Source organism: Camelus bactrianus, chromosome 29 (genome assembly GCF_048773025.1).
Source record: "Camelus bactrianus isolate YW-2024 breed Bactrian camel chromosome 29, ASM4877302v1, whole genome shotgun sequence".
Classification (NCBI taxonomy): Eukaryota; Metazoa; Chordata; class Mammalia; order Artiodactyla; family Camelidae; genus Camelus; species Camelus bactrianus.
The window spans coordinates 8,306,724-8,378,812 of record NC_133567.1 but is presented as its reverse complement, the minus strand read 5'-3'; the positions used below and the strand labels follow the sequence as shown (position 1 = coordinate 8,378,812).

Below are 72,089 nucleotides of genomic sequence, written 5' to 3'. Positions count from 1 at the left end.
CCAGGCTGTGTATGAGGGCTCTTTGCATATATTTGCATACATTTGCATGCATGGTCCTATGCAGGTGTGAACACCTCAATGTTACTGATGATGAAGGTTCAGAGAGCCTAAGAAAAGTGCTCAAGACAACTCAGCCAGTGGCCCACCTGGAGGTGGTGTGGAGCCCACCCTGATTAGCAGCTGGGATTTAGAGACAGTGGAATTGATGGCTAGGTCTGAGGACCCACAAACAAAGAGTGGGGAGCAGAAAGTCTGCCCTATCTCTCCCCTAAGGATGGACAGGAATGTTCTCCTGAGATAGAAATCAGTTGAAGAGCCTTAGATATGGAGCCAAGCAATTAAAGGATTATTATTCTTAACTCACTAAATCACCAACCACCATGTGTCTTCACACATCCAGAGTCACATGGAAATTTAATCCCCTGTCCAGCGAGTGTTTCTGCTGTGTTCTCAAACTCAAAAGTTTGCCTCAAGTTAGCAATTGCTTTCTCTTTTTTTTTTTTCCCTTTCTTTTTAACTGAGTTAACTCCACCACTACATCCTGACAGTATAATTAACACTGGCCTTGGGAGAGGAATTGTTCTGCATTAAAAAATAAGTATCGTAGACAGATACTATTAGATCTTCTTGCATGGCTGAGGAAGAAATCAGTACACTGAGTGTGAAATCAAGAGAAGTCAAAGAACAAAGGAGAAGGAAGGCTAATGAATTCTCAGATGTGTTGGAAACCTGTTAAGTCCTGGGTTTGACACTAGATGTAGAGTTAAGTGATTTTTAATTGTAATTTTAAGTTGAATATAATCCAAGAATGTTGTCTGTCATTTCACAAAACCTCACTAATGGTTACCCATGAGGGATACATTAACTTCCACAAAAGGGATTCCTTAGGAATCAGTCGTCTAAGCGTTTGAGACAAAGGTGATCTTCCATAAAATTATGCATCTATTTTCCTGCAGGTTTTTCCTTTTTTTTTTTAGATTTAGAGGATTATTCTTTAATGCAGCATAAAGTAGTGTAAACTGATTGATAAAAATTCATTGAACAGTATGTCTGTACATTAAGGGCAGCATCTTTTTGTTGATTTTTGTTTTGTTTTATTTTGTGTATATATTTATATATTTTATTGACATATAGTCAGTTTACAATGTTGTGTCAATTTCTAGTGAACAGCATACTGCTTAAGTCATACATAAACATACATATATTCGTTTCATATTCTTTCTCACCTTATGTTACTACAGGATATTGAATAGAGTTCCCTGTGCTCTACAGTACAAACTTGTTGTTTATCTATTTTATACATATTAGTATCTGCAAATCTCAAGCTCCCAATTTATCCCCTCTCATCCTTCCCCCCCCCACCTCTATGTTTTTCAAACTGAGCTGTTTATGTTTGTCAGGAGGGCCACATAGTCATCAAGTAAGAAAGAGTTAGGGAAGTATTTCCTGAACAAATATTGTAATATCTTTCTACAATTTCTGATCTTATACATAAATCAGTCTACCAGCTATCAATCACAAAATGAGATAGATTATAGGAAAATGCTTGGTCAACTATTCAGAACTCCTTTGATGTAATATATTAGTATTATCATCATTATCAGTACTTACACCATTACCATATTTTAACTTAGTGTGGAAACATATAATAAAATAAACACTAATTCAGACTAACTGGGAGAGAACAGCCTAAATCTTACTGTGTTATTAAAATGTAGTGCTATTATCATAAAGTCCATAATCTAACTTAAAACTGCTAATAAGTGCAACTAAATACAGTTTATTCTGTTCTACTTCCAGATAAGAACCATTTATACTTTAAACTACATATTTATATGCTGTAATGAATGTGATCAATTCCTTAAGAAAAAGAATTTATCCTGTTAATTATTGTAAACATGTCTATATATTAAAACCTCATTAATCCAGGCTTCCAATAATTCAGAGTTTAAGCTCACTTTCCCTATGCCAAAATGAAATACACCTTTCTCCTGAGATAATATGAAGGTATATTTCAGTAGGGCACAAGCTGAATTAACAAAATTTAAGATACAGTCTCTGGAAGAGATTTTATTTGGAAGGCTTTTAAAATCCTGCATTGCTGCCATCTGGTGGCCAAATGTGGTTCTCTACCATAATTTTAATATTAAAACTATGTGTATAGAAACGAAACAAATTGAAGTTTACCATTATGTGTATGCTGATGCAAATTTAAACATATTGCCATAAAGTAAGCGCAAGTAGAGATTTAGATAATTACCTGTAAAATGTCCATTTATATTAGTGATAAGCCCAAAGAAATTCTTCACTCAAACATGTCTGTAGTGGATTATTAATTATGATAGAAAGCAAGGTCCCTGCCTATGAATTCAACCCCAAAACAATGAGAAATAGTATTTGTAAAGGTCGCTTCACGTTATTTTGTTAGCATAGGGCAGAGTTTTTAACAGCTCATGGGTTTCTGAGTTCTATTCCCACAGATCCAAGCCATACAAGGTTCTGCTGCTTATTAGCTGAGTGACTTTTGGTAAATAACCTAACTGCTCCACATGCTCTGTACCTCATATCCTCGTCTGCAAAATAAGGATAATTTCACCTACCTTTCAGATTTGTTGTGAGGACTAATTGTGGATGTGTAGAGTGTCTGGCACACAATGAGCATATAATTAACGGTAGCAATGACTAGCATTCTGTCCTAAATGGTCGCATAGCCTAGACTCAAGGAGAATGCATAGTTCTAACCCTGAATTTTCAATCAGCTTCTACCAAAGGTGCAAATCAATAACCAACCTTCTACCGTCCTCCCCATGTAAGCATTTAAGAGAAGTTTCTTCATAACTGCTCCTCCTATTATGAGTTTGGCCTCTTGAAAGACCAGTATTTCTTGGTATTTTCAAAATAGCCAAGAATGTAAGGAATCCACACTCAAACATTAGGAAAATGGGAAATAGGCACTGAATTCAACCTACACCTTTATGCTACTTCCTTAAAGGGCGAAGCTCTCAGCCCAAAGGTACTGCTCCCAGTGACCTAGTGTAGAGGGGCGTTCTGATTCTGATAATTCTCCAGCTGTCTAGGCATTCCCAAGCAGAGGGGCGCATCATCTGGACAGCCAGTTGCTACCCCCTGGTACACCCTAAAAGAGACAATTTACTACCCGCCCCCCAATGGGGGAGCTAAACTTGACTGATCAGAAATTGTTTCATATACTCCGGTTTCCCTAAGGACTTGCCTCAGCTGCTTAACCTTAGGTTGTTATTTCTGAATTAAGATGTTTCAATAGCAGGAAAACAGCATGAGAGGTTTTATCTTACTGACATAGCACAACCAGCAACTGCATAACCTGCCCGCCTTCCCAGGCCGCCTGGCCGGGCTTAGCCCCCCTGAACCCACATGTCAATAACATTCATTAAGTGTCACATGTATGTTTGTGTGGCTCTGGACTGGGTGATAAAGATTGGTCAAAAATGAAGAAATAAAGACATAATTTTTATTTTCAAAGAACATAATGTCCATCTGGGAGAACCTAATAATAATAAGGGAAAATACTAAGAAATCACATTAACAGAATGCAGAGTACGTGGTTCTTGGCAGCAGGGAGAAGGAAGACAGCAGAGTACACTGACATGACTCCAGCCTTTGAGCGTCTCTCACTCACAGGAAGCATGATTCCCAGGCACTCAGCTCATTTCTGTCTGCCATGGAGCTCATCCCTTAGTCTATCTGGGCTCCCCCCTCCCCAAAGTTAAATAGCTAATCACTTATAGAATCTTTTATTGATCACCAATAACTATGTCCATGAAGCCTCTGCAACCATTGAGTGCCCTATGCTTGTTCCAGAGGCATATAAACAGAAATTGGTTTATAAATTTCAGTTAATATGCTTGAAAACAAAACTAGAGAAGGATTAATGTACAATTCAGATTTGTCATAATCAACCCCTGGATGCGAGAGCCTAGACAGGCAATAATAAAGACTAACAATCTTACCAGGATTATGAGGCAGCAAATTATTGGACAAGATATCTTTGATTTATTATAGTCATCAAAGGAATTATTCCAGAGCTATAGAAAATGGTGTGAGTCAAGTTTCAGAAGAGATAGAGTCAATTGTTAATCACTAAAATGACTTGTATCTTGGTATCTCAAAAATTATTTGAAAACAAAACAAGGAAATTAACTTTGTCTGTCTCGAAAAGAGGGCTATGTAGCCAAGTTATCAGTGTGCACTTATAAGCGGCTGAGCCAGAGGAATAACCGTCTACTTACACCTTAACAAAGCACTCGACACTGTTTTGTGATGAAAATCAACGAAAAGTCTACAAATATATGGATAAAGGAACTAAAGATGATGTAGTGATTAACTCACTGGTCTCTAGAAAATTTTAGGTAAATAACAGCCCTGTTTTGCATTACCTTCCTTCTTGAGTTCTAAATGGCAACACATGGATTTTTGGTGCGTCCCAACTTCATAAGTTGAAAGATCTGTCTCAGAGCACCTACACTCTGAAAGCATGTGAAGCAGGAAAGAAAAGATGTAGTGGGGAAATACAGGGGCACTGAGGGGGAAAGTTGTGGAAGCCTCTGACAGAGGCTTGTAGCAGAGAGGACTTGTTACTGAGCTCAGGTCTGGCTGCTCGCCGCTCAGAAACCAATACGTGAGAGGCAAGTGTTCACTGAAATGGAAAACGTTGCTTTTAATCAGAAAGCCAGGAATCTGGAAAGAAGGCAGACTGATGTCCCCCAAACCAGCTCTGAGAATTCTGCTTGGCCATGAAAGTTTTTAATTGGAAAAGGGGACGTGATCGCAGTTAACCATGGAGTAGGCAACGGACTTGTTGACTCCTTGTGACGTTTCTTTAGATACTATCTTGCTCACACAGTCTGTTCACAACATTACTGAAGAGGAAGCGAGGGGAGAGGTCTGGTCATATGTTAGTTACTTTTTCTTCATTTTTCCTCCTTTGATCTATGAGAAGAACCAACAGGTTAAGCAATGTGTTGTGTCAGCAGAAGATCTGGGGGGGAGATGAGTGGCACATGGGGGGGCCTGGTTTAAGGTTAGGGACGGCACAGCTCTGCTAAACTGACAAGACAGAGGGGCCTCCTACAGAGAGCTCTTTCCTGCCAGAAAAGTCAGATGGGGAGGAGATTCACTCTCTGGGCTGAGACTGTCACTTTCCATATTGTGCAGGACACCGTTAAGTCGTATAAATACTCTGAGTTTGCTCCTTCAGCCTGTCCTGCCCCTCAGTCTCAATGATTGAGACCATACGTCCCCCTCCAGTTACTGTAAGCATTCGACTGTGAGTTCCATTAGGGCAGAGGTCCTGTGTGCTCTGTCAGCGGCTCCATCCTTAGCGCTTAGAAGAGTACTCAGAGCATAGCTCTTGAATGGATGGTAAATCTGATGAAGAAACTCACTGAAATAATCTGTCTGCTGGGTTCAAGAGAAATACTTCTGAATCAATAGCTTTTCTCTGCAGAAGTAATAACACTTATAAATGCAAATGGAAAAAGTGTTCCATTCACAGAAGCGACAACAACTAGAAGCAGTGGCAATACAAGGTCAGCACGCGCATGAAGAGCAGCACAAGTGTTACTACAAGACATAGACCAACACTGGAACAAATGCAAAGATACAACATTGTTGCTTGGGAAGGTGATAATAAAAATGTCCATTCTCCCAAAAGTAATCATGTAAATCAATGTAATTCAAATTAGTATCCCAAAAGAATCTTTTATTTCATTAGGATTATCTCGCATTTCATATGTAAGAATAAATATCCAGAATAGCCAAGAAAGCTATTTAAAAATTGAATGACAGGGGTGGGGCGAATAGCTCACTGATAGAGTGCATGCTTACAAGCATGAGGTCCTGGGTTCAATCCCCAGCACCTCCATTAGCAAAAACTAAAAAAAATTAAAAAATAAAAATCAAATGACAATAGGGATGTACTATAAAGCCACTGTCATAAAACCATTATGGTATTGACATGAAAACAGAGGGAAAATAATAAGTCAATGGAATAAACTAGATAATCCAGAAACAGATCTCAGTGTGTGTGTGACACAGGGATGCGTTCATTTCATAAGTAATGAACCGATTCATTTAAAAAGCTCAGTGGCAAAGCCAGTGCTGCATAAGGAGGAGTAAAAGGAGACGGGCCTTTACTCACACCGCGTACAAAGCATCTCCAGGTGTACACGAGACTCTTCTGTATAGCTAAATAAAATAAATAAACATGTTAGGAGAAAAGGTAAGAGACCGCATATATAATCTAGGCATAGAAGAAAATTTACATCTAACAAAATTTCATATACTGACCCCCTTTGATGGAGCAATTCTACTGGAAAATAAAGGTATCTAAAGCTATCGATAACTATGTTTTCTGCAGAACTGTTCCTGAAGGTCAGGAGCCACAAGCAAAGAGGATGGCTGTCAATTTGGGGGATGGTTGAATGTATGAAGATAAATTTACATCGTGAAATAATTTGCATTATTTAAAAGAACGAGTTAGAATTCTACTACCTACTTGGAGAGAGTTCCTTGACGTTTTCTTACGTGAGAAAAAGAAAATGCATAAAAGTAGGAGTACTATAATGTCATTTTTTAAAGAATGGAAAAATTGCCTTCTGTTTGTATACCTGTGTGCATAGGAGTATATCTATATGCAGTTTGTTTTTAATTATAGAGCACAGAATAGAACACATTCGTAAGAAGTCAGGTTGGCCTGATTTGGGGAGGAGCAAAGGAGAGAAGCAAAAGGAGGCAAACGAAAGAGAAAAAGAAATCATAGCCCTAAAAATTTTGTGATAGGATTCCATTTAAGCCTTTACATTAAATCATATATATACACATATATGTATGTGTGCATATATATAAAGAAAAAAATTCTAATTTAAAAAATTGAAAAGTGAGGAAAGGAAGGAAGAGAGGAAAAGAAGGGAAGGGTGGAGGAGGAGAGGGGTGAGGGGGAGACAGGGAGGTAGAAGAAACTGGCATCGCAGATCAGTCTTTTCAGATTTAACGTCACATAAGCTACTTCATTCGGTAGTGACGTAAGACTCAACCTTGAGAGCACTCAACAGTATCAGGTTTTTAAACAACTTCAGTTCAAAACGTGAGGGCAGCGTGGGCTTGTCTGATGCTTTCTCATGATTAGATTGAGGATGTGTGTTTTAATCAAGAACCACACAGATGAGCACCTCTCAGTGCTCGTGTTGGGGCGCACGGGGTTGAGAGGTCTTACTGCGAGTGATGTTAACCGTGACCGTTTGGTTAAGGTGGTGTCTACCAGTTTTCTCTGCTGTAAATTAATATTTTCCCCATTCTAATTAATAAATATATTGGAGGGGGACACTTGGAGACTATGCAAATATCCTGTTTCTCCTCAAAGTGTCTCCCATCGATGTTAGGGTCTCTTGGTGAATTTCGCCTGAAATAATGATTATTATGGTGTTTGCCTAATGGTGATTTTTCATTTCCCTCATTTCTTGTAGTTTCACTAAAAGGAATTTTACTATAAGGAAAAAAAATTTGAGGGCATTTTTATATTTTTGTAATTTTTTTTCTCTTTCCTTCCCTCCACACTTCTTCCTTTAAAAGAGAAAAAACAAAACAAAAAAATAAAAAATCTACTGCCACTGTTGAATGTCATCTGCGTGGCTCAGAATCTTACCTGACTGCATGGAAATCTTTTAAGCTATGTCTGCCGAGTGATTTTCTAAGCTTTGTGTAGTATGTGTGACGCCTCACATAGTCTATTGATAACAGGCTTCTCCTAAAGGCAAAACTATTCAGCTCCAAGAAAAGCTTGCTTTTGCAAAACAACAACAGAAGCTTCCACGTCTTCTCAGTTTTGAAAGTCGAGAGGCTACGTTTCCAACACGGAAGAAACAATTTCTGAAACACCTTAATAAATCTCCGTAATTGTTAGAACACCATCAAGTCAAGCAGAAAACCAAGAAGGGTATCAATTTCTCCAAAGATCAAGGTCAATAAAATCGGTTCCAGCAACCATTCAACAATTTATAATGAGATCAAACTTGTCACCAAGTATCTCGGGAAAGTAATTACAATGGACATACTTTGAGGCTGTGGGTTAGCATAAGGTGTCACCAAGGAATTAAGACTGATGACAGTATTAAAAGGTTTAGAGAACAATAGATGAGGAATCCGAAGAGCAGGGAAGAAGGTTTTCACGCAGACACTGAGTCTGCAAAGTAAAATTAATATAAAATGTGAATTCAGGTTGGTGTCATTCAAATAATCTATGTCCATTAAATTTTTATATTCAGCCCTCATCTAATCATTCATTCCAGCTGCCTCTCTCCTCTGCTTTAGCAAGAGTAGAAACCATCCTCCTCGCTCCATCCAGTCAGAGCAGAGCAGCCACGTGAGATGGACAGGTTGTATGTTTCTGTACCTGTTTCCAAAGGAGAGACAGTTCAACGTTTGGTCCTTCCACACATTTTTATTGAGCGTCAACAATACTTGGCCCTTTCTGGCCAACATCAGAGGGTTTATATGAGGATTATTTCATTAGAATTGATTAATGAGGTTTACGTTCCATGGAAAATCTTAGCTTGGTGAGTGCTAGGTGATAAATTGTCTGTAAATGTGTTAGCTACCATTAGTATTATTATTTCCTTAACTCACCTCGACGTCTTTGTACTGGCTGCCCCGTTGGCTTGAAACGCCCCTCCCCAGTTTATTCATTCTTCAGGACTAGAGTTATCACTTCCTCTGTAAAGCGTCTCCTTTTTCCCGGAACAGTTACTGGCTTCCTTCTCCCACTCTGAGCTCTCTGTACATATTATCAGTGACAGAAATATCCACATCTTATCTGTCCCCTGCTCTGTCCCATATCTGTAAGTGATTAACTCAACTTCCAAAAACAATTTTATGAAATCTAGTTAAGCTGGAAAATTTCCTACCTTACAGCCCAAGTAATTTCATTCCTCCATCTGTGCCCTGGAGAAAATTTACATGGAGACAGGCATGAGAATGTCCAAAGCAGTTGTACCTCTAAAAGCAAAATAATATAAATAACTGAAATATCCAGTAAAAAGAGAATGGATTTTAAATATCACAACGTATTCAGATACTGGCTATTATGTAAGCATATGAATCAGTGATTACGGCTACATGTATCGACACGGAGAAATCTCACAAGTACAATGTTGAATTTAAAAAGCAAGCTGCAGGAGAATAAATGTAGTATGATACTGTTTATGTAAAACTTACCAATATTAAAACTTTCAGGATAGTGGTTATCCTATTGGAAACAGGTAAGAGGATGTGATCAGAGAAAGGTGAACCAGGGCAAGTGTGTACATACACGGCAATTTTTTTTAAGACAAGTTGTAAGGACATGAGTGTTTGTCACACTCTTCTAAAAGTAGGGCTGCTATTTATTGAGTAGCTCCTTTGTGCAGGGCACATTGCCTCCATCACATCATATACTCAAAACCATGTAAGACAGATTTACTCCTTTAAAGGGGAAGGAAATGCTGAGACAGGTGATTCATTTGCCCCTGATCACAAAGCATCAAGACAGGAAAGCTGAGCTTGAACACAAACCCATCAAAAGCCAAATATTGTGCACTTTCCACTGCATATCCACTGTCTTGGCTTATTTTCCTTTCTGGACCTAAAATTCCTTTAACTAAGGCTACCTGGCTGACTCCATCCCCCGACTAGGGACACACACATACCCAGGCACTCAGAGCACTCCCTGCTCTCAGGCAGAGCAGTAGATTGAGAGGACAGAACCCCCTTCTGAACTTGAGAAAGACATCTATCTGTTCACCGGGTTTGCTTAAGTAATAGGAGACGGTTAAGTTAGGAGTTGTACGTTGCTTAGTGGTTAGGACAGAGTTGCTACACCTGTAGGATGTAGACTCAGACCACTGGTGGCCATCTTTGTCACCACTTAAAAGTGAAGGCGAGGGGGTGAGTTTTCACTGAGGGGTACAGCCCAGTGGTCGAGAGCGTGTTTAGCATGCACGTGGTCCTGAGTTCAATCCCCAGTGCCTCTGTTAGATGCGGAAAGAAAAGTGAAAACCACACAGAGAAAAAGAAGACACGTGAGGAGAAGAGAGACATTTCTAACAATACAATCTGAGACTTGGGCTCTTCATTGCACGAACCATCAAATTTCTTTGTCTTCAGATATATGTATGTATATGCATGACTGGGACACTGTGCTGTACATGAGAAACTGACACATTGTAACTGATGGTATTTCAATTAAACAATAAAATAAATAAAGTTTCTTTTTCTTTAGTTCAGTTTCAGTTGGTTTTGTCTCTAGCAGCCCAAAGGGTCCTAATATACCAGTTTATTTTATTATATGCTTTCCTATACTTATAGTTCTTTCCCTATATATTCGTGTGTTGTTCTTCATTTATTTGAACATATTTTGATTATTGTGTCTCCTCCTCCATGAACAGTAAGGTCCATGAGAGCACAAATCATGTTTTATTTTGCTAACCATCATAGCCTTACTGTTGTCCAGAACAACCAACAAGCACCTATTACATATTTGTTTAATTAATAGTGAAATAAATAAATCAATGAGCAAGCAAACACAGAGCTCCCCTCAGCGTTTGTGTTCATGTAAGAGGTGCCAAGCCTCTTACACGATAATCCAGCCAGCCCTTCGTGCATAAACAGATACGAACAACCAAGGGCCACCAGCTATTTCACAGAAACATTTCACAGAACTGGGTAAGGAAATCTATCAAAATGTAGAGCATGAAAACAAAGAGAATAACATGTTGATAAAAGAACGAAAGTGAAAGATACGGAGGCTTGTTTCAGAACATTCAAATCGTCTAATATAAATTCCAATGAAAAAGAATAGGTAAAATATGGGTGGAAGATAATTAAATAAATACAAGAGGAAACAAAGGCTAAACTCAAGGATGGCATGAATCTTCAGCTTGGAAGTACCCAGAACCATGAATGAAAAGAGATCCGTACGTACGCATATAAGTAGCACTCAGAATACCAAAGCAAAGGGAACATCCTGTGAGGAACAATTAAAATATTCAATTTTAATATTAATTAAAGGAAGGAGGGAAGAAGTTTCAGACTGGCCTTAGAACTCTTAACTAACAACACTAGTTTTAGGAAGATAACAAAGCAATGGTTCAAAATTCTGAGGGAGACACAATTTGCAACCTAAAATTAGACACCCTTCTAAACTGTCACCAAGTGGACAGAAGACACTGGACTTCCTCACGCATGCAGAGACACACGCTGCACTGTATACGTCCTCTTTGTGAAAAAGCGTTTACTGGGAAATATCTGCAGGGAATCGTGTTGGCTTGGTTACGTCATCTTGCAGAAGGTGAAGGGAACCCAAGAAAAAGAAAACAGCAAAGCTGAGACGGCAGAATTAAGCTAGGAGTGCAATGAAAATAGATCTCACAGGACAAAGAAGCCTCCGGATCCAGAAAGCAATCAACCCAAATTAAAGAGGTAAGCCAGAGGGCTCGGAGGAAAATGTCCCCAAGTAAAAAGGCAATTCCATTCAGCAGCTGAAGCTATTAAAAGTTTGAAGCCCTTAGTCACATGGGTAAATCAGGCACAAGCTTCAGTCATCAACAGGTGACAAAGACAGTCATTGGTGAGGGTGGGGGACAAAGGAAGAAAGTAGTTGTAGCTAATTGTATACGCCAAAGTTATAGTACCAGCTCTAAAACTCTGTATGATTTTACTTTACTTTTTTAATAGCTTTAAAAAAATTGGGGGGGGGTAATTAGGTTTATTTATTTATTTGTCTATTTATTTATTTTGAAGCACAGTCAGTTACAATGTGTCCATTTCTGGTGCACAGCACAATGTCCCAGCCATGCATATACATACGTATATTCATTTTCATATTCTTTTTCATTAAAGGTTGTTGCAAGATATTGAATACAGTTCCCTGTGTTATACAGAAGAAACTTTTTTCAAAGTCTATTTTTATATATAGTGGCTAACATTTGTGAATCTCAAACTCTCAAATTTATCCCTTCCAACCTCCTTTCCCCGTTAACCATAAGATTGTTTACTATGTCTGTGAATCTGTTTCTGTTTTGTAGATGAGTTCACAGTGTCTTTTTTATTTCTTTATTTTTTTAGATTCCACATATGAGTGATGTCATATGGTATTTTTCTTTCTCTTTCTGGCTTACTTCACTTAGAATGACAATCTTCAGGTCCATCCATGTTGCTGCAAATGGCATTATTTTATTCTTTCTTATGGCTGAATAGTATTCCATTGTATAAATATACCACAACTTCTTTATCCAGTCATCTGTCGATGGACATTTAAGTTGCTTCCACGTCTTGGCTATCGTAAATAGCGCTGCTATGAACATTGGGATGCAGGTATCTTTTCAAATTAGGGTTCCTTCTGGATATATGCCCAGGAGTGGGATTGCTGGATCATATGGTAAGTCTATTTTTAGTCTTCTGAGGAATCTCCACACTGTTTTCCACAGTGGCTGCACCAAATTTCATTCCCACCAACAGTGTAGGAGGGTTCCCTTTTCTCCACATCCGTTCCAGTATTTATCGTTCGTGGACTTTCGAATGATGGCCATTCTGGCTGGTGTGAGGTGATAACCTCATTGCAGTTTTGATTTGCATTTCTCTGATAAAATTGGAAGCTCCTAGACCTTAATGCTTAGATCCACATAGGTCACTTGCCTTGTCTTCTGTTGGGTAAGGAGTCCCAGGGCAGACCAGATTCCAGGGGAAGATAAACTCTACCTGCTAATCTGTGGCATGACCAAGGAACTGTGGCCATTTTTTTTTCACCCCAAATAGGCTTACTGACGAGGTACTTTAGGAAGAATTTCCTCTCAGGTATATAACTTGGCATATTGACTTGATTGGCAAAAGTTTTGGCCGTGGGGATCTGGGAGAATCACTGACCTCTTTGCCGAGCTCCAGGCTCTTGCTAGAACAATGCATTTCATTAAGAACAGATTTTGCTACTGCTATTTTATGCAGACACATTTTCACTGACTCATTTCCTGGGATAACAATCTTAGCTATTAAGAAAAAGTGACCTTTAATTTGTTCTTGGCATGGGGGATGGGGAGGTAAGTTTAAAACAGATTAAAAACGGAAGATAAAACAACACATCTCTTGTTGCTGATAAAAAGCAAAGTGTCAAAAGAAACAAAGCTGAAACCAAGCTCACTTCTAGCTTGTTACTGAAAGGAACGAAAGAAGACAGGCAGCACTGAATTTTTATAGGATCTATTTCTGCCATGTGTTTCACTCACCTGGATGCAACACCTTATCACATTACTGCAGTGCTAGAAGCATCTTCTAAACAAGTGAACTCTGCCCGTAGCATTTATATCTTTCTGGAACAATCAAGTTGATCAGTAGTTCTCGCCATCTAAATGCTTCTCAAAAAGCAGAAGAAAACGTTTGTATCTCATTCAACAAAATGACATAAAATTAGATGCTTGGGACTATTATCAGACTTAGGCAAAAATTATGGATTCATTCATTCATTCAAAAATTTGCATTGACAAGACTCTGCTGTATTACAAATGCCGCTTACTGTTTCAAAATAAGGCATAATAAAAGCAGTGTGGGAGAAGTGCCTTTAAAGAGAGGTAACTCATAAGAGGGGGTGACACTGTTAAAATTATCCCACTATCTCTGATGCAGGCTGGTGATGCCCTCAGGAGCAGTATCAGCCTAACTGTTCTCTGCTCCAGGCTGGCCAGATAAACCTCACACCATCGGTAGTAGAAATTATCTGTATGGTTGATTTGAGAATGCCAAATTTTCATTCTGAATTTTCTGTAACTGCATTCTTCCTAATACTGTTGAGGCAAGCCACTAGCGGACCACTGGAAACACGTCAGCAGGCTTTGGTAGTTTAAGCCGCAATCAAGATTGCTCATCCAAATAGCTAGCTGAGAGCACAGCTTGACGTGAAGGAGGCAGTGCAGCCACAAGCTGATACACAAGTCTCAGGAATGATGTCATGCCACTGGAAGAAAAACCTGGGTGGAAAGCACTGCTACATTTATTTGACAAAGTGTCAAGGCTATGAGAGAAAACAATCTCCATTCTCTAAAAACCACCTGTTCCTCTTACTGAACACATATCTGCCCGTCATCAGTTGAGCCTCAGCATAAATCCACTCTGCCTCCCACAACAGTCTTGCAAAATGGCATCAGTATTCCCATTTTTCTTGTGAAGAAATTCAGGCCTTAAAGGAGGTTAAGTATCTCGCCTAATATATCACATGGCCGGTAAAGGCTGAGTCATGTTTGACCCCAGTCTTGCCTGACATCAAAGCCCCTTCTGGTTCTACTCCGTCAGCTGCCTCAGGTGGGGAGGAGGATTCCTATCCAGTGACCACAAAGGAGAGCCATCTACATCAGACCAAGGGGTGCACAGAGGGCTTCAGAGAGACTGATGCTGTGATTCAATCTTGGAAGATCTGTAGATTTATTCATCTATATTTAAACTATTTTGTTAATTATAAGCTCCCGGGATTCAGTTCAAATCAAAGATACAAGACTAAAAGCAAAATCTCTCCTCCTTCTTCCCCCATAGTGAGGCTAGCACCTCACTTCAAAAGGAGTCATTGTTTTGAATGTCTTATGTAAATGTCCAAAAACCTCTCCGGCCTACCTTTAAGGAGCATGGGGGAAGATAAAGGAATGGAAAGGAGGCAGATGGCGGGAAAAAAACTTATTTTTTGCAGTCCTCCAAAGTGCATATACATCCTCCAATGAGATAAAATTTTTCCTGCATGTTGATAATTGAGATGAGAAGGTCTAAGTCAAAATAGTATCGTTTAAAGAAAAACCTCAAGCAGGGCAATGGAAAATGCAATCAAACCGCAATAGCTCCCTCTGCTGTCATTTTATGTAATTAAAAAAATTTTTTTTGGTTTTATTTTGTGATTATTCGGTTAGGAACCACATGAAGCCAGGTAGTACAGAAGTCAGGTGATAAAATCCTTACTACTTTATCTAAAATTGGTAGCATCGCCCCTGTGTCGTGAATAATGACGATCTTATGACTGAACATTTTTCTCTATGGTGGGGGTATTAGTGTAACTCAAAGAAGGGGTCACGTTTCTGAAAAGTGATACATATGCTTCAATAACAAGGAAACATCAATCTCTAAAAATTAGACTAATTTTTTAAAATAAAACCTTCAGAGATTCACTTGTCTAGGCAATGCTGTTCATTGAAAGCTGAAAAGCCCACGTCTTTGAGAAGGACGTGGACGATGTATCGGTAAACGCAGAGAAGGAAACAAACGCCAGGCGAGGAGAGGAGCCCTTCCAGGGAGGAGCAGGGCTGAGACAAGAGGGAGGGAGGACCCTGGAGGCGTCGAGATGCCCCGACTGCACATTCTCACTTAATTCTCCAAACAAGTCTGAGCCAGGGTATTCCTCATCTTACAAACAAGAAAACCGAGGCGTTGAATTGTCTGGTCAGTGAACAACTGAGTAATAGGTCAGGGCACAGATTGAGAAGCCTTTGGCTTTGAAGCGAGACTAGAAAATCTGGGCTTTGAAGTCCTCGTTCCATCACTAGCTGGGACCCTGGGAAAGCCACAGCCTTCCAGTCTGTTTCTCCATCTACAAACTAAAGGCGTGATTAGATGGCCTCCCAAGTCCTTGCCAGCACTCAGCAACCTCTGGGTCAGTCACACTGTAGTCCCCCACTTTATCTGACCCAGAGAAAATTCTGTTTAAATGAGAATCAAATGCAATTTGGGGGGAAAAATGGAGTGGAAAAGGAAGGGAGGAACAGACGGAAGGAGGGAGGGAAGCGGGAAGATTTCACAAGAGCAGCCAAAGAACACTCCTGGGGGAGGGCATAGCTCGGTGGTAGAGCGTGTGCTGAATGCGCACAAGGTCCTGGGTTCAACCCCCGGTGCCTCCATCAAAAAACAAAGAACACTACAGGAGAAATGGAGCTACCATCAGGCAGTCGACTTGCCCCCTTGGTTAGAAAAATGGAAGTCACGTGGCTTTCTGTCAAACAATAATTAGCACCAACTTTCTCCTTACGCATCACCAGTTCATAGACTGCCTTCCAGTTCTCAGGCAACAAAGGCCACCCTCAGTGGCAAAGGCTCAATTCAGGCCAACCTAGGAACGGCCGGGAGGCGTCAGTGACGCGTCCAACCAGTAACTGTGGCGCGTTTCACGTGCCAGGCAGTGTTCATGGCAATAAAGACGAAGTTCCCTCCTTCCCGAATCCAACTTTACAAAGATGAGGCCACACACAAATACTTGTGGTAAGTTCCATGAGGAAGACAGAGTGGCAGGGGGGCTGTTTTAGATAGGGAGGCCAGGGACGTGCTCTCTGAGAAGGTTAGCTTAGCAGAGGCGTAGAAGAGAGCAAACACAGGAAAAAGGAAGTGAGGGGTGCCGAGCGGGGTTAGGACAGGCAAGGAAGGAAGACCAAGGGTAAAAGCAGACACTCCTCTGCAGATATCCTCACAAAAAATTCCGTACCATTACAAACCACAACCAATTTTGAGTGTTAAACCATTCATGTCCTTATTTCTACAGGCAATAAAGCACCAGATAAGGTGAGGACATGATACAAAGGTGAAGAAAAAAAGGTCAGTGAGGTCTAAGAGCAATGAATCAGTAGATCCCGTGTAATGAGTATGTTAGCTGAGACGCATGTTGGACTTCACGTTAGTAGGTCAAGAAGGAAAAAGATGGGTGTGTGTCTGTAGGAAAGGGAGGGGTGGTGTGAGAATGGTGGGGGGTGGCCAGGGGGCGCTGCTCAAGAGGGGGGGGTCAAGAGATCTCAGGACAGCCGTTGACACAGCCGAACGCGGACACCACCCAGTCCACCGACAGTGTCCCCACGGCAGCGGTTCCCAGAGGGCACCTGCTGTGCCACATGTATATTCACAACCGTACTAGGACCTGTCACTCTCATTCTCTCGGAGCGTACAGTCCAGTTTTCCAGCGGATTACATGACAAGTGATATCACGACAGCTTGAACAGAAGATGAAAATCCAGCTGCTATTAAGTGAAATAATAAGTGCTTTAAAATTTTTCAGTGTTAAGTTTCCAGTAGGGTAAACATCAATAGATAGAATGCACATGAACAAAAAGCGCCTTGGGGTCCTCAGTAACTTTGGGGTAACAGGGTCCTGAGAGACAAAAGGAATTGAGAACTGCTGCCCAACCTGTGAATAAATTTGAGATTATTAATATTATACAATATATAGTTGTATTATAAACAGTATGTATATAAGTATGATGTTTATTGGTGATAATTCTGATAAAATAAAAAGGGGAGTCCCGTTAAGATGAGAGACCGGGTCTACGGCCGCACCGCCCCGAACGTGCCCCATCTCGTCTGCGCTCGGAGCGAAGCGGGGTCGGGCCTGGTGAGTACCTGGATGGGACTAGAGACGGGAACCCCTGGGGCAGGAATGTGCGTGTGTAGGGCCGGGCCTGTGCGGCGCTCCTGGACGATGTAATAACGCGTGTCCGACGATGCAGCGCGGAGGGAGGGCTTCCCCAGGAACGGCCGGCGCTGCGAGTTCATCGTGAACGGACGTTCCCTCGCCAAGCTACACGCGCGAACCGAGGGGCAGGAAGAGGCTGTGCCTCTATGTGAATGCAGCTTGGTGTTAATGACTTCTTTAATATTTGAAACTTTGCTCAAAAGCTGTTCAGAATGTCTTCAGTGAAACCTTTTTTCAATCTAGTTGAAAGTAAATACTGATGCAAATAAGTCGTTTATTTCTACACACACACACACACACTCACTCTCATATGCTACTGATATTCATTCCTTTGGGGGGTTTTTTTGTTTGTTTTTAATATGTGATCTTTCAAATATTGCCTGGAAAGCAGAAGAAATGTGAAAAGAAAAAAAGAAAACAAAGAAACAAGCCTATCTGGAAAACCAAGGCTACATAATTCCAAGACGGGTATTGAATGTCTAACAGCCTCTTCCTCACTTTTTTTTTCCCCTTATTAAAGGCATGATGACGGGGGAAAAACGTCTATTTTTATGAGCTCTGAGAAAGGAAACATGTGCCTTTCCAAAAGAAGAACGGTTTGACCCAAGACTTGACATGGCTTCAGCTGGCTTTAAATTTAGAAACAAGGAACTGTTAGTGGGTTCATTTCTTCTCTCCAACGTTTCATACAGAAAACATTGTTCATAGTTCAGATAGCTAAAATAAATATGTAAGTGCTGATACACTACATTTTCTACGTGGTATGAATACTTACTACATTTATTTGCAAAGATATCATACCAACTTATCATTACACATGGACACATGCAGTCACGTTAAGCCGTTTAATGCGGGGAGGGAAGTTGGGGGACTTGAAAAAGAATAATTTAGGTTAAGACCTTTAAAATGAAGTGCTAAAATAATGAAATAGATGTCAGTTAAGGGCTGGATTCATTAGTGATAAAAACATTTTAATTTAAAACATATATACCTTAATTCACCAAGGATTTGATTTAGGTCCAAGACTTTCTCTCTGAACAGGAATTTGATGTCTTTATACCATGAACCACACCTCACGTCCAATGCATTGGCTAAGATTTCCCACTGGACTGAGAACTGAAAATACACTTGCAAGCTACACGCAAACTTCTACATTTTTATGGTTTTCCTGCCAAGTTTTGACTGTTTTCTGATCTATCCCTAATTAGACTACTCACTTTTATCAGGTATTTCCAAAGCAGTCAATTTAGTTTGCACGGAAACAGCTCTTTCAGTCACATTTTATGAATTTACATATTTAAATCCAATAATAAAAGAAACAAGTACAACTGGAACAAACAAGCTTAGGAAGCAGCACAGATGACTCTGGTCAGCATACAAACAGGGGTGAACTAGAGAACAGCTATGAGATGCAAGTTCTAACTGCATCGAAGCACTGGGTGCTTTACAGAGGAAATGGAAGGTCAGTTAACGCAGAAAGCCTGACAGAACAAACTTAACCTCTGGGAGAGAAGAGCTTTAACATTAAAGTGCAACAATGTTATGGTGAAGCTATATTTATAAACTTTTAACCTCACATATAATCTCGAATATATACTGGAAAAACTCCTAGAATAGTTGGAACCACTATCTGTCAAACACCTCTTCCTTCTAAAGTTGTACAGTATCGTGGATGAAATAGGGAGGTAAATAGGGAGGTAACGCAGCCACATTAGTGTCTCCATTTTGAATTGTTACTAAGTATTTATTCATGATGAAGTTCTTATAATTTACTACCATACTTAAGCGGCATCAATATCAAGGGGCATTTGTACCAAGCAAAGCAGAAAATTTCTTCTTGATCTAGTTTTCATCTCTGGCTTTATTTTCTTCTATTGTTTATAGGTTTTCTTGTGACTCGTCCATATTTGCTTTCCTTTTAGTCTAATTTGCCTTTGGTTTTGCCATCTGCTCTGTTCTAGCAGGATAAACTAACTCTATGTTGTTTCGTTTTACTTACTTTGAAAAAGCATGGCTGACAGTCACTGAGAATCCTAGAAACCAAAAGTTGCAACAACAAAGATAAATGATAATTTAAGTTTTATTCAGGCGGTGACTATTCTCAGGATCTCAATGACATAACAGTATCAGCGGAAAATAACCAACTTTCTACAACCTCTAAACTGCATCTAAGCAATAATTACCTGGAGCAATAGTCCATGATAATCAATAAAATCTAAATTTTTCATAAGAAACAAAAGAGGATAGAAATAGCTAACATTTGAAGGCTTGCCACAGGTCCAGCTCACCACTTCATATTACTTCATTTAATCCTTCCAAAATCTCCTCTATTCTTACTTGCTATTTCGATTTATACAATCACCTTTTCTTTTTAAAGGAAGGCAGCATTCTAACAATAACACATTTTTTAACTCCTATTATTTTTTTAACCCAGTCAAATTTAGATGGCCGTCTGTTCTTACCTATATACGTAAAATCAAGATATTCTGCCATCATCTAAATTCTCTCTAAAACATCTTCAATCCCTCTATTAAAATCACTGCACCCCTATACGCACAGTTCGAATTAATTCAGGGAAAAGGAATGAGTCTCTGTTAGAATTCCTCCAATATGCAATCACTCTGTTGAGAAATGAGGAAGGGAAAGTGGGAGGGGGGAAGTTCTAAAAAGGTAAAAGCAGAAAGGAAAACCTAGTGACACAAGTTGGGTGAGACGAAGCGGTAGTCAAACAGCTGCCCGTATTCCTCTGTAAAAACACAAGGATAAGGCAGAGCATACTCGCCTGCTCAAGTGTGGACCAGGACTTCCTTCTCAAGTACAGTACGGAAAGGAGGAAAAAAGCAACTATAATGGAGAAACCTGACACAGCACAGCCAGGTGGCCAAGGTCAACACCAACAGGGTGTTGGTGGTATGTATCCTTGACATGATGTGATGGAAATGGCAACTTGATCTACATGGGGGTCTTCCTCCCAAAAACTCATACCCCGAGGCTAATCATAAGACAGACATTCATAAAATGCAGAGGAGGAGTGTTCTGTAGAGTATCTGACCAGTACTCAGTCCTGTCAAGGTCACCACAGCCAAGTCTGAGAAACCATCACAGCCAAGAGGAACCCAAGGAGACTTGAAAACCAAAAGTAATGTGGTATCCTTGACAGCATCCTGAACCAGAACGAGGACATTAGATAAAAGCAAAAAGGTCTGAAAAACAATTATGATAATGGATCAATACTGGTCCATTAATTACAACAAATGGACCAGACTAATGTAAGACGTTATCAATAGAGGAAACTGGGTGCAAAGTTTATGGGAATCCGTGCTGTCTTCCCAATTTTTCTGTGTAACTGTTCTAAAATATAAAGCCTTTGTGGTGGTGGGGGGTGGGGTAACAGGGATAATGTAAAATGGCAATAGAATTTAAGAAAAAAAAAACAAACTTGGATTGGATTTCTTTGGGACACACATTCTCTTGCTTCTTTTTACCAACACTGTGGAAAAGACAGGAATTTTAGGCCCCTAGACTTTAAGATTCACTAAAGGAAAGAAGTGGTTATAATTTATCAGATTCAATAAATAAAATACAATTTGATGTATTCATTACCTATATTCTGAAAGTAAATAGAGGATGACTACTACAAATTTTACTGTTTTCCAAACTTATTTTTAAAAGGACAAGTATTTGTCAAAGCTACCTACAAAGCTATTTAAATCGTAAAATTCTAAAACGTGAGCCCTGCAGAGAACCTAAGATGCACTCTACGCCAAACTCCTGCATTTACTAAGTACACTAACAATAAAGGGAACGATTTATTCCGTGTCAATCTACCAGTTAGAAGTAACTGGAAATCTGGTCTTTTCAACTCCCAATTCTAAGATTTTTCTGTATACAATAATGCCGTTCTGGTTACAGATGTGTCAGAAATATCCAGTGATGTTTTAAAATGCCACTCGAGTATCTAAACTTCTAAGTGTGTTCTATGTAAGGGGCACTCTCTGGAGGGCCACAGGGTGGCAGGAAGGGGTGCAGAGCCCCCCCAGGGTGACGAATTCTGCATTCATATCCCTTTTGTACACTAAATTTTATGAAATCAATTTCCACTTACATTTCTGTCCCAATATTGTACAGGTAATTCAAATTATGGAGTAGACAAATTTTTAATTTAGTGCACTATTTTATAAATAAACTGCATTTAAACTGCCACTGCTACCTGTGGGTGGCAGTTCCACTTCTCACTACCGCACGGAGAGAAACAAGGAGAGAACACACATCAAGGTTATGTAATAGCACAGACAGCTGACCCTTGAAAAACACATGGCATCAGGGGTGCTGACACACAACTTACAGTCGGCCCTCCGCAACACGGTCCCCCCACAGTCCAGGCGCCCCCCATCCACAGATTCAGCCAACCCGACCTGTGGTACTGTAGTACTGACCACCGAAAAAACTCCATGTACAAGTGGATCTATGCAGTTCAGACCCCTGTGGTTCACAGGTCAATTGTTCAGTGATTAGAAAGCAAATGACCTTGAACTGGTCAGTTCACTTCCAACCACAAGAATCCTTTAGCTCCTAGACTGGAATTACTAAGTCTAGTAACACTAACCAAGATAAAGCCAAGTCAACAAGAACTCGGGTCCCAACTACACGTGAGTATGCTGACGAGACGCAAACCCTCTTTAGGAGCAGACCAGTAAAAAGGCGGCTTCTGATGACGCTGCAGCGTGGGACACCCAGGGTGGCTAACAGTGTTGGGTGCAGCCCTCAAAACTCAACTCTTTGTTGTTCCCCATCCGAACAAGGGCCTCAGAGAGAGCCCAGCAACGATTTTCAGTGCACCACACAGAGTCACCACGATCCTATCTCCATGAGCTCTGGCCAACCCAAAGGACAGTGGACACACGCTATTAGAAAAGCATCCCCTGGGACCAAGGATGTGGGATTAGGGTTATTAGACAGCTGGTGCCAATACTGCCTCCTATCACATGAAAAGAAATAGCTCTCTTCCTCTTTCGCTCTAGGCTCAGCATTAAGAGCATGTAATGCAATAAGGTCAAGGGAGTGCATAAAGATTAGGACAAAATGTTACCTCTCCTCTCCTTAATTCCCCCACTTAATTTTAAATGGCGAACTAAATCGAGTGATATAATTTATCTGTACTCGAAAAGTATGTCAATCAGGAAATACATAACAGATTTAACAAAAATGTTACGTTTTCTGGCAGGCAATACATATTTATAAAGATAAAATGGAAAGAACACAGGTATGAGTGAACAATTTTTATTGAAACCCTCAAAGATTAAAGAGGACCAAATGGTGAGTTTGGGTACCATAACAGAAAATCTCACCTAACTGTACCATCATTCACAGGAATGAACAAACCCAAACACGACAAAATTCAAATCTCATGTAATTGCTACAAGTGAATGTAAATGAACTAATCATTTTATCTTAACCTTTCTTTAATCATATGAAAAAGAAGGGAATTTACATGGCATAACAAAAGATATGCAAAACTTAATGAAACACAATTCTCTTAAATTTCTCACTTATTTTTATAGGATGCAGAAATGCACTTGAAATGATTAAATGACTTAAGCTGATTCTTTTTTATTGCAAACTGTTTTAACATCAGCTTAACCCCCATGCATGGTATTCAAAAAGAACACAGCTTTTGAATTAGAAAGATCACTTAAGTTAAAATGAGGAAGTAAGTATTGAACTTAGGAAAAGGCTGGGGTTTCTTTTGAAAGGAATCTTCAAGTACCAATACGCATAGAGAAAGAATACTAATTTTGGTTACATTTTCCCCCTTACTGTTAAATATACAAACTATAATACCTTTCAAAATAAAACACCCATATAAGATAACTTGAATTAAGAAACATTCAAACCAGGTCTTGGAAAAACATCAAGCAAGAAATTTACTGGGCCAACAATGTTTTAATTTGTGATTATTCGAAACATTTCATCAGTCTCCTGCGGTAGAGCCCTGTTTCTCTCCCTTTCGGTCCCTACAGTTAAGAAACCTTTCTGTATGTGCTGCTGAGACAACCTGCGATCGTTTCACTTAGAGGAAGGACACTGCCATCCACTGACAGACCAAGGAGGAAGAGAAAGTAGGCGCTCTGAAGGAAACTTATATGAGGGGAAAAGAAAAACACGATCGAAAAGCTAAAGTGTTTTGTTGTTGTTGTTGTTGTTGTTGTTTTCCCAAAGGAATGCTGCACCCATTTCACTTAATATTAGAAATCCAGGTTAAAGGCACTGGGATGTACTCCTCACCATGAGTAGACTACTGAGTTACATTCGACAGTTCTGAGTCGGCTATTGCAATCAGCCTGCTTGCTGAGTGTTTCCGTGACATTTCTTACACAGAAACCTAGTGTAAATTAGGTACGTTTCAATCCGTTTATAATGTAACTAGTTTTATAAAAATGTTCAGAGTTGCTAATAAAGCACCAAGAAAAAGAGAACCTCAGAGAGAGGACTCAGATCCTTTCTACAAGGTCACCCCTTTACAGTTTTCTCTAATAGGACCTCCAGAGTGACAAAAGTCCCCTCTGACATGTCTTACCTATGTAATCTTAGGGATGTAGAACATTGCTGTGGTGACTAAACCCAAATGCCAATTTTCATTATAAATAGTTAAGAGACATGTTACAAGATTTCATGGCTTACTCTTAAAAAGGTAAAATAGGTGCAATTTTCCTTTAAGAAAGTCTTTGTTTTGTAATATATTATTAATATTCTGACATTCCCTTCAGTAAACACTAGTAATAACTACACTGGGACTACCAAAGAACTGTGAAGTAGCTACAATTTATCTACAAATACTGCATTTTTTTCACTTGAATACAGCATTTGTACATTTTAAGAAAACATTGTACAAAAAAAAAATCATATAAATGAGAGCCTCAAAAAAAATACCTGTCACTAAAGTTTTGAATTGAAGTGACCAAAGACCATAGTAAATGAAAACATTTCTAAACATGATGTAAACATAAATGGAGTAACGCAAAACATCAAGGTATTCAAATCTACTGTATTGCTATTTTCACCCTTAACACATCTTTCTACATAGCTTCCTCCTTTTGGAACAGTAATGTAAGGGGCAGTACGTCATTTCATAACTTTATGCCATCAAATTAGTTAATACAGATGCTTGACACATTTAATTATACAAAATCAATTTGTTTCAAGATACAAAATTAATGTTGATATGTAATTAATGAAAAAAATAAGATGTTAAAAAGGTAACTATAAGAATACCCAGAGATACGTTGTATTCCCATTTATATAGATCTGATCAATAAAACATCAACACATTCACTTAGATACTGATTTAATCCATGGATCAAGGCCATATTTTCAAATATTTTAAGGATGCCAGGACACTGCAAAAGCTGGAGAAAAGAGATGAGGAACAATATATGCTTGCTAAACAAGAACTATGTTTATTTAGCTAGTGAATATCTAGAGTAATAAATTTTTACTTCATGATAGCAATCAGGCTCGCAAACACCCAGAAATAGGAATTCAGGGTTTTAAATGTAGTTATAAAGGTCATAAAAAGTCTGATTAGACTGAGGTACATTTACTCAAAATTTTGAGATTCATTAAGTGGTAGCAAACAAAATAATTCCTCAGACAAATGCACATTTTTCAGTATACATATTATTGGGGGAGGGAGGGGAGAAGAATGTGCATTAACTGGTGAAACCCACCAAGCTGCATATCAATATTCTGTTACACCAAACAGTTTGAAGACAAGGGAAATGTTCTAATATAATCTCAGATTATGTTTCATTTGGCTAAAATAGAGCTTAAGGTTGCTTTGCCATATTAAAAGTTTACTACAATAATTTTTCACATAAACATTTAGACTTGAACTCCAGGACTAAATATGGCATGATTATTTTGCTTTTAATCTGTCAAATAGCTAAAAATTGACAATTTAAAAACTACAACAAAGAAAAAGTTGAAGCAGTGTGACTCTTAACATCATCGAACCACTTCTAACGGTTAACTGTTAGTATTTAACAAACTCAAAGAGTTAATGAATCCTTGCATTCATTCAGTCTTCTGTGCCTTAGCTAGGATGCATAATTACAAAAGACAGCAGATACTGGTAAAAGCTTCAGGACAGAAAGTGCTTGACGAAGTTACAGTTCTCAAGTGTGTTTGGTGAGAGTATAAGGGCAGATGCGCTAATGAAAACCATTACAAGAAGAGTCAATTCTGTGTTAGAGTTCAAAGATGTCACCTTAAGCAGAAAAAAGCTTTAATAACGTCTTCTTTGACTTATTAGGCATTTCCAGAGTCTACATCATTAGTGTTGTAATTCTAACAGGACATCTTCATATGGTTATTGTTTGTTTCTATTTCTCTCCTGAAAGAAAAACACAAAGACCTTTAACAAAACACCATCATTATTTAACGATTTAAATTATACTCACATATAACATAAACCATCTCCACAAAACGTTCTTCCAATACTAACTCAAGTAATTAGTTAAAAATGATTCACTAACACCTAAACACACTGTGGGATCACCACAAACCATTTGAAAATAAAGAAATCCAAACAAAAACCTACTTCAGGAGACCACAGGCTCTCTCCACAGCCCTGTTTTCCCCCAGAGTTCTGTTGAGGTGAGAATATTACAGTAATGTCCTTCCTGCCCTTTCAGTGAGTTTTTGATGCTTAGGTATCAGACAGACAGAAAGTCCTCTGAAGCAATTTGAAAACTATTGGCTGAGGTAAAGTTAAGAGGAAAAGAAAAGAGCTGCAATAAATTAAGCTTTCAGTGTTTAAAAAAAAAAAAACCTCAAAACATCAATCACAAGCTTCCTTACATCATACTCTCACACTCAGCATAAATTTCACATCAAGAAATATTAATACTTATTATTATTAATAATTCCTTTTAAGAAAGCAGAAACCCCTTGAACAAAAGTTTAACTGAGTGATATTTTCATGATGTTTATTAACCAAATAACCTATAATACTGGTCCTTGAAAAAACAGCTGCCCAGCACTGTGCACGCCTATCGAGTGACTGCAGCGTGCAGTCTGTGTGTGCCGTCTGCTGTGACGAGGAACTCACTGGTTCTCAAGTTTCAGCCAGCGTCAGAATCACCTGGGCAGCTTGTGGGAACACTGCCTCCTGGGCCCCGAAGGCCTGAAGCTGGACCCGTGAGACCGCAGTTCCAACACATTCACAGGGGACCCTGACCCTGCTGCTCCAAGGACCACACCTTCAAAGCCACTTGTGTCTAACACATTACAAGACACTCTATTTTTGGTTTCACTACTCCTGTTCCAATTTTTCATGAGTAGTATATGTTCCGTAATAAATATTTACATACTTAGCAAATGGTCAAATCAATGTCCCATCCTCTGCGACACCATCAGAAAACTGTATTTTAAATTCCAAAGAGAACTTTAAGTTGTTACTAAATTCCTTTTTCATTTTTATATTCCTAGAACTTGAATAACTGTATCTAATGCAGAAAGCTAACAAACAAATGTCCTACTACACAGTAACTACAAATAAATTACTTTATAGACCCATAAGCATAAATTAAAGAACTAAACAAATTAAAGAAACTAATTTCAATTTAATTAAAGAAATCAAATAAAACAAAAACGGAAAACAGATACAGAGCTAGCTAATTAATCATGTTTCAAAAGGATAAACAAAAAACAAAAATCCAACAACATAAGCAAAGGAAAAAAACACCAAAAAAAAAAAGAATTTGGAGCCAAGATGCTGTAGTCTAATTTTACAAAGGCCCTAAAGCTTTTAAAAAAAACAGCCTAAACATAAAGAAAATTTAGTTCTCAGCTGAAGGAAACAGATTTGTACGAGAAATGTTGACGCCTGCTTTAATTAGCTGGATATAAAACACGAAGAGAGGTTTTAAAGAAAGAAGAGGTAACAGCTCGCTGTTCATTCTTCTCCATAAAATGACTGATTAAAACTAGAGAAATTCATCAGCTCCATGAAGAGCCCCAAAAATAAGGAAAATGGGCAATGCTACTTCAGGATAAATTAGACAAAGAGAGGTTTAATCAGTGGGAGGTGATCAGGTATATGTATGAATGAGGATCATGTGTTATTTAAATAGAAGTTAGAGATGCTGTTTCAGTTTGAGCTGTAATAAACTGTGACACCCTTAACTGAATCAGTAAAATACACAGATTACATCTATGAACATAATGCATAACTTCTAACTCAGTAGACAGGAAAAGAAGAAAACTGTAAAAACTCCGCCAATCCAACGGGACAGCAAAGAGGGGAGGGAGGAGTTTGAAAGACCTAGGTTAATTAGAAAGGAAATGTAAAATGGCAGAACTATACATTTATGTCATTTTTACATATATATCAAGCAATCAAAAACACAGGTTCATCAATGAAAATGAAACAGCTCAGATTTAAATTTAAGAAAGATTTAGTAACATATGATCTACAAGAAATAAATCTTAAACATAAGGACACAAATTAAAAATAATGAAAAACAAGCTAAATAAAGGCTGAAACAACCATATTCAAATCAGATAAAACAGACTCAGGCAAAAACCACTGTTAGAGATAAAAGAATCACTACATACTTAGTAAGTATTTTGAGGTTAGCAATACTTTGATACTAACTGCAGAAAAGCATGAGAAAATTGAGTCCAGTCTCACCTGTCACAAAAGGGTCTCTTGCGAGCTGTTTTGATGGTAAGAGTATATACAGAGAGGAGCTAACATAGGAGCACGAAGCCCAGGAAGAAGGCTAGCATCATCATCCTCCAGTACAACAACAGTAACAGTAACTCCTACACCAGAATGAACAATGCTGAAAAGTGTCTGGATTTGGGGGTACATTTTGAAAGCAGAGCCAACAAGATTTACTGATAGAGTGATCAGATATGGGTGTGAAAGAAGTAGCACACATGAGTGTAATGTTACTGGCCTAAGCAGCTGGAAGGACGGTGGTGCCCTCTACAGAGAGGGAGAAGGTTTGGGGCAGGTGAAGAAACAGGAGTCGGGCTAAATTTAAGACGCTTATTGGACAACTAAGTGAAGACGTCAAACAGGCAACTGGATACATGAGTCTGGACACAGAAGGATAGGTCTGGGATGGGGATACAAACTTGACTGAAGTCCTCACCATGGTAAATGTCTATCAACAAAACTCAAGTCCTCCTGAAGTCTACAGGGTCGTCAATACCTCTGCTTTATGGAGAAAAACGAAAAACACCCCCACATTTATATTAACAATATCCAGAACAGTGTCTGATACTGTTAGTATTAAATAAATATTTGATTCGAATATAATGAGAATGGGCATGCTATCCAGCTACAGGTGACAAGAAATACTAGACTTAAGACGTGGTGAGCCATCAGTGATACAACTAGTGCTGTTGTAAAACCAGGTACATATTACACAGCTGACATCATAGTTACATGTGCTGGTGTCTTGCTGGCAGTTATAAGGGGAGAAAGGAAACCTGAATTGCACAGAAGGAGACATGGGCCAGCACACCTGGGAAACGACTAAGCCTCTAGTGACAGTTCAGAAGACAGCACTTCAGTTACGTACACTCTTTAGGATACACTTTCCAAAATGATTCACAAAACTCAGCTTTTGTTTTTAATGATTAACAATTCAAAAAACAATCTGCAGAAGAACCCCCCCCCCCCTTTTCTATTAATAGAGCTATGTCTCAACCAGGCAGATTTAAAGATCAGGGCTTTGGAGCCTCTGGCATAATAAGGATTCTTCCTCACCCAGAGCTGAGCAAAGGCACTGGAGATCTTAAGGCCAAGACCTAGAACTTGACCTGTGGCGACAAACTCTGGGAGGTTTACCTGCAAATCCATGTCTTTCTGACACAGCTTAACAGACGAGCTAAGAACTTCCCTACCAGTAAGGCTAGGAAAGAGCTGAAAACAAAATTTTCTTTAGTGTCCTCAGAGAGGCCATCAGCTTGCCCTTAACATTACAGGTAAATAACTTGTTTCCTTTTAATCATCTGTACGTTTATCATTACTAGCAATATTTCAGTAATCAGACCTGAGTCCAAATGAGCCACAAGGGAAAAAGCAACTGCGTATCTAAGAAGGCACACTATAGAGAAAGAAAATGAGAATAATCACTTAGAACACAAGTACAATAAAATGGAAGTACTGAAGGAGTCAGCAACACCTATCTGATTTTCAAACTAAAAATCTGAGTGGATGAATTAAAGAGGGAAATGTTCACTGCCCTTCTGGGGAGTAAAACATTAAGTCCAAGAAATATCTCAAACTACTGAGCAGGAAGAGCGAGCTGGAAATCACAAAGGAAAAAATAAAACTGGTGGACAGAGCCAAGGCAAAACGAACATTCTAGAAGCAGGAAAAAGAACAAACAGAAGAGCTAAATAATCACAAAAAATTTTACTTGATACTCCTCCTTGCATGATGTGGGGCTTGATGTTCCCCCTTTACAGTGTGGACTGGGCATACTACTTTGCTTCTAAGAATAGAGCATTAAAAAAAAAAAAAAGGACATTGACACTGGAGAATCCTACCAGCCTATCAGACAGCTTAACCACATCAAGTTAACAGCACCAGTAACAAGTTATGTATGATCAGATGAGAAGGACACATCATGTATGTGGTAATTCTTCCCAATATCCCATAACCTCAATCTAATCATGAGAATGCAATATTGAGGGTCACCCCATCAGTAGTCTTCAAAAATGTTAAAGCCATGAGAAAAGGAAAGACAGAGAAACTGACATGGCTTGAAGGAGAGTAAGATGACATGACAACTAAATGCAAAGTTGTGTTCCAGATCTTAAATACAAGACATCAATGGGAAAACAAGAAATCCAAAAAAGTCTGTAGTTTAGTTAACAGTATTATACCAATGTTAATTCCTTAGTTTGGATGAATATAATTATGTAGATGTTATAATAGGAGAAAACTAAATAAAGGATATTAAAAATTTTCCCATATTACCTTTGCCACATTTCTGTAAATCTAAAATTGTTTCAAGATAAAGATTTTAAAAAACCATAATAAAAATTAGAAAATTACAGCCTTTAAATATCATATTAAGTATCATATGGCTGTAGAAATATACATATGATCTACAGGATATTGTTATTTTAATGGCTCCTCTGCTTCTCTTTTTATTGTTTCTGAGGATAAAAGTGTTACTTAAATTCTGCCCCAAAGTTAAAACTGATGAAATATCAGGCTATAATTTTAATTTTAAAGAACAGTGCACGTTTCAAGAAAAGATAAAGTTTAGAGATGAACAATGACTAAAACTGAAATACATAATATATTCAATTCTTCAGAAAAAGTAATGACTTACCAGGAATGGATTCTGCATAGGTTGGCTGACAAGACTGGAAAGATTCAGGCCAAAGAGCAGAAGAAGGGCAGTGAGAGATGAACAAACCCCCCAGCCGTTCAAAACCCTCAACATTTGTCCAGAGCCACTGAAGTGCTCTGATACTGAGACAAGCTTCTGACAGGCACTGTCCCAAGAACAGGATGGATCCTTTTGCATTAAGAGAGCAAAAGACAAAGAGTGTAAAGGAAACAGACCAATTCTGCAAAGTAAAATAAATTCAAAACCAAAAGATCATCAAGGGAAAGAACAAAACATATGCTGTGAAGGTTGTTTTTGAAAATCAATTCTTCAGATTTTTTAAACTTATGTTTCCATGTAAGTGAGACGCTAACATTTCAGATCCTCTGCATGACCACACTGTAATAGAGAACCGCTTTATAAGACTGCCATGCCCACGTTTGCATTTATAAAATAAAGAAGTATGTCAGGTTTGAGAAAAGAACAGATGCAGTCTAATAATATCTAAACTATTCATCTGTACGAAAGATCAAATAACCTCAGACTGTACTGTAAAATGGAAGTCAGGATGAAGTTCAAACAGTGAAAAATGGTGGAGGACAGTCATAACACAGGACAGTTTTCAGTGGTCCGCAGGAGAGTAAAAAACACGGTCCTAAGACTTAGGACTAATTCATGCTTTGAGCTGTGATTTAGTTTCAGCAAAATAATACCACTTACCACACTAAATTAACTTTTTGTTTTTCCGGAGTCTCATTTTGGTTAGAGTTTTCACTGAATTTTATGTTTAAGTAATACTACAGAAATAAAAAAATTATAAGAAAAAAGCATAAGGACCTCGATTTGCAGATATAATTGTTAGGCAGAAAATCCTAAGGATGTTTTATTAGAACTACTAGAACTCGTAAGTGAATTTAGCATGGTCACACGCACGACACAGGACATTTCTATAAACCAGGAGCAAACAACTGGGAAAACTAAAAATTACATTTCCAATAGCACTAAAAAAATATAAAATACTTAGCAATAAATCCAGTAAGAGACATTCAGGTCCTCAACAGTGAAAACTACAAAATTTTACTGACAGAAATTATGTTTGTCTCTCCAAGAACTATGAGTTTTACAAAAAAAAAGGGCTATTTATCTTGGACGGCTTACTGACAATCTTTAATATTTATCTGCTGAATGAATAAAAGGGAACATAGTTAAGAAAAGGACTTGCAGGATCTAAATATATAATGATAAAGGTTGACTCAAATATAAGATACATGCTAGAATTCTCACGGGAAAAAAAAAGAAAAAAGACTGATCTGGGACCTGGTGACAGGTGTTAAAGCCAAGCACAGGAATTAATACACAAACCCTATTTTGGAGTGAGATTTTGGACTCTACAACAAAATGAAAGTAACAGTAAAATGATTATGCTCCAGATTGTTGTTCACAAGTGGAACTGTCCACCTGTAGCTTTTTTACATCCTACACCTTTTACTATATATCCTATCTTTTTTCCATTCTCTTATGTTATTTCAAATGCAAATAAGAGTATCACATGTTTAAGATACTAGATTTGAAACACCTTTCAAAATATTCCAAGTTTTCTGCTAAGAAACAGTAAAATCAATTTCACTCAGAAATTAGAGTGCAATATAGTTATTAAAGTTCTAAATTAAGAAAATGCATGTCAAACTTTCAAAATAAACTATTATGTAAACAGGGAAGATAATTCAGTAATTTAAGTTACTTCCTGAAACTTCTCACGTTCAGTTAAAGTTAAACATGTATGTTCCTGAAGTAAAATCGCCCCTCAGTATCTGCAGGGAACTGGTTCCAGGACCCCGTGGATATCAAAATCCGAGGATGCTCAAATCCCTTCAGCTGGCCCTCTGTATCCATAGGTTCCACACTCACGGATACGCAGGGCTGACTGGAATCATGCATTTGCGGTTGCTACTTCAAATGCTAACTGAATACAGCATTCAATTTAAGCATGACTGTTCACACCATAACAGATGTGAAAGAAATCTCTCCCAAAGAGCTGTGATTTACCCAATAAACTATAGTTAATTCTTTTCCTAAAAATTCACTAAGTTCTTTATCGTCATTGGAACTTAACATAGCCACTATTAACTCTCCTATGGGGCAACAAAATTAATCTGAGGGGGAAAAAAAATCAATGTTATAAAATGCTAACTGAAGTACCTTCTTCCCACCTCTGGCTTATAAAGAATACTTACCAAGTTCAGAGCATTACTACATAAAAACAGAGTCATCTTGACTATTCAAAATATGACTCAATGTCTCATCAGAGGATTACTCCCTTAAATATCTAATATAAATTTATTCTATTAAGTGTGATACATCCTGTGCCAAAAACTCTTTCCAGAGAAATACTCTTCAAATTTTACAGTGAAGCTCAAAGGGAAAGCAAGATTTTATATAATGAATTTATTTTTGTTAATTATAGTCAACTCACCAACAGACATCTGCAACCATAAAACAGTTTACTAAAAGGCAGTCAAATAGATATTCAACCCATTCTTGATCCTAAGAACTGTAATCTGATTAATGGGAAAGCATTAAACTAAATGTTCTACTTGAGAAAAAGCAGCATAGAACTTTCAGGAAAATGCTTACTGTTGTCCACAGGTGTAACTATTAAGTAATTTCTTGTATATTAACACAAACTTGATTACTTTGAGACATACCTAAAATCATCTCATTTCAGAATCAAAATTATTCCAATTGTGAAAAAAACTATGTATCAGGAACTAAAATTTACTTTGGAAATAACCAATGATATAAAATAGCATACATGACTGAAATACAGAGAGGATTCTAGAAATTAAAATTATTTAGTAGGGATTTTATCACAATCAATGCATTGCTTGTTTCTGCATAAGCTGCAGGGCTTCATCTCCTTTTAAGGGAATAGGTAAATGCCAAATTTTAGAAGTTCATCTCAAAATAACAGGGACCTAAGAACACTAATTATTCCTATATGGAATGAAAAGAGCTATTAAACTAAAATTCTCACCTCAAAATGTTTCCTAAGCAATAAGGATTTATAAGAATGAAAAAATACACTTGTTTAATTTAGTACAACAGAAGTAAAATTTCACCAAAAGGTTATCTAAATAGTCAAAAGCAGATTCTACAGCTATGTAGACTACTCCTGGACAAATATACTTCGGTCATTATTAGTTCTTTGTTTTCTTTATTTTCTAATTAAACTAGCTTTATCATTAGAAGTGATGTAACTGCAAGTTAAAGTGATGAAGTAAAACCTCCCCTATCCTCTTCTAGTTCTATTTTAAGTTCCTCTGACAGGTTACCATTGTAACTTTAAGTAGCACACTAATACATAAATTTCCTGATTTTTCAATTTAGACACGAGCAATTCCCACTGTATCTGATGAGCAATCCTCACAATGAATGTAATATTCTCCTCCCTCCTCCTTCTCACACGAGAACTCACTCTATTTTTATTTCTAGTGACAATCCTTATGACTTCAAACAATTGCTTGATATATAATTATAATCTTTCAACAATTGTTACCTTCGAAAAGATGAGAAAAATCTGTGCATTTGTTTACCTTTCCTTCCCACACCATCTCATAATACTTTGTTCTAACTATAATTAAATCTTTTATGTACTATTGTCCATTTCTACAAATGGAAAAACCAATGGGCAGCTTTTATTATGTAACTTGAATGATCAAGTATCAGTTCCTACATAAAGTAATCAAACCGATAAAAATTCTATGACATTCAAACTTTCCAAAAGAAAAGAGATTCTTCAAAGAATTTACTCATTTAACAAATGTTTAATAGACACCTACAATGTGCGGAGCATCAGGTGATAGGGATTCAGCAAAGAATAAATCAAGTCCTGTTCTCACAGGGCATCTCCAGGGTCAGTGCTTCCCAACCAAGGGCTCCTGTCTTTTGTCAGGCTTCGAAGACCGCAATGTCACTTAGCAGACAGAGCAGAGAGAGATGCTTACAGTCCTGAAATCCACTGTTCACAAAGAAGACCTGTCTCCGAATGCAGACAGAGTCCCTGTTGAGAGAGATTTGTTCTAGTATATCCAGCTACCAGGTATTACTATCTTTCTTGAATTCCTTTTCATTCTGCTGAAATTCCTTAAGTTTGTCACAAAGCTGAGCTCTCTATTTTGCACTCCCCCCTCACTGATATAATTCGACACTCATCTTCAAAATTCTATGCCCTACGGACCTATACTACAAGATAAGATTTTATATATGTGTCCAGAGTTGTGGATGAGAGAATTGTGACAATAGATTCTCTCTCCTTTGTAGTGACTTTAGCTAATTTGTCTTCTGCTTAGAAAGCTTGTCTCTTTATCTAGTCTTTTTCTCCTTTTAAAATTTTAAATAATCCTACTGGTTACTCAGTGAGCCCATTCCTTCTGAAAATGTTTATCTTTTGGAGCTGGAAATTTTTCTTTACTCTTTCTTCCCTTTGACTGCTTTAGAGACAGTGGACCTCCTTTCTCCCGCACCTTTCACCTCTTACACTTTTCATCTCTATTGCTCCACATTTGGAAATTTCTTTGATTTGAAATTCCAGATCATTAACTGGATCTAAAACTTAACATTCTATTAATCCACTTGCTTACAAAAAAACTAATTAAAAAAAATTTGACAATCATGTCTTTCATTTCCAAGAACACTTTCTGGTTTTCTTTTTTTTACATATGAAACCTAACAAGTCAAATTTAGTTGTATAAATTATGTTCTGCTCTCTGAATTACCTATTTCTTTTTAGAGGGTTTGTCTCGGTTGTCTTTTCATCAAGCTTGATTTTAATCAAATATATCAAAATTACATGCCCAAATCTAAGAATGAAGAACTTTACAAATACTACAATAGCTGGCATGGACTGTTCCTGCAGTTTTAAGTCTCACAACTACCCCTCACTCTAAAATAGAGAGCCTGACTTTCCAAGTTTTAAATAACCAGACAGGATATGTCTGGTCAGCTCCTCCATAGGGTGCTGTGCTGGCAAAGCAAGCTGGGGAATTCCTCCATTGCCAAAATAACCAGAGGAAAAAAAATCAGTCAATAAAAACAACCCAACAATGACAAGATGAAGTTAGCTTTTTAAAGTTCTTGTCTGCTATCACAAGCAGGTTCAAGAATTTAAAAGAAAAATATGAACACATTAAGAGAAATGAAAGCAAGCTACAGTAACCACAAATCTAAATGTAAAATTTTAAACTACAAAACTTTTATAGCTTATAGACTTCTATAAAGTATAGGAAAAAAATCTTCTCAAACTTGGGGAAGGCAAAGATTTTGAACTCAGATTAGTATAAACCTTCTAAAACTGTTCTTACTATTCAAAAGTGTTTTTGTAATCTTAGCCTGGATCTTATACTACAAGAAAAAATACACACTATACTTTTTGGGGGTAAAGAGACATGATGTACGAAATGTACTCTCAAATTGTTCAAAAAGGGGGAGGGCAGAGCTAAGTGGTAGAGAGAATGCTTAGTATGCATGAGGTCCTGGGTTCAATCCCCAATACCGCCCCCCCACATACATACATACATACATACATACATACATACATAAATATTAATTAAATACCTAATTACCTCCCCCTACTCCATAAAAAATCAACTTGCTCAAAAAAATATAAAGCAAAAACATGTTCCTGCTGATGGCCATTTGAGTTGTTCCCTGTTTTGTTTTTGTTTCTTACTATTATCAACTGTGCTCCTCAGAACATTCTCATGTGTTCTGGGGTATGTGGGAAAATTTTCTTAGAAATATATCCTGGAGGAGAACTGCTAATTATAAGGTACTGAAATGTTTAGCTTTATAAAAAAAAAAATGCAAAACTACATGCCCATATGGCTGTATCAAGTTAATGCTCCCATCTGCAATAGCGTGAGATATTTTGTTGGTCAACAGTCTCTCCCAATACTTGATATTATCAAATTTCTTAATTTTGCCAAATGAGTGGATATAAAAGACGTTCTCATTATAGTCTGGATCTGCACTTCCTGAATATTAGTAAGATTAAATACCTTTTTATATACTTACTAGTCATATTTATTTCCTCTTTCATGAAAAGATTATCTATAACTTTTGCCCATTTTTCTATTGAGTTAGTTATTTTTCCGAAAACTGATAATTATAGGAAGCAGAAATACACTCTTAACAGACATCTTTGTGCTCAATAAAATCAAATGGATTCTAGATCAAAGGACTTTCAGGTAAGAAAGCAACAGATGTGAAGGGAGCGCTAGATGTGACAATGTAAACAAACTGTCACTGAAGAACACAAAACCTCACTCATCACAGAATCAACACAAAGCAAATCAAGCCAAAGACATGGAAATTCAAATTCGAGAAATTCTCCAAAATAAAGAAAAATAATAAAGATAAAAACCAATGAACCAATGGCACTCAAGGGCAAGGTCTCAATATAGTTTTTAGACGTTACTAGAAAAATGAAAACAAAATAAAAAAAAATCTTGGGCTATAGATGAAGGAATAAGAAAAATTCTAAGAGATCCATATCGTACACATTCCACATACATGTTCAATGGCAAGAATAAATTTTGTGAACGCAGACAGAAATAATTATTTCCAAAGAAAGAAAAACTTAGGCTGCCTTCAGACTTCTCCATAATATAAAACTATAAATAATGTACTATAAATAGAAAACTAAAGTAAAGCCTGAATGAAAAGACTGTGACCCAAGAATTTTACATCCAGATAAAACTGCTGTTTACATACCATGGCCAAAGAAAGGCATTTTTTGGATGTAGAAGTGCTTAATAAATATATCATCAAATTACTCTTTCTTAAAAAAAAATCATAGTAAAACAACTTATGATTCAAAATAAAAATGTCAAAGGTGGGTTTAAACATAAGACGACGGGGAGTAAGCCATGAAACAATATGAAATTTTAAAATTTAAAAATACAAAGTTTAAATTGTTGTATATATGATTACCAAACAATATGTAACTCTCAATTCCTGAGACAATTATATAATTAAAAAAAGAAAAAAGCTAGGATAAATTTTCAGTCTGGCTATTGAAGAAATGTGGGAAGACACACAAAGGTGACCTCTCCTTAGCTATGGGAGGAAGAAGAATTGATGAATATTTTCTTGCCATGCATCTTTTTTCCCTGAGTAAGCTCGTCTTTCACGGAATCAACTGTTTAAAAACAAAAAGCTCCCAAATCTGACTTCCACATTTAACTGCCAATTAGATTTATTTCACGGTCTGTATTTCTCAAAAGCATCATAAAATCAGCATATCCTAAAATGAAATCTTTACCTGCATTCCACCTTCCTCACTGCAAATCATTTCTCCTGATTCACTATTTGTAATGGCAAATGACCATTTACTCAATCAAAAGCTACTTTTGATCCTTTTCCCCTCATCTCCCACACTGAACCTGGAGAAAACTCAATTATATTCAGCAATCCATTTAAAACATTGAGGAGGGCTTTTAATAGCCATCTGTACTATTACAAAGCAAAGCTTCTAACAATTCAGTACAGTAAGCACTAGCACCAAAATCATCTGAGGTTCTTGTACACGATCAGGTCCCTTACCAAATAAGGAGTGGCCTCAAGAATCTGCATTTGCAGGAAGCAGCCTGATACATGTCTAAGTTCTGGAATCTACTGCTCTAGGATCATTATTTCAACATTATTCAGCAGTGAAGATAATTTGAAATTGTTCCTTCTGCACAGACTAAGAAGCCACAAGGTACTTAGGTTCACACACAGAACCACTGATGTTTGATACACAAAGTTCCTGCTTTGTCTTAATCTCTACATAGAAGCTTTCCATAGTAACCAACATAATTTACTGGACAAGCTTCTAACTTTAGCCCTACTTCATTTGAAATTTAAATATATTGTCTATGAAAAAAATCTTGCTAGTTGCCTACTCCATCCATTCTCTTTTCCTCCCTAAAATAGGACTCCACAATTTACTTTTGTAGTTTGCAACAGAAAACATATCCTCAACCTGCTCTGGGTGCTGTGATCAAAGCCTGGCCAATCTGACGCAAGCACAGTGTGTAGTAACTTCCGGAGAAAACTCCCTCGATCTCCCAGTGGGTAAATAAGAGAATTAAAAATCAATTTCTGTAGAGTCTAAATCTAAAAGCCATGTCTTCTCAACGCTAAGGTAGCTTCCTAAAGTAAAAGACCTTAGTATATTCTGTACAAGTCTTTAAATGTACAAATTATAAAAATGCCTCAGAAGTCTTGGGGGAAAACTTATTTTATTTCTCATCAATACAAAATGAGTAATATTCAAACATTTATTTAAAAGCTATCTCAAACACATTTTCCCATAAAATCAATGTTTAAGATTAGTGATGAGAATCCCCACCCAGCTAATTAAGTCTGCTCAATTACAAATGCAGAACTCACTGAGCTTTGGTGAACAGAACTCAATGACCTTTATCACCTAAGAAGTCAGAAAAACAGACAGGAAGTGAATTCAGAGTAAGAGTTACCCTCGGGAAGGTATCCAGGCCTTCAAAGGTGTTTGTAGTTGTTTCTTAACCCAAGTGGTTGGTCTCCTTCAGAGTAAAGGTCTTAAAACTCAGAATGTAATACTAAAATGCATTAAAGGATAGCCATCCATGCACACCACCCCAATAAATGACCCTACACACAAAAAATTACCGTATTCTTACCCTACGCATGGCTTCCTCCTCTTCTTGACGCTTTTCGTAATGTGCAAAGTCATCAAAGATTGAGGTGGTATGCTTGAAAGTAGCAATTATTTTAAGCACTTGCTTAGCTTTTTCTAGGGGTACCTCTTGAGTGTCCCTTGAATTGGTAACCGGTTTGTTGTCATTATTTTCTAAGCGAATATGCCGTAACTGGTTATTGGGAACATCTTTGACAAAGATCCATTTAACTTCAAACTTGCCCTTCCACTTATCCTGAGACCAGACACCGGCGTACGCGTTATAGTCCACAACAGACTTCATCTCAGCCACTCCACAAAAATGTCCACTGCCATTCACACTGAAGAGTAAATAGAGTGGACCCTTCCCGTTCAGGGAACGGTACGCTGCATCCAAACGCTTATTACCATGCTCAGTACTACACCAGATAGAGTACTTAATGGAACGGTGGATGTCGTCCTCAGAATAGCTTTTAATGATAAACACACGTCCGTTCTTCAGGTTCCAGTCAAAGTCTTTGGGATTATAGTTGTTTATGGCCTTTAGCTTTTCCAGCACAGGATGCACTTCTACACTGGAAGGCGAAGCGCTGACGGGAACAACACCTAAACCAAAGTTCTCACCGCCCACGCCATTGTTCTGGCTGAAGCCGGCTCCCCGGTTCCGCGGGGCCACCCAGCGGCTCTGCAGCTGCGGCGGCTGCGCCTGCGCCGGGTGCGGCTGGGCCTGCGGCGGCGGCCCCGGCTGCGCCTGCGCCTGCGGCGCCGGAGGCTGCTGCTGAGGCAGCTGGCTCTGCACCAGTGGCGGTGGCTGGATTAATGGCTGAGGCTGCTGGATTATAGTTTGAGGAGGCAGAACTGGTTGGGTTGGTGGAGCCTTCACCACTGACCCCTTTTCATCCCAAGTTCCAATGTTCATGTTGTGTTTTATAGGAGGTGGCGGCACAGCAGAGCCCGCGATCCCCACGCTGCCCTTGGGTTTAAGTTTCGGCTGAGGTTTGGCAGGCTTTCTGGCAATGGCGGCCCAGGAGGTGGGTTTCGGCGCTGCGCTGCTGACTGGGGGCACGCTATTGGTTGCGATGCTAGTCATCCCACTGCTGCTCAAAGCTGTTCCTACGGTTTTCGTCACTGCAGCTGTCAGGTCACCACCAATTTTCAGTCCAGTCATGCCTTGCTCAATACTGCTAATGCCAGGCACCTTACTCAAAGTATCATTGCCAAATCCAGCCTGTCCATCAGTAATAGCTCTCCCAAGAGAACTAGGTGGATAGCCGTAACTGCTACTATAAGCAGAACTTTGTGTTGATTGTCCCTGAGATCCACTTGTCCCCCATGTAGAGAAATCAGCATTACCAGGAAAAAAGTTAAATCCATGTTGACCAAGAAATGGAGGGGTATTTCCTAATGCCCCAGGTTGACTAAACACACCATCTGGTATATAATGATGTTCCCCATTACTCATTTGTCCATAGGTTGTCAGATATGGCATAGGTTGGTCTCCAGCTGTGGACCATGCTGCTTCCCCAAGAGAATATGGAAATCCAATGGATGGAGCATAGTAACTAGGCATGTATGGATCTGACATTGGTGGATAGCTGTTATTCTGGAAAATAAAAGATTATGATCAGGAGCGAAATGTCCTCTGAAGATTAGGGGGAAAAAACATCAGAAAGATCAGATAGTTGTAGATAAATGAAAAACAGAGCACCTGCTGCAGATAAACAAAACTAAAATTTCAAATCCAATTTTATCAACAGAAAAATTTACTAATGATTTTTATTTTAACATCTTTGTTATAAAATTGCAGGGGTTTTTTTCCCCCAGGGCAGGGGCGAAGAGGATTATTTTTAAGAGCCAGATTCTCTGGGCACAATTTTAAAATATTCTAATTTCTACAGAAAGTTGATCTGTAAACTTTGCAGACATATTGACTGCTAGCTTTATTCTGAGCAACTGATGTACCCAAAAATTTATACGCAAGGATTAAACAAGCATGGAAACTATGCCAAACAATGGAGGAATTACAGTATACCTATATGATGAAATCCAGTTCAGCAATTAAATTTTGTACTTTTACAAAGAAAAAATAAAATGGAGAAATGCTCATACTCTAAGAAAAAAAGATTCAAGATTTTACCTAGAGCATGATCCAAATTTGTTTCTTGTTTTGTTGTGCCTCGCTTGTTTTGAAAAAGAGAATAAAATCCTAACTATGGTTTCTTAATGGTTGGCAACAAGTGCCTCTTTTATTTTGCACGATAAACTTACCACCTTCCTGATCAGAATTTTCATTCAGAAATAGTGAGTCCCTGTAATTTTTCCCAAAAGTACTACAATTAAATCAGCCTTCATTCTGAATATTAATCATTCAGTGATTTGCCAAAAGTCAAGGCACCAAATTTTATTTTTTAAAAAACCTCAAATTTGTTACTAACCAGTATAAAAAAATAAAATATTATAAAGATTTCTTATAAAAAGTAGGCTTCTTATGCCAAAAATATGTCTGATACAATCAGCCCTCCAATCTGCAGGTTCTGCATCCATGGAGTCAACTAACCACGGATGGAAAAAATTCAGAAAAAAAAATTTCCAAAAGGTTCCAAAAACCAAACTTGAATCTGCCATACCAGCAGCTACTTACATAGCTATTTACACAGCACCTGCATTATATTTGGTATTATAAGTAATCTACAGATGATTTGAAGTACACAGGAGGATGTGCATAGGTTATATGCAAATATTACATCATTTTACATATGGGACTCGAGCATCTGTGGATTTTGGTATCAGTGGGGGTCCTGGAACTAATTCCCCAAGGATACCAAGTGACAGATTGCAATAGATTTTCACTCTGGTTTAGGTGTGATTTTTAAAGCCTTGGACAGAGCCTTAGAATTTGTAATTAAGCTAATATCCAGCCAGGACAATTTGTAATCCCCGCGCAAGGGTCAATACCATTTGGAAGGCTGATTATTCACCTTATTTATATAGACATTCTAAGTTCTCTGGAGCATAATGGAAAATGCAATGGAGCAAAGTGCAAAACAGAGACCTCCCCTCCTTTTTTTGGCTGTTACTCTCTTGGGACTATTCTGTCACTGCTTTCCTACTAAAGAAAGTTTATCAATATAAATGTGTGACAATTACATCATAGGTACTACCCAGAATTCATTTAATTTTTTTAAGGCCTATTACTGAAAACTAAGATGCTTTTTACTATTACTATTAAGTTACTTGTGACATACCTTACAACAGTTACAACTGTATAACTGTGAGAAAGCTAATTTAATATTTTCTTTTGAAATAACTGATGATTAAATTAAAAAGATAATCAAACAAAGGCTGCATTTAAATTATTATGACATAGATTTACTGAGTATTTCCAGTAACACTTGAACTTAAAACAACTGTGTCACTTAGCACTATTTAAGAAAAAAAATTAACTACACTTGATATAAGTATATTTTACCATATTCAAAACTGGGAATGTACGTGTGAACTATTTACGAATTTAGTTAAACATATTCTTTTAACTATATCAGATAATTATTAACCATATTTCAAAACATATTCAAAGAATGCTCACATTAGTATGAAGGAAATGAAACCTGAGAGGGAAGCTCAAAATCACCAACAGTGGTTTTCAAAAAAAAAAATCCTTAAATTAATGAGTAAACTTTAGTAGCCATGGATACACACATGTACATTTTTAATTCAAGCACTAAATTATCTGTTGAAACTAAAAAAGCATTCATAGTACTTCAAATTCAAGCCATTGTGATAATGCTTAAAGTTTGGCTAATATAAATGAACAAATACAATCAATTAAGATTTTTTAAACTTTTTTAAAGTCACTAAAGGTTTCCTTTAGTACTTTATTATTTATTTTAACCACTTACTGAATGCCTACATTGTGAAAAATACTGATAGAAGATACTCATTCTAAAAGAAAACCTACAGTTAAAGACACAGCACAGAGAAGAAAATAAACTCCAATGAGGGAAGAGAGAGAGCTGAGCTGAATATGGAGGTGACCAGTTCCAAAGTTTTAATTTAGAATGCTGGCACTGACATCGGGACTCAGTATGTCCGTACCTTCATGTGGGAGAGGAAAAACGGACAAGGTGGAAAATTTTAACTTCACTCCTCATGATAAAGTGTTTGCAAAATTACACTCATAACTTACACTGAATATTCTTATTACAACCTCACAAATGCTGAATTTTACACAACAGTTACACATCAAGTTCCTAATCTGTCTCTACCCATCACATAATTCAGGAACCAGCAAACTAAAGAATCAAAGAGCAAATATTTTAAGCTTTACAAGCCAAATACAGTCTCTGGTTGCAGTCACAAATTCATCTTTATAGAAAGCTGCTACCTCAAGTTTCCTCAATGAAAACAGGGCATGGACTGGATTTGGTCCCTAGGTCAGTTTGTCAATCCTATTTTAACTGGTTACCTAATCTATACTGATTCCTTTAAAAAAAAAAAAAAAAAAAAAAAAGACCCACCAACCTACATTATTAGATTAATGGGTAACCAATTTTTGCCAATTCTGACACTTCTGGGGCTGGAACAGGGAACAGATCCAAACCCTTTTGGGTGTGGGGGCTTTTATTAGGTATCTTTTTAATTATTTTTTTAAATCATGAGTTTTACTACTTCATCCCTAAATCAGGGATTTTGTCGAAGTGAGGAGTTTAAATTACTTTAAAATGTGTTCCATTAATCATAACTGTCTTATCAAACGGACAGCACAGATTAGTAAGCAGAGATGCGGGGCTGTCTCCATCTGACTACACAGCTGGCCACGTGCTGCTACCACCACCTGGGATAACCCTTGAGTACACTGGATGAGCAGCCTGCTTTCTCCATTCATCAAACAACGCTAACTGTTTATTTCCTAATTCTTTCAGTAGTTTTAAGCCAAATGAGATGTTTTTCCTTGTAAGTAACTTAAGCAGTCTCCTTCCAAAAGGCAAGGGTTTTTGGTTTGGGTTCTAGTGAGAAAAAAAAAAGTTGTAGGAAACTACCTAAAGTTTAAAAATAACATATGGTCAACATATTTTGAATTAGCAGAGTTTCAGTTATAATTGGAAATATTTTAAAATATGTTTTGCTAAATGTAAGATAAATTTTTAATTGCTAGCCAAGTGGAATATCAATTAGAGGAATGTTCCTTGGATAGTGAGGGCAACAAAACCTCCACTTACTGATGATGGAAAATAGTAACTCAAAACTTACTTTCTTTCACCTTTTACTTCAAACCTGGTACAACAAAACATAATCAATTTAACAGTTCATGTCCAAATAAATAATCACTTTAAATTATTTATAATTCTGAAATTGGGCAGGAATAGTGAAATTTTACTTTTTTGTTTAAAGATATTTGACCTTTAAGCAAAGTGATGTGAAATGCTTGGTATTTCCCTCTTACTCAAAGAACAAATTAGAAAGGGGAAAATAATGCTTACACATAAACACTGATACAATAATCAACAGACATAAATGAACAAATTCATAAGAACAGATCCACAAACCCTTTACCGAGAGTATACACTGGGAAATACAACCTGGAGAGAGGCAATTTAATTAACACAGGGTCGAGGTGAAGCCATGAGACATCTAAATTCTAATCCCAGCCCAGTATTATCAACTATATGCAGCCAGCATCAAGTTACTTAAACTCTGAATTGCTTTCTCAGCTATTAAAAGGAAACAAAGACAAAGTACCTAGGACACATTAAACATTCAATCAACAACTTATATTTATCAATACGACTTAACTTGCCTCTTGAAAATGTATATTTAAAATGTAAATTAGTCACCAATAATGTGGTATAATTCCAAACCTAGTCCAGTCCAGATCTTAAAGGATAAAATCACGGTATGATGCGGGGATTGTAGTAATCAAGGATATGGGGTTAATTCTGTACTCTCCCTCTTTCTGGTCAGTGATCATCAGATCATTTAATTTCTGTAACCCTGATTCTTCAGGGTAAAATGGAGGTAAAATACCTTATGCTCTAATCAATTTAAAAATCTACTTTTTTTTAAGTTTTAAAAATCAACTGTTAATTGCAAAGTGCTATACTGAAGTATATGAGTTAAGCCTTTTTTTAAAATTTGAAAACTAAAACATAGAAAAGATTTAAAATTCTTCCTTAGATTTTCAAAGTCATTTATAATTATCATTTCCTAGCCTTTGTGATGTAGGTTAACTGTTTTTCCATTATCTCAAAGAAAACCTGAACAATAGTAAGAAAAAATTGATGATTACTGTTCTGACCTAAGGGCATTTTAATACAATTATAACTGAGTCTTTCAGTTATGGTAACTTAATACCCACTTTTACTTTGTAAATATCCAAACTTCCAAGAGAGAACACTGTACAATGTCTTAGAAGTTCAATAAAAAAAGATTAAGGCATTATTTCACCACTAACAGCACTTCTGCACTGAGAACAATGAAAACTGTTTTCTATTAAGAACCTGACATACTTCACAAACTCCAGAACTGAGTTCTGGATTAACAACAAAAAAGTTAAAGTTCAGTATATTTTTAATGCTTATGCGCATTTTCTTCTAATATTTTAAAAAACACTACTGTGCCTTTCAAAAAAATATACAATCCATGCATACCTAATCCTAAAGATATTAAGAAAAAAATGTATTATACATCATACTCAATTAATCCAAGTATTTCATCAACCATACTTCATTCCCTAAATCTATCAGTTAACCTAATCCATCCATTCTATAAATAATGAATGAATCCTACTATATGCCAGATACAGTACCAGTTACTGTAGACAAAAAGATGAGAACATGGTCTCTGACCTGGAGCAATTCACAGGTCTAGTGGGGAAGACACAGCTGCCCCCACTGTTACGGAAATATAAACAAAATAAATCCAAACACTCTAGTGCAAACAGGAGGGAGCAAGTAACTGGGAAAATCAGAAGACTTCATGAAGTGATAAACATGAGTCTGTGCATATACACACACGTGTGTGTAAATCATACATATAAAATGAGATCATTAAAGAAAATATTCAGAAAATATTTATATTTTCAGAAAAAAATAAGTCCTATTTCCCTGAATAAGTTAGATGGATAAAGCTGATCAAAGATCTGACAGGGAGAGAGGAGGAGTCACTTTAAGGGCACTCTTATAATAAATGTATCCAATTGAGAAACTTTGTTAATTCTTTAACGTGACAATGACAGAATTGGACTTTAAGACCACTGAGTAGCAATACAGAATTATCAGTCAGGAAAACTTACATGCACAAATTACATGGCACCTTTAACAATACCAACTGAACCTGAATTTTCAATCAACTTAATCATCAGAATTCTGAGGGAACTATAAAGAACTAATTTTAATACCTAAAGGACAAATATTTACTTTTAACATTACTATGAAAATTATTCCCTAAGAAATTGAGCACTAGAAAACAGAAGAAATATGCAGCCACAGAAGTAAAGACCAACAACCTGTTTTAGAGCGAGCCTGAGTTTGATCTGATTTAGATCTAAGTATACAAAACAAAGATTGAAAAACCTTTCCAGACTAAAGATTCATTTTTATTGTTTATAATAAAATCAGACAAAGGGATTTAGTTTTAAAGACATACTGTGTATTTAGTTGAAAATTTTTTTTATTTAAACAATTATTTCAGTGAGGTCAGGAAGCTATAAGGAGCTATAAATAACTTGCATAACTTTAAATCTGTAAATAACTTGAGATATTTCACCAGTAAATCCAGTTTCCACTAATCTGCTTTAAAAGGTCAATTTGTAAAAAATTTTCTATTTTTAGCTAAGCAATTATGATAAATCTAAATTCTTATACAACTTACCTTTAAGATTTCAAATAATTTTCAATTCTGCTCTCCACTAAAACCAGTTTTCAATATTTTATAGTGTCAGTACTTTTTAAAATGTAAACATGTACCCTGGTTACAGATTATTTTTAGTATTATAGAAAGATAATTGCTGAAAATCTATTCATTAGTACTAGCAAGGAGAGGAAGGTAAAACACAGCGTTATTGGTATCAAACTTTAAGACTTCTCTTTAAATAGCACATGACTATATTGATTCAAACATCATGAATTAAATGATTTAATTAATATAAAGCACAAGACCTTTCATTTAAACATCACATTAAAGCAAATCTTTCATAGATATTTTTGCCCCAACATATGGAAACTTTAATGATACAATTTAAAAATTGGGATCACTAGGCAAATGCCCTTATAGTCTTAAAAAATAATGATTTCCAACAATTTAAAGTAAGTGAAATCTTATGCAGAATTCCAACATATAAAACACATAAAAAAGCAAAGCACAGCTCTGGTTCCTGCAAAGGTGGGATCCAGGGTACCCTCCCCAGGTCTCCCCTAGGCAGACCTGAAGCATCTTTGTGGAATGCCAAAAAACCAATCTTCTAAGCCCCTGTGACAAATAAATTATAAAATATCTGTTACCAAGTAAAACAAGAAGATTCTTATAGGTTGCAATTCTCAAACATTTACAATCCATTAAAATGTCTTGAAAATAGTTTGAACAAATAAGTCAAAGAATATTCATACTATAGCGCTGCCTTAGAAATTCACTTTACACATATAATAAAGTATAAAATCAAGTAGCCCAAAAAAAAAAAAATTCTATTATTTAGACCAAATAAAAACTTATCTGATCCCGGATCTTTTCAGGAAAACATCTACTATACTTCATTACATCAGAATTTCTCAAAGAAAAAGCTGGGAAACACTGCCATAAGGGATGTTAACTGAGATGACTGAATGGCTCAAATAGAATACTGTTTATTTCTTTTAAAACTTGCACTACACTTGGCAACAAATGATCTTCCCCTACTTTGCAGTGATACATTCTTTCACAACCTTTAGGTGGAAAGTAAACTTGATATTGAGATCATAAAGCTAGATTATATAAATATGAAACGAACTTTTTCATTCTTTAAAGAGTAGCCAAACTTTCATAGATTTTATCACCTGTTTTTAGTCTTTCTCATCTTTTACTCCCTCCCAACATATGCCAGGAATGTTGATCAACAGATAGAAGAGGGTGGTTAAAGAGAAATAAATGACCAAGTAGATCAGGTTGAACATAACTATGGCTTTCCAAAGTCTTAAAAATAATCACACTGTACATTCCACAAATTGGAAACTACTTTTTGTTCAAATCTTCTCTACAACTGTAAAGTTCTGTAATAATATTTGGTTCCCTTTCCTTTTACAAGTTAAAAAAAAATCCAGAGGTTAAGATTTCAAGGTATTATTTTTCATGTATCTTTTTATAAGCAAAACAAAAGCAGTTTCATTGCAGAATGTTCTCTCCACAGAAACTAGTTAATAATGAAAGTTTATTTTTTAAATTTATTTCTAGCAGTGACATTCTTATTAACATGACAAACAGACACAAAAATGGTATATAGAAACTAAAGAATACCATTCTTTTTTGTCAATGTTTAGATCTAAGTTATTCCTGTAAATAAATTCACATTATTTGTGAAAAATTAAAACAGAAGAACCTCAAAAGCCATCGTTATTTAATTCAATGAAACCCTCCATGCGTACAATATATAAGCAAGTGTGTTTATGTCTTTAATTCTTTCCCCTATGTTACAAGGTTATAGCAAAACTTTAATTATACTAACCAAAAATTTCAGGCACAAACTAGTCCTCTCCCACAAATTTCTTAATTAATTAAACCTTGTAATTTGCTTTGGTAATGAAGCAGCATTGAAATATTAAATTCAACAGTCAAAAAAAATCTAACCATAATATATAAAAAATTGCTCATTTTCAGATCTCTGTATTTCATAATCTAGTTTCAGCCATCTCTAATTTCTAAAGAACTCGCCTGTGTTATACACCTGCAACTGCTATTCACTATCATGCAGGCACACTAGAATAACTCGTGTAATGAGTATTCTCATTCAATTATTGCATCTATTTTCAAAAATCAATTAATAATAATACAAGCTTAATTTCCTAAAGATGGGACTGTCAGACTTACCTGATTTGTCTGGCTACTTAAGTATGGCTCAAAATCATCATCATTTACAGCATCTTTTTGATGAATCGAACCGTTTTGTACTGAAACTAAAAAATATGCTTGTATTAGACGTATTATAATTATCTTTATGAAACTCACAAAATAACCTAACATTTTCAATATTTTTCAAATCAACTCAGAAAAAGTTATCCTGGGTTCTTTGTTCTTTTCATTTAAAAGCCCCCTTAAGGATTAACTTAATTTTGTTTACAACTATGTGCCACCAAAAATTACAAATCTTATATATATATATAAGCCCAAGTTTACATAGATCCAAACTATATATACACTTCCCATTACTAAAAACATAATGTAAACATCCCAATTTCAACACTGTAGTAAGCAGTTAAATTAAAATGTTGGAAGGGTTTGCTAACGTTATATTTGAATCTAAAATAACCACTCCAAGTAATGTTGACAAGAGAGATTTCTAAATGTTCTCTACCTTTGTTAAATTACTCTACTGCTTAGTCCAATAAAGGTAAATAAATATCTTAAATGTCTCCAGTTTAAAAAGTGGCTACAATTCACTTGAAGCACTAACACAATGAATAAATATAATTATAAAAAATCTAACTAAAAAGGGCCTAAATTCTAAACAAAAAACAATGAAGACTTTCATATGGAAGTACAAATAAAACTAAGACACTAGAGATAACCGTGATTACTCTTGGAACACATGAGAAAATCCAGTCAGAGAACAATTTATAATGCCATATTGGTTCAGAGATCACTTCCATAAATACTCTGTATAAAGCTGTTATTCTGGACACTGGCTCAGAGCACTTCTGAGCACAGACCTGAGGGAAAACGGTTCTGGGTTTGGAGTCCCCAAGTCCAACCCTGAAAGCTGGGTAATCTCTAGTCAATAATTTAGCCTCCTGAACTCTACTTCTCTGTTCAAGGAGGTTATTAATAGTACCTGCCTCATCTCATCTGAGTATTCAATGACAGTATTTAATAATCTTGGATATTATTATGTAAAATATTACAAGATCCAAACAGGACTAAAAATTACTTGAGGACTACACAAACAGAAGCCTATCACTAATCAACCAAACTGTAAGAAACAAAAAAAACTTCCTCAGTTCCTGAAGATTTATTGCTTAAAACGACAGTGTATTTTTAAATACAATATTTAAACACAAAATATTATAAATTAAGGTTAGGAGCAATGGATCTAAGTTGTGTATTCTATTGTATCATACCATGTTTATTTTCCCCAATTACCGCAGCAAGTTTAGATGACCTAAATGCCATATACAAGTTGACAGCGGCATGGGAGCAAAGATAGGTAAAATCCCTTAGTTTTTTGCCACCCACCGAGTAGCAATGATGGTTCAAAACAACATAAAAGACTACTATTCTGTGAAGCCTTCAAACTAGACCTCTCAATATTCTACACTACACTGCCCCTAAAACTACATGAGCAACCTGAAGGTCACCCTGACCCTGGCTCCACTGAGTTGGTTTAACTGTATTTGATAAGGACTGCATCAAAGCCCAGGGTTGAGCTAAATGACTTTCCCAGAATTTAAATACATAACAGCCACTAGGAACAAAATTAAAGCGGAGAGTACCTTAGGTAATTTCTGATGGGCTAATCATTTCAGCCCAAGAGATTCTAAACAGATCCTTTACCACTCTTTCATCAAAAACAGTTATGTCTGGTCTGTTACTTCTTGAAAAAATTCTCCACTATGCTATTGGACTATTACACTGGTACATTTTTGCCAGTATTTGAAACAGATAACCCATTTCAAAATTACAAATATTTATTTCTTTTATTCAATGGATTCTCAGAAATTAAGCCCACACTGCTACAACAGTGAAAAAGCATCTACTTAAAATTTATCTAAGTATATATTATACTGCTATTCTTACACATTTCCTGTTGTCATTCCTCTTCTAAGAGGCTTAGACTAAGAAAATATTCTCATACACTAAGTAGTCTATAGGCATTTATAAATGATGCATTAATATGCTCAAAAAAGTCCTAAAAGATTACTCAAGGAGTATATGTCAACCTAAGAAAAAATGTTTCGTTTTGTTTTTTAAGTATTTTACATATACTGACAAGCAATTTGCATCAAGTTAGAATTTGAGTAAGAAGCTGGCCCTAGAGTTTCAGAAGTACAGTTCTTAAAGATGTTGAACTGTCTTACAAGATTTTACGTTTTGAACATTGCTTAATGACAATCTAATGTCTTGGAGACTGAAAGCCATTAATTAAATAGTAATGAAATCCAAGCCAGTTCCATAGTCTGTACAAGTTCTTCAGGGAAAAAAGAACAGATGACTTACATGATTCTTCGCCTGTTTCCTCTGCTCTATGAAGCAGAGTCAAATCAAGATAGAACATGGGCCTTAGGAGCCAGGTGATTCTCTGCTCTGGTCCTGACTACATCAAGTTAGGAAAGTCAACAGATCTGTGCATCATGTTTTCCCACCTACAAAAACAGCGACAATACCATGTACCCTCTATCTCCTTATAGGGATGTTTTGAGGATTAATAAAAAGAAGCCTAAAATAACAGTTAAGTGCTTTGCAGTCATTTCCAGAGGGGGGCGGGTGGGGAGAGGATACAAAAGATATGGCCAAAATACAAGGCATTTCCCACTAATTTTCTGAAACACTAAAAGATAGCCAAATTCAGCCTAATACTTTTAAACTGCAGTACCAAACAATGAATATGTCCCTGGGTTGGGAGGGGCAGGGGAGGACGGGAGGGAGAAGATACATTCCTTTCCATAAATTTGCCTATTTATAAACCTTAGGGATAGGAGGAAGCAGGCAGCAAGGCCTCAGGCTACTGGGAGTGTGGGATCTGGCACTTTTATCTGCAATGCCTGCAGGGAAAGGAACAGTATACTTTTACTCCAGCAAGCAAAAATTCTACTTGTTAATCTAAGTGACAGAAAGTTTTAAATTCTGGACCAACAGGTACATGATTATCCTGAAATTTCTACTATCCCCCAATACTACCCTGGTCAGGGACAACAGAGACCTCTAATATTTAATGTAAGGACAGTCTATTAATTAAAAAGAACTCCAACTTAGAAACAAGTAAACTTAGAAGTATTATTTATCCTACAAAAGCATTTTTGCCTTACAAAGAGATTGATACGGAATTCCTTTTCAATTTTAGTTCCTTAGTACATTTAAGGATATACAGGAAAACAGCAGAAAATCAAAGACACTGAAGCCAGGTGTTAGGCTAGCGCTGTAACTGAAGATTACTGAGAAGGGAAATACAGTCTCTGAGAGCGTATCAAGTCAAGTGAAAAGGATTATGCTTTCAAAACACTGACAACTCCTCGGGGACTTGTATTTTTCTTAAGTTTGGTAAGTTCTGGATTCAAGTTTAATACTCATATTGTTAGAATACTGGGGCTTTAGTTTAAGAAAAATAACTTTGCTTTCTGCTTCACAAAAGTAAACAGAATAATTACACAACAGTTTTACTAGCTTGAAAACCAAGTCAGCTAGGACAGAGTAGTTTCTCTCAAACACACACTCGTATCAGTTCAGGGGAAGTGCTGCCTTCTTGTAATTCTCCCTGCAGAGGCATCAAAATACAAGTCATGTATATGTGTATTCGTGCCCTTGCAGTATCTATCAATTTAAAGCATCTTAAATGATTAGCAATACTTTTAGGCCAATAGTTTTTCCCTCCTGCCATGTCTCAGGAAATAGTTTTCCTGCACCTTCACAACAGATGAGGTGAGGTGCAAATGTAATGGCTCCTAGAGCAGTGAATTGTTGTAATTGTAATGACAACAACCCTCGTAACATACAATAGGATTTATGGCTAGAATTATTACTTTTATTTTATATACAGAGGGTAAATTCTGAACAAATGGTGCAACATGTTCAAGCTCACTTGGCAAGTCAGTAGCCATAGGCGGTATTAAAACACGGGTCTCCTAGGAATCCCAGTCCATTGTTCTATCCAAGGATGAAACTATGAACTGAACGGTAAGGGGGAAAGAAAAGAAAATTTCTTGGAATACACAACTGTCCAAATATTACTTTGTAATGTGTGTCTGAATACACATAATAGAGATACTATTTAAAAAAATTTTAATAACCAAAAATATTTATTTGTAGTCAATACATAATTTTGCTCATAGAAAATTTGTATCTCCAATATCAAAGATGTAACGAGGGCATATCTAAGTGAAAAGACTATGTCATAAATAAAACTTACAGTAATACAACAGTGGTTGACAATGCATCATGTAGATGCTCTGTTTTGTCAAAGTTAAGTACTTCATAGAACTTGCATACTTACCTTAAAGCAGGTAACACAAAACATTTAGCATTTCAAATAGCCTTGCAAAGTGCCACCTCCCCACAGATCTAGGATAAAATAATTTATGCTAGGCAATAACGACCACAGATTTCACATTATCTCCAAGTCTGTACATATACTTCCTAATGGGCAGACTAGCAAAAAGGAAATTAATGGGTCATTCTTTTTAAATTCAAATAAATTTCTAAAATCTCACTTAAAATAAATCAACAATATCAAATTTTGAGGTTTTATACTTAGAACACAGAAAATCCTAAAATTAAAATTAAATTCTAAAAATTAAAATTCCCATGTTTATATAAATCTTTAATCAAAGTAATGAATCTGTTCCCTTATACAATGCCATATATCTAGTTATGTAAAAATTCTCAAAGCTACTACAACTCAAAATTAACTAAGCTGTGTATACAAAACCCATTTCTTTCAAAATTTCAATAGCTAATAAAAACCCTAAAACTGTAAAAGGCATCAACAAAGGCATTGAACTTAACTTCTAAAAGGCTACTGTAAATCTTATTTTACAGGTAATACTTTGCTACAGAAAAAAATACAGGAAGCATAATTCTATTTAGTCTAATTTCAAGCTCTAATACAAAATGTAATAAATATGTAAGTCACTGTAATGTTACTTAATTGGCACTGTCCCAAGAAAGCAGTTATTGTTGTATACTTAACTGTCACATGGTTAATGTCATGTTTCAGTCAGCTGACTGTTATTGTTCCATATTAATACAAAATACACTTTAAAAAAAAATGCTTGACTTTCAATAGTAGTTTTTCCCTTTAACTAACAGTAAATAACATAACCCTGGCAGGCACCTCACAAACTATTTCCTTCTGAGTCCTTTCTAAAACACCAGACTGAGTCAAACCGTGCGGGACTACATAGCAACATGATATGCCTGTGCAGTTTTGATTTCTAACTGGTTACTGACTCCATGTGATTTACTTCAATACAATCAGTGAAAAACAGTACAATTTTCACTAATGTGACATGGAATTCTATGTGGGTTGCACGTTCCAATATAACCCAGGCATGTCGAACAAAATGTCTACTTATCTACATACATTTGTAGAATTTGTGGCAGAAATTATATAACACAAATTGCAAAAATAAAAAAAAGTCACTACATTCATGATCCTCTCCTTAAGTGAAATACAACCAATAAAACTGTTCCTTGTATCACTTTGGTTTCTAGAAAAGTGGCTTCAAAACAAGGAACTACAGAACTTTCGGATAGCATTTGGCTGCCTTAGCTGAGATTAATTGTTTCTCTAATCTTACATTTCCAAAAAAAAAAAAAACAGGAGCAAAAACAAAAAGCCCTTCACATAGCTACAAGCAACATCAAACCAACAATGAAAAATAAGATAAAAATATCCGAACTCACCCTTATTTCCTTGCCCTTTAGGTCTCTGTGTAGCAAGACGAAAAGGTGTGGTAAAGGGGAAAAAAAGAAAGAGAGGAAAAGTGTGTTAATCAAAGACGTTATCAGAAACAAGTTATTTTAAACAATCCGCGTAGGAGTAATACCCACCACATTCTCCATAGCCACCAATTTCCCAACCATCTCAGTCCTTAAACCTCCTACCCGCCACTCGGAATCCGTCTCCCGGAGCTCGCGTGGTCTCAGCCCCACGTCGGCCGCCCTCGGGACGCGTCCTAAGGCCCCGAAGAGCAGTCCTGCCCCCACCCACCGCGGCCCCGCGGCCGCCCGCCTGGGCCGCAGGCTCCGGGGCCAGGGCTCACGCCCCGGCCCGGGCGGCAGAACCGCGGCAACTTGCGCCCGGGGCACCGTTACGGGGCCGGCAGCGGCGGCGACGGGGAGGAGCCGAAGCCCCACGCGAGGATGGAGCTCCGGGGCTCGGGCCTTCGCCGGGCCTGAGGCCTCTGCTCCCTCACCTGATCCACGCTAGTGGCTGACATTCTTCACCGCAACCCGAGAGCTGCTGCTGCTACCGCCGCCGCCGCCGCCGCCTGGGCCTCTCCCCGTGCACTCACAGCAGTTGGCTGCCGCCCTCGGCCGAGTGACTCTTCCAGCCGCCGCCGCCGCCGCCGCTCGCTCAGAAGCCAGAAAGAGGGCCTCGCGCTCGGGAGTCGGTGGAAGGGGCCCGTCTCTTCCGCTTGCACGCTCCTCTTCCCCCTCTCGCTCTCCGCTTCTCGGGTCCACAATGGCGGACAGACTCCCTAGTCTCACTTCCGCTCAGAGCCTCCCTGACCTTCCGCTCTCCACTCTGACGTCCGCGCTCACCTCGCTCTTCCTCCCCCACCCTCCCGCCAACGACCTTGGCTCCGCCTCCGCATCTCTACGTCATCAGACGGGACGCGCGCGGCCGACCCTGGGCGCATGCGTCGAGAGGGGAAGGGGCGCGGGCCTGTATGCCTGTGAGCGTGCACTTCCAGGGGTGCTTCCGCGCCTTCCTTCAGTCCTGCTCCGGGCCACAGGGCGAGCGACGCGCGGCGGGAAAGCGGGCGGGAGCCGGAGGCCGTCGCATTCTGAGCAGGAAATGGGCCTAGGCGGCAGGGGGCGGCTGCGCCCTCCAGGCGGCGGAGTGGAGGTTGGCCGGTAGGGACGCCGCACTAGCAGCCGCGCCCGCCGCAGGTGAGCGAGCAGCGGTGACCGGCCTCCACCGCACCTCCCGGGAGCGTCCAAAGCCACGTGGGCGGCGGGGTGAGACAGCGGTGCTGCGCCGGCCGCGCGAGCCGGCACGTGCAGCGAAAGTGGCTGGGCACTGACACCGACAGAGGAGGTTCGCCGGCAAGTGTGCGTTCTCTCCAAACCCCGGGAGCAGGGTAGGGAAAACGCACAACTCAGCCGTCACCTCTGAAGTCAGACTTTGCCCTCCCCTGACGTTGATTTCGATGGCTGAGTCAGTTGACCTGGGGAAAGGTAAGCATAGTTGCAGGACGTGTTTTCATTTAAGTCCTAAAAGAAGAGACGTTTAAAGTTTCAGTAGAAACTGATAAAGTTACTTTTCTGCAAGTTGGCAAAACCAGAGGAGCCTTTTGTTGCAGTAACATCTTTGTAATAAAGGCAGAGTTTCCTTGCCTAATAGGTACGGTGTGGGCTCTATGTAAAGGCCTGCTAAGCTTCCCAGGCTCTCGCATTTTGCCACGCAACCCAGGGAGTCCGCTTGATTCTCAGCTCAGGCCGAATGCTTTCGCAGTTTCCCAGGAATTCCCCCTCCCCCACCTTTTCAGTTGTTGCTTTTAATCTCTCCAGCCTGCCCATTCTTCACTCCGTACAGACCTTTTTAGCTTGAAAGAATTTACTACTGGAGTACGTGTTACGAGTAGGGAAATTGAGAGTGCACAAGAGGAAGTTTGTGAAATCTTACAGGTGTTGCCTTCAATCCTTAATGGTCTTAATTAAAAAGCATGGCTTTGGAATCCAGTGTTTTGAATTGTGGCTGGGCTACAGTAATTGTGTAACCTTGGGGAAGTCACTGAACCTTTCTAAACCTTAGTTTCCTCTTGAGTGAAATAGAGTCAGATATGTACCATTTCTGGCGAAGTGTAAGCTTTCAACAAGCAGTGGCTGTACCGGGTAGTGTATGATTCCTTTGCTAAATAATTCCTAAAATGGTAGTGATAGCCTACATTTATTCGTTATTATATGTCAGGCACGGTAATACTCATTAAAATCCTGAGAACCTAATTGCGTGATAAGTGCTGCTAAAAAAGACACTGAGGTTAAGAAAAGTGCCCAAAATAACACAGCTGATCTCTGTGAGAGCCAGGACTTGAACACAGGCAGTTTGGATTCAGACCTTGTACTGTAGCCACCATATAATACTGCCTAATGACATGATGTTTTGGTGAGTTTCTGTTCTCTTTAATTCCTGCCTCCCAAGAAACTCCTTCCTTCCATATTACCCTTCCTACAATTGAGGTCTGAACTTGCAGAATGGAGCACTTAACTACCATGTGATGTAAACCCATTTAATATTAAATTAAATAGCATTAACAGTATTTTCCAAAATGTCATTTGCATACTTCTGGAGGACTTCTTGTATTGGTTTGAATTAGGTTCAGCCGCAGGTGACAGCAATTCCAAGATAACAGGAACTTAAAATAGAGGTCTGTGATTCTCTCATACAGAAGAAGTCTGGAGGAAGTCAGTCCAGGGCTTGGTCTGCTGTCACATCACCAGGTATTGGACCCCATATAGCCTGTTTTGCCACCATCCTCATAATACTTAGACCTGTGGTCCAAGATGACTTTTTAACTTCCAGCCATGACAATCATTACGACCAGCAGAAAGCAAGGTGAAGAAAGGCACCTTTCTCTTTAAGGACATTTGTAGAAATTGCATTTCCTGTTTCTGCCTACCTCCTGCTAACTTGGACACACTCTTATGGATATACCTAGTTGAAGAAGACTTGGAGGATACATTCTGGTTGGCCATGTGTTCAGTTAAAAACCAGAAAGATTACTACTAAGAATGAAGGTGACAATGGATAGTGAGAGATAGATAGTAGTAAACTGTGTGTGCAAAGTACTTACCCAGATCTACTTCCTTACATAGCAGCATTTAAATTTATCTTTGAATTTTTGCCAATATTTAAGACAAAACTTCTAAGGCTTTTTGTTATCTTTAAGTAAAATAGTATAAGTGAACCAAGCATGGAAAAATTAATTTGAGGATTGATTGATGCATTTTTAGAAGGAAGTTATCCCTAAATGTCATGCTTAAGGTAAAAACTAATAGCTGAGAACACTGAATAAACCACCCCTCCCCTCCCCCCAAAAAAAGCCTACTTTGAAACAGAAAAGTCAACTTTTTTTTCATTCTTGTGTTTACTGCAGGGAAATTTATGACAAGGAAAAGCAGAAAGCATCAAGTAACCCAAAAGTTTCCCTAAACTAGTGTTTATCACAGTGTTTTCCTGGGCTAACAGTATCTCCTGGGAACTTAATACAATTGCAGATTCTTGGGACCCACCGTATTTACCAAATCAGAAACTCTAGGATTGGGACCAAACTTTGTGTACAGAGGGGAGAAGAGGAACTTCCTTGTCTTGAAATAATTGTAAATTAACAGAAGTGTTGCAAAGATAGTACAAAATAAAAAGCATGATTTTAAATAAGCAGACACACCTCTCTTGAAAAGATAAAGCAGAGGGAGGGGATAACTCTGTGGTCGAGCACACGCTTAAATGCTTAAATAAGTAAATAAACCTCTTTACTTCCCTCTCCCCCCAGCTAGGTTTCACCTAGAAATCTCAACTTAATACAATAAGTTTTTACTGAGTGCCCACCCACCATGTGTCGGGCAGTGTTCTTGCCCACATGACATGTGCTGCCAGTTGGGGAGGTGGTGACCAAAAACTAATTACAAGTTGAATCAGCGTTACCAAAAGGAAGTCCATGGAATCGAATAGCAAAAGTATCTAAACTGTATAGTGGTGTGGTATATGCGTCCTTGAGAAAATTACGCTTAAGCTGAAACGTGAAAAATAAGAAGGAATACACCCAAAGCGAAATGTAATCAGAAGCAAGGTAGAGGGGGGAAAAGGTTGAAGAGCGTGTTTCATAACTGAGACCAACATCAGCACAGCTGGGGCATAGGGGGAAGAATCAGAGTGCCTCAGCTTGAAACAGTTTCTAGATCTTTATTACATTATTTCTTTGCTAGGTAAGTTGGCTGGAGAATCAGATTTGCATATTTAGGTCTAAAAACCGGGGAAGGTCTAGCCATTATTTAAAAATAGTATTCTATCCTAAAGTCCCGAATTCTCTTGCAGTGACTGAGGGTTTTAGAGTAAAAATATTTTCACTCCTCCACCCTGTGCCTATTTCTAGACGTTATCTGTAGCTGTGTGTTGTGTCCAGATGGAGGTTCTCTTAAGTCTCTTAGAGACTGTGAGCCTTGGTAACTATGTCAGTATCTTTCACAGCATGTTGCGGTGTTTACAAGTATAAATGAATTCAGAGCTTTAAACCACTTTCAGTGGAACTCATTCCATTTCAAATGTTCTTTTGATCCAAATATGGTCATTTCTTTTACTTCTGGCTTGGTAGTCTCCAACAACACATCTGTTGTGTTACACCTGGAAATTTATAGCTTGAAATGCATTCTTGCACTAAACAAATACTATCAACGGTGGCTTCGACAAGAATATGCATCCTGTAATATTGCTCAGTTTAGTCTGCATTTGACTTTTGATTTGGCCCACTTGTCGTTGCTTTACAAGGTGTCCGTCTCCCTTTTGTCTCTATTATTTCTAGTCTTTTTTCCTCTGCATTGCACGAAGTGTCAGCCCTATCTGTTACCTTCTAAATGTCCCTTTCTCACCATTCCCGTGGCTACTTTCTGATTCAGGCTCTCAGCCTTTCTCACTGTGATTAGTACCTCAGAACTCCCTGCACACTCTCTCCCATCAGCCATCTTCCATCTTGCTGCCAGACTTCTCTCCTTAAAACCCTTCGTGGTTTCCCTTCACCCTGAGTAGTCATCCCCAAATTGCAATGAACTCATACCCTTAACCAGACAAACAACGTGGAGCATGCATCCCCAGTGCAGCCAAATTTATGTTTTGTAATTTATATATTTGTATTATATTAATATTAGATCTCATATAAATTACATCGTAAGAAAAATTTTGAATATAAACTAAGCATAAATAAAAATGACAATCTTTCCTGCACTCCAGCACACTGTCTTGAGCACACTCACATGGTAGACCTCTATCTTCTCATGTTCTTCCCTCAAACTCCTACCAGCTCACATACACACAGGCGCCTACCTTCCAGCCACAAGGCATCGCTTAGAATTCTCTCACCACATTCATTCTTGACTCTCTATCTTTACACAGGCTGTTGTTTCTGGCTGGAAATCCTTTTACTCTCCCATTCCCCCCAGCCATTTCTTTGCCTAAATCATGCCCATCCTCTAGGGCTCATTTACATGACTATCTTCAAGGATACCTTCCTGGATCCTCTCAGACAGGGTCAGATACCTTTCTCTGTGTCCCCAGAGCAACCTGGGCATCCTTTATTTAGCCTGTGTCCCTTACCAGCCATTAAGCTCCTTGAGGATCAGCATCAAGGATTTCATCCTTATGTCATCACTGCCTAGCATAGTACTTACTCAGCAGGCAGTGTAACATGACTATTCAGCTGAAAATAATTTGTCAAAGATAGCTTGGTGGAAAGCAGGCTGGACGACGTGTCATTTTGGTCAGAGGGGTGGTGTATGAGAGAATATGCAGCTGATATTTCAAAGTGAGTGCAGCTGTGAGGTCTTACCAGAAGGATTTTTCCCTGACTTGGTTGTCCTAGAAGCAATAAATTTCTTCCAAGCCAGCATCTCAGATTATCTTGTTCCTTATGTCCTTAGTGGGCAGAGGGAGCCCAGCATAAACTGAAGATGGTTGGTTCTCTTATTCTACCCAGCTGTTTCTGGACCGTGGTGGACTACCAGACAAATAACACAAATTCTAGTTTTTAAAATATGAGTTCTCAAGGAGGGAGATTTGAGACAACTCACCATTAAGTATAGAATTATATTGTTAGAGTTCTTCATCAGAAAATTTCTTTATGCATGTGCATTTATTCGTTCATATACACATTCATTCATCCATTCATATGTCTTCACATAAACGTGGTTGCTTTGGCAGAAACCATCCCTTTCATTCAGAACGCATTTCTTGTCTTAAGTTTGTGCCAGACCCATGCTAGCTCCTGAGGATAGAGAGTTGAGTGAATTCAGCCCTTGTCGTACAGAACTTAGATAGACCTTCAGGTATGCCCAGGAGCACCCACTGAGCTGGAGAAGACAAATAATTGTAATTGACTGTGATGTAGGATCATAGATGCAAAGTGCAACAGCAGTCCAGAGGACAGCAGTGTTATCCTAACCCAAGAGAATCAGGGACAGCTTCACAAAGCTGGTGAGGGTGTTAAAGGATAAGCAGGGATTCACTGGGCAAACGGTAGGGTGCAGGCATCCGAGACACAGGGAACGGTCGGAAGTAGTGCAGAGGTGGAAAGTAGTATCGAAGTGTGGAGTTGGTATCGTAAGCACAGTGTGAGCGTCTCAGGGAACGTGCAAGACGATCAGCTGGAGTACTGGGTAGTTATGAGAGCTTCTGTGAAAAGAGGAATATGAATTAAATCTACACTGAGATGCCATTTCCCTGTGAAAGTAGCAAAAATCGAAAAATTTTCCACTCTCCTTTGATAAGGGCACAAAGAAATAGGTGCGCTTTTCACTACTGGTGGGAATGTAAATTGGTACAACCCATAAGGAAGGCAATTTGAAATACATATCAAAATTATAAACGTGACCCAAAAATTTCCCTTTGTATAATTATATGAATGTATAGATAGACAGATGTAGATATGCACACTTGCAAAATGATATAGTATAGGTTTTTCGTTGTAGCATCATTTGTAATACTTCAGTGATTCACGTCATTGCATATATTGGTTCTTCATTCCTTTTTATTGCTGACCAGTATTCCATTATATAGATGTACCACAGTTTGTTTATCTATTTACCAGTAGATGGGCATTTAGGGGTTTTTTTGTTGTTGCTTCCAGATTTTAGCTATTATGAATAAACATTCATGTATAGATCTTTGTGATGTTTCCATTTCTCTTGAATAAGTCTGTGGGAATGAGATTGCTGGATTGTATGGTAAGTATATGTTCAAATTTATAAGAAACTGTTGAACCGTTTTCCTAAAACAGCAGTACCACTTTGCATTCCAGCTAACAATTTATGAGAGTTCCACCTGCTCTGTGTCCTTGACAGCGCTTGTTACTGTCAGCCATTTAATTTTAGACATTCTGGCAGCTGTGTAGAGGTACCTCATTGTGGTTTTAAATTGCTTTTCCCTAGCAATTAATGATCTTGAGCATCACTTAATATGTTTATTGCCATCCATGTTTCTTTTTTAGTGACATGTCCAAATCTCTTGACCTTTTTTATTAGATTGTTTCCTTACTATTGACTTGTGTTCTTTATGTATTTGGGATACAAGTTTTTTATCAGATATGTGGTTTGGAAACATTTTCTTCCAGTCGGTGGCTCTTCTTTTCCTTTTCATAGTAGTGTCTTTTAGTGACCAGAGTTTTTAATTTTTATTGTCTGATTTATTAATTCTGTCTTTTATGACTCATGCTTTTTGTGCCCTATGTCAAAAATCTCTGCCTAGACCAAGGTTGTAAAGATTTTCTTCTTATAAAAGTTTTATAGTTTTAGCTCTAATATTTAGATCTAGTATCCTTTTGAAGTTAATTATTTGTACATGGTGGGTATATAGTAATCTTTAAATAAAAAGGTTTTTAAAAAGTTTCAAGTGTGCTGACTTTTATTTTGATATGACTGTTAGTATTACTCCACCTAGTGGATACTTAAAAACACTCACATTTTTAATCTGTCAGTTCATACAATTAAATGACATTTTAACAATAAATACAGAAGCAGTGTTTTTCAGAAAAGAAAAATATTTTGAAAAAATATGAAATTATCATTTAATTTTATTTTTGAAATAGATATATCACCCATAAAAATTCTATCTCCACATACTTAGAAAACTTGGAAATAGGTTTTTCTCACTTACTTTAAACTTTTCCACTTTAAGATGAAGCACTTCAGTGACAGCCGTACACTATCAAGAGCAGTTAACTGACAGTAGGGAAGGGGGGAAGTTCTGATTTTCAGTTAAAGCTTTTGAATAAGTGGGTGGAATTGAAAAATAAATATTGGATCTACGTATCTTTCTGAGATACCTTTTTTTTTTTTTTTTTAAACAAACAAGTGTCAAAAAAGGTAAACTTACAACTCAACTTTTGGATCACTGTACCAAAAAGCGATGACCCAAGATTTAAAAAGCCAATTATGTGTATTCACTTAGCATTCATCAAAAATATCATTAATAGTAAAAGCAAGAGAGTTTTTTTCCCATTAATAAAATAATTTTTAAATTACTTTTCTTCTTTATATCACACTTGCTTGTCTATATTTTATAGTATTCATAATTTGTAAGTATACGAATATATAATAATTAGTATCCTTGGACAAATCACTCAGTCTCTCTGGGTTCCAACATTTTCATCTGTAAAAAAAAAAATGGTTTTGATTACATAATCTGCTCAACTTGCTTGAAAACCGTTTGGTTTTATAATTCTACACCTAGAGATTCCTTTCTGGCCTGTGTGTCTACTACGTTTTTCAAATGATACCATCGTCAGGCTGCTTTTACATGTTTAAAAACATTATATTTTCTTTGGAATTCAGACAGCTTAACCCTCCCACCCCTACAGGTCAGTCCTAAAGTTACACAAGTATCCTTTGAGGTAAAAATATTTTTCCCCCGCTAGGGAATACTGGGGGCAAGAAGACCAGATAGACAGCACCACTAGCACCACTGCGACTGGGGAATGAAAAGAGGGATTTACTTAAGACAGTGGAGGGGAAAAAGAAAAAAAAAGCAGATGTGAGGGAAGACGGGAATTTATTTTGAAGAAAGGAATGACAGAGCCTGGTGGTAGGCAGGGAGATAAGGGACTTTGTAGAGAAAAGAGTTAAAGGTAATTTAAAGGATTCTTGCTTTGGAGATTAGAAAGATGGTATGGATAGATATATGAACTTATTAAAAGGATGCCAGTTTGTGATAGGAGAATGTTGAGCCCAGTTGCAAAAGTTAAATTTGAGGTAATTTTGGTAACTCCATTATGACTTTCTTAATAAGTAAATCATAGATTAGGGGAAGAAATAAATGAATACTCCTAATGGATGAAGATCATGTACTTTTTGTGGGTTGTGGACCAGGGTGTGTAACCAGGATGTGGAATGAGAAGGCCTTTGCTGCCTGGGGGGAAAAAATCAACAGAAAGGAAAATACATTTCCAATAAAAAATGGGCAAAAACAATGGCCAGCAATTGACCAAAGAAGACATCTAAATGACCAATAATGTGAAAAATGCTCAACCACATAAATAAGGAATGTGAAGTTAATAATAGCTTGTAATATAGATGAACAGAATAAACGTTAGCTGTAAAGATACATTGCTTCTTGGGAGAAATGGTTCTTTTCTCTTATGCAATGAGACTTGAATGTGCTTAGAATGTACTTTGAAGCTCTGACTACATGCTCTGCTCATGGAAGTGGGAACCCGAGAGGGAAAGTGGGTCAGGAACCCTGGCTGGAGCCCAGCAGGTTGATGAGACTTAACAGGTGGTCCAAAAACATAAGAAGAGCTGACAGTGGAGGAATTAATGACTACATCAAGTGTGGTCAGAAGATGACTATCTTGAAAAAGACAATCTTTACAAATTAAAATGGCATTTCTCATTTCTGAAGATGAAGAAAAAGTGATATATATATAGCCCCTTAAACCTGCCAGCCAGGGATCCATTAACATAGTAATCCCAGCATATCTGGAGAAGCTGAGAAAGCACCAGATAAATACTGAAAAACACCAAAGGTGCACAATCTTAGGTGCATGAGTACAGAATATAAAGTTTGTCATGTACGCTCTAATATCCAAGAAATGGAATTTGGTTTGAAAATCCTAGAGGATACCCTGGGAATGCAGAAGAGAGTGATAGATCCTGTTGAAGAAAAAACATCAGGAGAAACGGCAGGATTCCTCCAACCCTATTTGGAATTTATAGGAGAAATCAAAGAGCAAAACAATGATGAGGAAACTTCATTTCATGACTCATGGTGTATTTTGTGACATCTTAACTTCCTAATAGTAGTGCAGTTAACTTTCTAGTCTCCTTACACTGCTGATTATTTATCTGTCTTTAGTGGCTATCTGCTATCCTAACTGAATAAAGCTTAGAATTCTAGAGTGCCTCCTTATTTTGCAAACTGAAATTTCGGAAGCTGTATGCTACATAGAGTGGAATTTCAGGATCTAAAGCTCTCAATTATATGTGCTTTGGAAGGAAATATTTTTTGAAATGCTAAAGTGGTGGCTATAGCTCAGTGGTAGAGCACGTGCTTAGTTAGCATCCCCCAGGTCCCAGGTTCAATCCCCAGTACCTCCATTTTACAATAAACAAAAATTTACAAATAGTTTTTTAAAAACTCTAAGGAAAATCTGAACCTGAACCTCAGTGTACTTTCCTGGGTCATCTGTCTCCATGGAGAGGTAGTGGCCTTCATTCAAAAGCAATATTTTGTTAGGATTCTCAGTTTTTAAAGAGGACATCAGACTTCTGAGTTGTTTAATAACACACATGAGTCATATTTACACGAAAACAAAATCTGTAGTTCAGGTAATGGTCAAGCATGAAATAGAAACTCACTGTTGGGTCACACGTTATCAGTGTCTCGGCTGAGAGCAGGAACGTTTTGGGAAGACGGACGAGAGACTTTATGCACCGCGGTGGATGCTGCCGTGGGCTGTCCCGAACCCCTGCAGGGCTGAAGCACCCACTTCCCCAGCCGCCCACACTCTTGGCTGCTGATTGCTCCCCGTCCCCTCCAGGAATTGCCCTCAGCAGAAGCTGCTCTGCCCGACATTACAGCACCTCCCTGGAGACAGCTTGCAGCCCTTAGTTACTGGTTGCGGTTGGGGTTGGGGCACAGGCCTCCTTCCCTCATCTCCGAAGCTCCGTCTGGGGTTGACTGAGGCCTTTCCAGCAGCTGCCTCCTGGCCCAACTTCTGCCAGCTTTACTCCTCTGGTACCCCTGCAGGTGCTGCTCCTGGGGACAATCCTTAACAAACCTCCGGCCTGCAGATGGCCATCTCAGGTGCTATTTCCAGAGAACCCGAACTAAGGCAGACTCCAAATAGTCTTTCAGATGTTTCAGCTCAATCCCTGGGTCCAGCTGGATCAAAAGAGAGGTGGCCTTCTTGTCAGTTTAATATCGGCCACCCTAGAATTGCTTAGTTTAATTTGCTTTGAAGAGTCTTACGTCTGCCATTGCGGCGTGATGCTGTAAAGAACAGACGGCTCTGTGAAGCCAGTCATTATGTATTCTCCGAACTTGTCATTATTTCTACAATTTCATTTCTAGGGAGTTTATCCCAAAGAAATAGTTTGACTTGCATTCAAAAATAAAGATAATGATTACAAGAGTTTATAATAAGGGAATATTGGAAAGTATATGAATATTCACCATATATACATTAGTTAAACTTAAAAGTAACAATATAAAGCTTCATAAAATTATATATATTTGACTCATTTTTATTTAACTTTAGACATATTCTAATGTATATAAAAACTGAACATTTTCATTGAATTGATAAATTAATTTTTGAACAAATTTTACTAATGTTGTTTGTAATAAAGTAGTTTTAAGGCTTAGCAGTGATAGCCAGTTATTGAATCTAATAACCATAAAATGAATTTCTGGCACAACTGAATGATTTTCTATCTATTTAGTTTGAGTCAACAAACTTTGATTGTTATTTTTTCATCATCTCTGTATACTAGCTTTCTTTTTTTGCAGTGTGTCATTATTCCTGTCAACCTTATAGAGTCAACTTTATTCCCATTTTATTGAGAAGAAATTAACCTTTAGTAAATTTTAGTACTAGTCTGAGATGAAAAATTAGTTCATGGTTTTGTTCAGACTCAAACTTTTTCAAATTCTTTGCTCTTCCTAATGTTCCAAAGTATATGCTCAATTAGCATGTATTTTTAGTGAATTCACCCGTGAAACAATGTTATAGGTTGTGGTACTGTGATTTATAACAAATATGTGTTTTGTCTTTGTCCAGGGTTCTTGGCTCACAGCTCCCCAAACTCTGGGAATTCCTTGAGCCATAAGAGCAACAGAAGCATCTTTTGTCATATTTGGTCTCTTGTCCTCAGTTCCCGAAATTGCTTCAGAGCCATTAAAGTGAAGTGGGTGTCTTGTTACTCAGAACAAGGCTCTCTGAACTATAGTGAGTTTATGTCAGTGAGAGGACGTCTGGAAATCACCTAGAGGTGGGCGTGCTGGTTGCCAAGAGAAGCAACCATGAACAGACTGTGAGTCTTTGGCTCCCACCCCCAGATCTCCAGCCAGGGCAGAGAGGCTGGAGGTTGTTGCATCAATCATCGATGTCAGTAATTTCAGAATTGATGCCTGTGTAATGAAGTCTCCATAAAAACCCAGAAAAAAGGATGAGGTTCATAGAGCTTCCAGGCTGATGAAGCAGAATGCTTCCACGTACCACAGAGCTGGCCTCAAACTCCACGAGGACAGAGACCCTAAGGGAATCTCACCCTACATATCCCTTCATCTGGCTGTTGAGAAACGTCTTTTAACATCCTTTGTATAATAAATTGGTAATCTAGTGAGTAAACTAGTTTCCTGAGTTTTGTGAGCTGCTCTAGCAAAGTAATCAAATCTGAGAGAGGGTTAAGGAAACCTCTTATTTATAGCCAGTCAGTCAGTCAGAAGCACTGGTACACGACCCAGACTTGGTGACTGGCATCTTAAGTGGAGAATGGTCTTGTGGGACTGAGCCCTTAACCTGTGGGATCTGAAGCTACCGCTGGGTAGACAGTGCCAGAATTAAGTTGAATTGCAGGACACCCAGCTGATGTCCAAGAACTGATGTGGGGGAAAAACCTACACATCAGAATTGGTGACCAGAATTAGATAGATAAATATTTGCTAGCTTGATGTAACCAAAGAAGTGTTAGATGGAAACAGTACCAAAATATAATCTCCAGTTTAAAATATACACATATACACAGACAATGAAAAGGTTTTCGAAATGATAGACGTCCTTGAATGGTGGAATTTTGAATGACTTTTATCCTGGTATACTTTTTCTTATTTTTGCAAAATACATTAAATGAGTATGTCTTAATTTAAAACTAGAAAAAAAATAGGAATTTTTGTTGCAAATATAAAGTTGCTTCTTATTTTTAAATGGAGCATATCAGTCTCCCAGACTCGTTAGGAAGTGCAATTTATATTGAGCTTACATTTAATGATTCCTGGTTCACTTGACATTGTTCCTTGTTTCCAAGACTGATAGAAAAACCAATTGATTTCTTCTAAAGTTCCACTAGGTGGTGCTACAGTGGAATTAATCACTGCTTTTGAAATTTTTCTTTCTTTCATACACTAGTTCTCAGACTTTAAATCCTGTTTTGGAGTTCCAGGTGTTCATTTCCCCCAATCAATTTCTCCATCCTGTCATTAACAATTAGCAAAAACAGATCACCTCACTGCAACTCTAGTCTGATTCAATGTGATATTAAGGAGGTGACATCTATTAAATACAACAGAAAATTAATTGACATATGCTAAATGATAATATGAGCAATGGTCTATTGTAAACATTAAACAGACATATCTCCAAACTGAAAACCATGAAGTCCTTGGATACTGGAGGTAACAAGACTATTTTGTGAACCACTAATTTCCAACACAGTATTTTAAGAAATTTTCTTTCTTTAAAGAGATTGTTATATAAGTTTTGTGAAATAAATAAACTTGAAGATATAAATTAAATAGAATTTTGGAGAAAAATCATAAATTAACAAAACTGACAAGAGAAGAAATGGACAGTAACTAAGGAATAAATTGTAAAAGATACCCAGAATTGTCATTCTAAAACACTCCATGACCACATGGTATTACTGGTGATAAGTTCTAAACTTTCAAGAAACAGGTAATTATCATACTATATAAGGTCTTCGAGAATGCTCTGAAAAGTAGAACACTGTCCAGTGTATTTTTTTAAGCTAAAACCACCGTAATGCAAAACCTGCCACAAATCAACCCCAAAATGTAACATAGATAAATGTATATCAAGTTTACCTGTAAAGGTAAATCCTCCCAAACTCCTGTATACAATACTAGCAAGCTAAATTCAGTAATGCAGTGGTAGGATCATCTTCCACAGTGAAATAGACTTTAAAAGGCAGCCTATGTTTTATCAGTGGAAAAAAAAATGAAAAACTAGAAAAACAGGAAAATTCAAAAAATATTTATCCTCATAATTCCAGATTGGTAATTTTCTCATTACCAATAGTTCTCAGCTTTCAGATAGTGAGATACAGTGATCCAAAGTGATGACACGCTGACAACGGCAGGCGGGCTGTGGTGTACGCCACTTACGGGAGTCACTGAAAGGGCACAGCTTTTCTGGCCCAGATGCCCTTTATCAGTGAGACTCAATAAATTTCTCTCTTGGCTGCACTTTTGTTCCCCAGCGATCTTTCTGGCTCAGGGCTTCGGACCTCACAAAATCATGTCATTCTGATATATGCTCTTTTTTCCTGGTAATTTTGTCAATAAATGTCAGTTGTAATAGCGTGCCATTAGATAGCTTTACCAAAAATAAGTCAGTTTGTCACTTGTAAATAAATTGATATAGCTGAAAAGAAAAACCCAGATTTTTTTCTTCCTAGACATTGAGCGTAGCTCTAAATTTCCTCAAAATTAAGGCATGTAAATAAACATATTGAATTGCAGGTTTTAAAGCATATTTGACAGCCAAATAAAGTTTATCTTGAAATGAAACACAAGCATTTATCACATTGGTCATCATGTAGTAAATATTAGAATACACAAAAATCATAATTTGAAGCTAAGATAAAATGTTCATAAATCTCTCCTGTTCAGTTCTGATTACAAATATTTCCACTTAAAAAGATATCAACCTGGGAGACAATAAATTTGCATTTTGGGATTATTTTCTAATGTTCAAATCATGTACTACAAATGTCTGCAGGAAAAATAAAAGCGTTACTCAAAACTTGAATAAATGATACTATGTTTACATATATTTATTTCAAGAATAATATTGGTCAATAGCAGGATCTGGAGTTTTTCAATTGTTACTATTTCTATGAGCTTAAAATATTTTTTTAAAATTCCACGTCTAGGTAATGTGATCTATCTACCATGAGAAGCAATTTAATATGCTATTAATTAAGAGTTAGACTTTCTAAAAGTAGAATGACAGATCCTCAACATTTGTGATGTTAGAGTCTAGAAGAATTTCTGGCACATAATAGGTGCTCAAAACATTTATTGAATGAGAAATAGTTGAATCCAAAAATGTTAAATCTGTGTTTGCCAGTTAAATACTTAAGACTCTAAAATATGCAACTCCCATATCTCCAAATCCACCCTGTTCTTAGATACAAATTAAGTCTTATTCTATTAATACCTGAATCATCCCACCCCTCAAAAAGCCTTTCCGCCCCCAGGGAGGCCCACGGCAGGTGTTACACACATTCCCGGATCCGGGGCGGCTGCCCTCACCGTGTCTCTATCGACTCAACCAGCCGGTCGGTCGCCGCGGGTCCCAGTGCCCTGCCTGAGCACCTGTCCCCGCAAGGTGTGCTCTCTGCACGTTCTCCTTGCCGTGGTCCAGCCTCTCACGGACAGCACAGCACAGCATAGCCTCCTCCCCCACTCGCTGTGTCCAATTAGGGGTAGCCCACCGCAGAGACCTGGGGCCTTAGCTTTTAAGTATTTAGTGAGAAATCTTGGCGTTCACTGTCCCCAACATTCTTACATGTAGATCTTTATATTCTTTTTTGGGGGGATGGGGGTAGGTAATTCGATAGTTTTTTAATGGAGGCACTGGGGATTGAACTGGGGACATTGTGCACGCTAAGCACACGCTCTACCACTGAGCTATGCCCTCCCCTCTAGATCTTTGCGTTCTTAACCTATTATTTCCTCAGAATAAATCTCTAGCTCAAATTGCGTGTACTTTCTTTTTTTCAGGGCGTTTGAATGTGGATTGCCAAACATCGTGGAAAGGTTGTTCCAATCTACACTGCCACCAGGAGATTTACATTGATTTCCTAATGCCTTTGTCAGCAATCATTTGTATCTTTCTTTTTAATCAATTCCAATCTGATATATTAAAAATAGTATTTCATGGTTTGGGTTTTTTTTTTCACTATGGTTTACACAAGCTTCTTAAAGGTACGTGAATATCAGTTTTTATAGAAATGCATTTGGAAATATTTAAATTATGAAAATTTGGGGGATAGGATATAGCTCAGTGGTAGAGAGCATAATTACCACAAAAAAAATTACGAAAATTTCAATTATTTTTAGTATAAACTTGAGCAAATACTGTTTTGAAGTATTATTTAAACTTGGTTAATTTGCATAACTGATCTCCAGAACTAACTCCAAGGGCAAGGCTAAGTAAACACTTTCTGGAGTTGGTTTCTCATTGTTTACAATGCT

The 72,089-nt window shown here is 37.8% G+C and overlaps 1 protein-coding gene, 1 long non-coding RNA gene and 1 other non-coding gene across 8 annotated transcripts; 2 read left to right on the top strand and 1 right to left on the bottom strand.

Moving 5' to 3' along the window:
• Positions 1–15,859: 15,859 nt before the first annotated feature.
• TRNAI-AAU (transfer RNA isoleucine (anticodon AAU)) lies at positions 15,860–15,932 on the top strand. The gene has a single exon. It is a non-coding gene; the product is annotated as a tRNA-Ile (tRNA).
• Positions 15,933–22,754: 6,822 nt separating this feature from the next.
• YTHDF3 (YTH N6-methyladenosine RNA binding protein F3) lies at positions 22,755–56,224 on the bottom strand. 6 transcript variants are annotated; one of them, XM_074355000.1, is made up of 7 exons: positions 55,858–56,224; positions 55,346–55,370; positions 51,944–52,089; positions 49,601–49,686; positions 47,969–48,013; positions 39,552–41,150; positions 22,755–25,880 (listed from the first exon to the last, which is right to left on the bottom strand). In XM_074355000.1, exons 3-7 carry the CDS (start codon positions 51,999–52,001, stop codon positions 25,857–25,859), a joined length of 1,812 nt encoding a protein of 603 aa, XP_074211101.1. In that variant the 5' UTR covers positions 52,002–52,089; positions 55,346–55,370; positions 55,858–56,224; the 3' UTR covers positions 22,755–25,856. The 6 variants fall into 6 exon arrangements, with proteins under 6 accessions (XP_074211101.1, XP_074211103.1, XP_074211102.1 ...); XM_074355002.1 differs by lacking the exon at positions 47,969–48,013 and having other exon boundaries at positions 55,858–56,221; XM_074355001.1 differs by lacking the exon at positions 51,944–52,089 and having other exon boundaries at positions 55,858–56,221.
• Positions 56,225–56,257: 33 nt separating this feature from the next.
• On the top strand, positions 56,258–71,775 carry LOC141575556 (uncharacterized). The gene is made up of 2 exons (XR_012503190.1): positions 56,258–56,557; positions 71,616–71,775. It is a non-coding gene; the product is annotated as an uncharacterized LOC141575556 (long non-coding RNA).
• Positions 71,776–72,089: the final 314 nt, after the last annotated feature.

What these genes read in the sequence shown, in the direction of transcription:
- YTHDF3 (XM_074355000.1), bottom strand. Translation starts at nt 52,001, where the DNA reads ATGTTCTATCTTGATTTGACTCTGCTTCATAGAGCAGAGGAAACAGGC. An exon ending in GGAAACAGGCGAAGAATCAT is followed by an intron (nt 49,687 to 51,943) that starts GTAAGTCATCTG and finishes CATATTTTTTAG; the next exon opens with TTTCAGTACAAAACGGTTCG. An exon ending in ATTCCACAAAGATGCTTCAG is followed by an intron (nt 41,151 to 47,968) that starts GTCTGCCTAGGG and finishes TTTATTTTCCAG; the next exon opens with AATAACAGCTATCCACCAAT.